Genomic DNA, 70580 nt, shown 5'->3' on the forward strand with positions numbered 1-70580 from the left:
TTTGCTTTTTGACTGTATAAAAAATTTATATCTATACCTAATAATAAAGAATCAAAATTTATGATATTTTTTTGTCCAACCCCTCCCTAAACTACCTAGATAGTGAAAGTTTTTTCATCTCACTTTTTTACTTTCCAAAACTGCACTTACATCCTCCGTGTCTGGTATGTGGCATGAAACAGCTCAGTCTAACGATTGTCAACACGGAGTCTAATTCTAAGACGTATTGGGTCACGCCCTCGGTATCTCGTATGTGACCTAAACTCATAACATGTGTTTATACGAGTTAGAACTACTCGCGTCTAGATGATACATAGTCCGATTCCCTATTGCAACGTACGAGCACATTTGCTAGTATGGTATAATTGACAAAAGATCATATCAAGGGAACTAGCTTTCTTGGTTATTAAGTTTTCTTCATGTGTGATGGACTTGGACTCTCCTTGGCCAATCAGATTCTTGAAGATAACTTTCCTTCAGGGCTTACTAATTCTAATTGGTATATAGGGCTGATTGGTCCAATAGATCTAGAGTTAGTTCCCTACCAAAAAAGTCCAAAGTGTAGTTCCCTAGCCTATAAATATGTAACTTAGGATTCTATGATGCCCTCCCTCACAAGTACAAGATTATTTGCTGGTGCTAGGGTTTAGTTTTGTCATCATCATCATCAAGGTGATCAAGTGCAAAAATCATTGGCATTGAAGGAGTGATCATATCAAGAACCCTTGAAAAGCATTGGGTTGTTTGATCTGGATCTATATCAAAAGTGAGACCTGCAGTTGGAGAGCAACCAAAAAAAGATCTGAGCATACAAAGGATCACTGAAAGTTTTGGAGCTTTTCTTTTATCTGATATCTAATCTATATCAAACTGCAATTGGGAGGCAACTAGGCAAAAGATCAAGATTTAACTGCATTCCACAGGTAAAGTTTTTTTTGTGTGTTTATAGTTCTGGTTGTGTTCCTTATTCAGATTGGCTTCTCTGTCTTCCATCATGTACTTAATTGCTTGCTTAATTGCTTAGGACCTTTCCAATTCTCAAGGTATCTTTAGATAGATCTCTTAATTATACCGTTGCGATTCTCTAGGCATCTTTAGATTAGATCTATTAATTAAAAAAAAGAAACCTTACTGAAGAGGACAAATATATATACACGGTAAAAAAAAATAGGCTTAACCGTCCCGTCCGTTCGTCTGGCCGCGGCCTCTGTCAGGCGTCAGTGCGTTGCCCCGTCGATTGGACTTTAATCGGCGGGACTGCGACCGCGAGTGTCCGCGCATTAGCGGCTCGGGTCGGCGCCCTTCGCCATTTGCGTCGCCGTCGCCGGCCCGTGTCTGCGTTCTGAGTCGTCGGCCGGCTCGCCGATCTCCGCGTGCTCGCGTCGGCCGTTGCCCGTTGGTGTCCCGGCGAGGCGGCGACTCGCTCGGCCATGCAAACCGGCTCTTCACCGCTGGTGCTGGGCGGTGCTGGGCCGCATTAATCTTGGGCATCCGGCTTTGCTCCGGTAGATGTTAGCTTTTATTTTGTACATAACTGAATTTTGGGTCACAAACTCAACAGAGACCTCATTTCGTAATTATCTCCATCTGACCAAATTACATGAAAAGTTTTTCTGGTTTATTAAGAAATTATAAGAAATTCTTCATTGTGTATTCACGATTTTACCATACATGGTGTTGCAGGTTTGCAACTGCATTACATGTTCACGTCCTCACTAACCGCCCCCACTACTCCTACTTGCCATTCCATTTGAACAGGAACCACCACGCGGAAGTGCCGACGTGCTACACATGGACGCGCACAGAGACACCAAGCCCTTCGTCTCCCCCATCACGGCCACCGCCATACAGCGGAGCCTCCACGGCCCTAGCGCCCGTCAGCCGCCGGCGTTGCCATCGGAGCACGGTGGCGCTCGAGTGTTAGCCGGCCTGCAACCGCAAGCTCAGCCTCAAGCAGCAGCGTGCGTCCTGAGCCGGGCCGCTTCGGAGCTGTCGGGCGGTGTCGGCGGCCGAACCAGTGGCGCCGATGAGGCACTCGAGAGTGCCTCGGCTCGTCGTCCTTGCCTTTCACCGCGGTTGAGTAGGAAATTCTGGAGCGCCGGCGATTATGACGCGGCGGCGACGGGCTCTGCGCCGCAGCCTCCGAGTATGTCACTATGCTGAAGTTTTTTTTTGTGCGAATTCTGTTATTTCTTCGTAGCATGTATGCCTCTACGCTCGATGTTGACCACTTTACTCCGTTGCAGGTGTGCAGAATCGCATGTGCATCCACCCTGAATTTCTCCACTCCAACGCAACTTCGCATAAATGGCCATTTGGAGGTAAGCTTTTGTGTAGTTTCACCGTTCCCACTATTGCATTGTGTCTTACTTCCTTTTCCTTGTTACAGCCGTGGCAGAGTTGTTGGATAACGCGGTGGATGAGGTAATTGAACAGATTCATTGTCAAGCCACACGCTTTGATTATTCTGGGTTAAATGTGTGATTGGATTATATTTGGTCAAACAGATAGAAAAGGGTGGTGCTACAAGAATATTGTTGGACAAAATCATTGACAAACGGAATGGATCACCAGCTTTACTAGTTCAAGGTTCTGATTATTATTATGTTAATGTGACAGCATTTTCAAGTGATATTTGATTACCAACTTATAAACTTCCCTAGTCATTTTTATGGAGTTTTTTTTTTAATTTCAACGGGGGGAGGCGTTCCCCACCTGATTATGTAGTTTGTGTGAACTAGAGAGTTTGGTCAATGCTTGCATCATAATGAAGCTTCTTTTTGAATATTTGGATAAATCTGGGCATTTTTTTTTTGAAAACATATAAATCTGGGTATGTATGCCACTGTAAATTTGAAACTAACAAAATGCATACTTTCTGGTTACCATACAGATGATGGTGGAGGCATGGATCCTAATTCCTTGAGGCGGTGCATGAGCTTTGGATTTTCAGAGAAACAATCAGGGTCTTCTATTGGACAATGTATTGCCAACTTTGTGTCATAATCTGCAAGTCATCTTCTGAAAACCAATTGTCTAACATTTTGGCATTTACTACTCTGAGTAGATGGAAATGGATTTAAGACTAGCACAATGCGGCTTGGGGCAGATGCTATTGTTTTTAGCCGCTGCACAAAGAGCGGGTACCATATAAACTCACTTAGATCTGTTTCCTTTTGCGAACTACTTTTCTTTGTCCATTGAAATAATGGCAAGTTATTACTTGTTCTCAGTGAGCCTACACAATCCATTGGCCTCCTATCTTACACTTTCTTGGTGGAAACTGGACAGACAGATGTTGTAGTTCCTGTGGTACGTTGTGTGATTTTATTTTTTATTTGTTTGGCATAAAAAACTACATGTATACCCACTTCCCTTATTTCTGATGACACCTTTTCTCTTCTTAGGTGGATTATAAATGCAATCTAATGAAAGGACAAACTCAGAGATTGGAGCGTCATGGTTCAGAGCTATTCTCCTCAAATTTGTCAGTGTTGTTGAAATGGTCCCCTTTTGCAACAGAAGAAGAGCTGATGCAGAATGTATGCTAAACCTGCCATCCTTTTGAAGTCTAGAGATACAATATTTTGTTTAAAAAAACACTATTTATTAGATCAGCAAACTTAGACCTTCCGAAGGTACAAGCTGGATAGATTGCTCGCTAATTCAATACATGCCACAACTCATGTATAGAAAAGCATTTAAAATAGTAAAATTCAACAATTGGTGTAGCTACTGCAATGTGATTTAGTATTTATTATTAATATATCGATTATCCAAAATTCTAATGGTTGTTGCAATCTATGGTTGATGAGCAGTTTTGTGACATTGGTCCACATGGCACCAAGATTATAGTGTTCAATTTGTGGTCCAACGATGATGGTAAATTGGAGCTCGACTTTGACATGAACCCAGAGGTATAACAATCAAATATGGAGTATACCACTTGAATGTTTTAGCGTAATCATTGTTTTTGCTGTTAAAGTAATATACTTAACTTTGATGATTGCTTCTCTTGGACAATTTTTACCAGCTGTGTAAAACTGATATTTTAAAATTTATTGTGTTTTGTAGAATGTTTTTTAAGAGGACACCTGCATTTAACCCAGCCTGCACTTCTTCGCCGAGCTGACTTTTGGCTAAGTCCATAAATTTACCATAAGATGGGTAACTTAGAATTTGGCTAAGTCTTTAAATTTACCATGAGATGGACATGCTGAAATTTGTGGGACAGACATATGCAAAAATGGCTAAGTCTGAATTATACTGACTTGATATTTGAGCACTTAAAACAACATAGAAATACTTAGGATAAAAAATGATCTAGGGTTCATGTTGATGAACGAGCTTAAAAATGTTTCTAAGTGTTGGATCAATAGTTAACACCCTTTTTCATGATGCAGTTTTGACCACAATAAAACTATAGTTTCTTTTCTAGATATAAAGTTTGACCTTTAATAGAACTTGTAGTTTGAGTTGAGTACAACAAACTTTATTTTTGGACCTAAACCTAAATCAATTTGCGATATTTTATCTTCCAAATTTGTATAGCAACTCAATTTAATACCTTACTACGAGTTTGAGTACTCTCTGAGGATATGACAACAAAACAAGTCTCGTCAAGTTTGGACTTAGCCACGGTAAAAAATCAGACCATCTCGTGGTAAATATACATATGTTCATCTTATGGTAAAATCACAGATTTAGACAGATTGTAATATATCCAAGTCATAATAAAATTCAATATGTCATTGCCATGGTAAAAATTCAAATTACATATCCATGGTAATTCTAGTCTCTAAGTCATGGCAAAAATTCAGACTTAGCCATTTTTGCATATGTCTGTCCCACGGTAAAAATCAAATTTGACAACGTCCAAGTCATGGTAAAAATCCAGGCTTAACAAATTTCAGCATGTCCATCTCATGGTAAATTTAAAGACTTAGCCAAAATTTTATATATCCATCTCACGGTAAATTTAGGGACTTAGCCAAAATTCTAAGTTGCCGGTGATTGTGAGGTAGGGTGAAGTGGCGAGAAAAAAAACCCGAGACGGAGGAGAAATAAGAGGAAGAACGCTCGGAGAAGAAGTGCAGAATGCAGGTGGCTCGGCGTCATTCAGACTGGCGCCGAGCTCGGCGCCAAGATCGACGGCGCCGAGCCCCTGGCAGGCCATTTTCCCGTGCCCAGGACCTCGGCGCCAGTGATCGTGGCGCCGAGCTCGGCGCCAGTCATTCTGGCGCCGAGCCAAAGGTCCATTTCTGAAATTGTTTTCGTCAGGGATCTATTTGAGAGAAACTTTTAAAAAAAGGGCCAAATAGTAAAAAGTTCGGACGCCGTGACTCGGCGGCCACGGCCAGCGCGTGCTCTGCCTCTGCAGCTGCCACCTGCCAAGAGTTGCTACGAAAAATGTGGCATGGCTGTATGGGATAGTCCACATTATTATGCCCGTGCCTTGATCAATCTACTAATTCCAATCTTTAATTTTTAATCTACCTAGATCTTCACGTACTGATGATTATTTGGACAGGTGGGAATCTTTGCGTATTGGTCCTGTGAATTGTGACGTAGGCTATTTGCCAAATACTACGGTACTCATTACCTACTAAGAGGTAATTGCTTATAAAGAAATCTAAAATTATTGTTTTCCCCATTTTATGAATTGGTGAAATAAATAAATTTAGTCCAAAAGGCCTTTTTACAGTTAAATCAGTGTATAATGCTCTCACCTCTAATGATTCTGGCCCTTATCACAAGAAAATCTGGAAAGGTAAAATGCCTGCTAAGATTCAAATTTTTCTATGGTTAGTGATAAACAATGCAATTCTGACAAAAGACAACATGATTCGGAGAAGGTGGCAAGGTGACCCTGCCGGATGGGGGCCGCTAGCGACGAATCCCAGTCCGAGGTCGGAAGCTGCAAAATAAGTTAGCAGTGCAATAAATTTTTTGAAGATGCCAGGCATTGGAGACCAGAAATCATCAGATCAGAAATCAGTTGAATACTTCTATAATGCTAGTCTTATGTGTGATCTTTACAGTTGGTAACAACAGCATCTGTAGGTGGCAAACACCAAGTTCATATGTTTTGACAAGCTAACTGCAACTGAACTTGTGCTTATTTTATAGAACTGAAGGTGTGAACCTAACAAAGAAACCAATAAACCACAGCAGTTCCCTCTAACTAGAGTAGAACTGAAGGCATGAAACTATCACAGAAATCACAACCCTTTCCCTCTAACTAGAGCCAGCAACAACAACGGGAGCCTGACGAGTTGTGAAGAAAATGCCTTCATGTGTGCAGTGACTAATATTATGTAGGGGGCATTGCTCCAATACTCCTCTTTTACAAGATGCATAGATTTCGGAGAAAATTGCAATTATAGGACTCCAAACAACGCGCTTCGTAATTATAGGACTCCAATCGTCGACTTCGTTAAAATGACCCTTGAAACGTTGGCTTCTTGTTTTCCATGACATTAAGTGTATTTCACCTCTTTTTGAATCTTAATACACGTATTTTGTCGCTAAGATGCCCCTTTTGCCCTTCTGCTGTTAGGAACGTTTCATTCACGTTGGTTGGCTGGTGCAGGGTGCTTTTGGCTGGCTGGCCGCCATGTACAGTTAATGTGATAGTCATGCTTGTCAGTTAACGACATATGAACATTCACATCGATTTCAGAAGGGAAAAGGAAAAAGTTTTGTTCTGCTGTTCAGTTTACGTGATAGGCATGCTTGTCATCAGTTATCATGTGGTTAGTCAGAATTCGTGAATCGCATCACGGCCAAAATGTCACTCTGGTCAGGTGGAAGTATCGCGTCTTCCTTCTCTAACAGCACGAATATGCTGCCGAGTCACGGAGCGCCGCGTTTTTCTTCTCTTCTGATTCTGAATCGCTGCTGTTTCATCTCTGTGCCACTCGATCTAAGGTTACGGGCTCGCGAGTCCTCTCCGTCGCCCGCACACCCCCCGTACCCGCAAGGCCAAGACGCCGCGACTGCGCCCTTCCGGTCCGCCATCCACGGCCCGCGCCTCTGTTCTTGTCTTCTCCTCCTCCATGGCTGGTGCCGGCGGGCTCCTCCGCGAGTTCGCGTTGTCCTCCGCGCTCCGCCAACAGTGTCTGACAATGCCGCGGAAGGCACAGTGCACGTGTTTTCTGAAATTTTAGCATGTTCAGTTTCAGAACCTACTGCACTGCAAACGGGGCGGCCAAGCCAGAGCCGTCGAGCGGCTGGGGCTGGGGTCGAGCGTGGTCTGCGCCTAGGGCCGCTAGGGCACCGACGAGCGGCGGGAGGTCCAAGTCGTCGGCCTCTTGCCCATCCATGGCGGAGCGTCGAGGAACGACGGCGGCGTCGGGTCAGGGTTGGGGCGTACGAGAAGGGTAGACGAAACGATAGGAGGATAGAACGATCAATCGCATGCAAAAGGGGTAGAAGGGCAAAAGAGTCACAAGAGAAGAGAAATACATGTATTTAGATTAAAAATAAATTGAAATACACCAAATGTCATGGAAGACAAGAAGCCAACGTTTCAAGGGTCATTTGAACGAAGTCAATGTTTGGAGTCCCATAATTGCGAAGCGTTGGTGTCCTATAATTACAATTTTCTCTAGATTTCAAAGCAACCCATCTATTTAATTACCTTTTTCTTAATTATTTTCCTATTGGGTCCCGTATGGGTCTGGCCCATCCAACCCAGCCCAGTTTCAGCACGACCCAATCTCTCTAGATCCCCTTTGTTCGGAGGCTCCGTTAGTTGAACGAGATGGCGCCGCCCATTCACGAGGAGGCCGGAGCCGTAGCCGGAGGGCTGACGAACCAAGGAACAGCAGCCGGCGAGCGTAATCTCAATCGAATCATGAGAATATCCATGCTTGTAGCTTCCAGAACCCACAAGTAATTCTTGTCATCTTTCTCAGACAACCACTAATCATGTCATCGTTGTTTATTCACCTTTAACCAATTCAACATTATCAGTAGTAGAACCCAACCTCCGTCCAGGTGGGCCGATCACATAACTGAATATTGTGTTGTCACTCAACCTTCCCATATGCCAAGACCATAATTGAACACCAGATCAAAATTCAAAAGCACCAAAGGCGGCGGGCATCAGGAAGGAGCACCGCCGACAGCCCTACGCCAAGTACCCGATCAAGCAGGACGTGGTGAGCGGCACCATTGAGCATGTGATGAATCGGGCGAATTCCGGCGGCGGCAGCTGCACAGACACGTCAGGGCTGGACTCGGGCTAGGTTGGATGGGCTGCACCTAGTGGCGGAGCTAGCGCTGAAAGAAACAAGGGCCCAACGGGCCTCAAGAACGAAATGCTACAGGCTGCATGGCACCATGAGCTACCAGATACTCCGTAGCTAGCAAGCTTGCATGCAGCAAGCATCTAGTCAGTCAAGGTCTAATGATAGGGACAAAACGGCTATGCATGAGCCATGCCAGTAAACAGTGTGCAAATATGCATGCACTTACATAACGACCATGGAACTTGATGCACGGCAAGAGGGGACAAAACAGCTATGCATGAGCCGCCTAGGGATGAAAACGGTACGGATATTTTCCGACCGTATTCGAAACCGAATCCGTTTAGAGGGGTTGAGATCTGTCCGTATCCGAGTCCGGATATCCAACATCCGATACCGTATTCGTATCCGAATACTCAAATCGCATATTTATGATGTCGATATCCAATCGTATCTTATCCGACATAGTTGACACTATCCGTATTCGAATCCGAATCCAGACAGAAATATAAAAACAAATATAACATCGGTGATATCCATCCATATCCGATCCGTTTTCATCCCTAGCCATGCCAGTAAAGAGCTAGTAACCTTCTTCAGCAGGTTGGAGCATTCTAATCCTCCATGTTGGGAGAACAAGCCCATCACTCAAAAGTTTATCAATTGTTGCTCAAGACTTCATGCCAAGATTTTCAAGATCTCCAGGAAGCTCAACAACACCGCACACATTCTTGTTGTAAAAAAAAACACCGCACACATTCTTGCTTCTCAGGCTTTGAATACCTGTACTGATCATGAGCACACTAGCAACATAATGTATACTAATCAGAATGATGTACAAGCTTGCCCTACTAGGGAAGCTCTCAAACATGTATCTGAGGACACTTTCCTATCATTGCACAGGCGCCTTCAGCTGGGCTCTGGGCATCGCATTTCTCCGGCAAGCCAGCGTCCGTCCGTGAGCCTGCCTGATCGTCCACGCCACCTCACTGCACGAGCTCGCCAGCTCGGTCTCTGCGTCGTTTTGTGCCATCGAGTCATCACTGCGTAGCTGTGCTGCACTGCACTGCACTGCTGCACAGTCATCTCGCCGTGCAGCGCCACGCCGTCCACGCCATCGTCAGCAGTGCCTCGACGTGACCTTTACGCCGACGCCGCGCAGCGCCCCGCTCCTGCCTACTGCCCCCTGCATGCGCCGCTGGCCACATCGTTCCTGTGCCCGTGCCCGCGCCCGCGCCCGCGCATTGCAGCTGGAAGTTTGGAACGATGGGGCACATGCTGGCTCATGGCTCCTGTCAGCCAAGAGAGAGGGAACCCAAAAAAGGATTGTTCTCTCTCCACGACGCATCTCCAGCCGGCGTGGAGGTCGCGTGGGTTCGCAGGCAGGTGGCCGAGCTCCGCCGCCCCATCACCGGCCGCTGCTCCCTCACCGGCCGCGCGAGGTCCCATATCCGGCTACGCAAGGTCCGGCTCCTCCCCTCCCCAGCGGTGTGCGGGCCTCTGCCCCCTCACCGGTCGCTGCTTCTTCCCGACGGCGCGCGTAGGTACGGCTCCTTCCTGGCGGCGCGTGAGGTCCTTCCTAGCGGCGGCGCGAGTTCCTTCCCCATGTCCGGCGGCGGCGCGAGCTCCTTCCCCATGTCCGGCGGCGCGCGAGCTCCTTCCCCTTTGAAAGGTCGAGATGGCGGACTAGAGGGGGGATGAATAGTCTTTTCTAAAACTTAATGCCTGGTGCGGGCGTGTTGGAGTAACATGACGATTGGATAGGCGGTGCATGGCCTACATGAGCTATTGTTAGAAATTTAGGCATTTTCACTATCAGTTTAATCCAGAAAAATAACATTAGCAGGTTTGTGATGACATATATGTGCATGTGTATATCTTTAACGAACGCTATAGCATGCAGAGATGACATACAGATGAATACAGTAATAACGAGTACAGTAATCACAGATATTAGGGTGTACCCAGCAGAGGGTCCTATGCCGAGGGCATCAGAGGCTCCATTCGCAATGGTCGACATAGTGCGTTGCTCGAAGTCGCGGACCACAGTCGATGTTCGCAGTGCAGTCCCACAAACAGATCACCAGGAAGAAGACGTATGTGGACGAGCAGTCGCGGATCGCTCCCCAAAAACCTAATCGCCGCACACCCCGTGCAAGGTTCTCAGGTGGACGAGGGTTCCGGAGGCACCTGCTCTCCCGCTCCTCTGTGCGCGTAGAGGTACGGGACGGGGAAACCAGAAGGCTGCTGAAATGTGATTTCTCTCGGTAGCGGTTACGGAAGACGGGGTCTGGACTGATCGAGGACTGCGGATATATGGCTGCGACAGGGGAAGGGACGAAGGCAGCGGAGAATCCCAGGAGACTGAAAGCGGAAGGGACGGTAACTGACGCAGTCAGTTCGCCTCCAGCATCAAGGAGCGAAAACTCCCGTGATAATGTGGATTTAAGTAACACCCCTAGTGTTACGAGCTTATTTAGAGCCACGATTTAAGCCTAAATAAAACTTTCGAAACAAGTTTCTCGTCTTTTTATTTAAAACATACGTGAAGCGATAAGCGAATCTTGTGTGACTTAGTTTCGCGGACTCAAATTAAGCGCTCAAGTTAAATTACGCAGTGCGTAGAAACACTTAGGAATGTCGAACAATAACCCTAGCAAATAAATAGCGAACGATTTGTTCTAGTAGATTAAGCAGGAAAAAACAACTTTTATAAATAAAATAAAATCCATTAATAAATGGAACGATATACATATATATAGCGTTTGAATCAAATTTAAATTTGAGCTTTGCGGAAAATTTTCTACGCCTAGACGTTATAATTTGTGTAAATTAGTAAACTATTATATATTTGTACGTCTAAGTTACGACGATGACTCTATAGCAAAGTGCTAAAACAAGCTCCATTGTTGATTGGACGGGTGGTTGTCTGCTGCTCTGCTCGTTATTGTTCGCGTCCAGATGCCTCTGCTGCCAGTCCATGTCTGTCTCTGAATTCTGAAGTTGCTCTTTCGAGCTGAGCAACCGACGTGCTTGTGTCAGAAGCACGTGGTCCTGCTTCCGAGTCAACTCGTGTCAATTTCGCGCGAACGTCACGCCAAGCCTGGGCCTCGTCCTTCCTTGTCTCCGTCCGCCCTCTGGCGTGCGTAGGACCTTTCCTCCCCCCTTTTCTTTCCTGCTGCCATAGGAAGGCGACCCAGGTCCTACTCGTTTGCTCTCTCTCGCTCGGTTTTCTCCTCTGCGTGTGCGTGTCAGTGCCGGTGCTGTACCGCCAAACAGCGCCGAATCCGTTGCCCGAGCCGCTGCCATCCCGCGCGTCGACGCTCGCAACCTGCCGAGCCGCAGCGCCCCTGCCGTCCTTCGTGAGCACCCCGCGCGTCCCGCGCCGGCGCCCTTCCCGCAGCACTCCTCTCGCTGCTGCTTACCGCGCGCCTGCGCCCTCCCCGCGAGCAGCTTCGCCTCTCTCCTTCCCCTCCGCAGTCAACGCCATGGCCGCGCATAGCTCCGCCCCTCCTTTCCGCTGTCCGCGCCGTCCATGCCCGTGCTCGGCCATCGCCTCAGTCGCTCAGGCCGAGCGTCACCGTGCCGCGCTGCCGTGCACCACGCCCGAGCCGCAGCAGCCGCAGTGCCCCACCACTGTCCCGGACGATGCCGTTCCGCCGCCTCCACCTCCACGGCACCGCAACAGCCAGATGCTCGCCTTGCCATTGGTGTCGAGGTTCTGCGCGCCTGCAACGCCTCTGCGACCGCGCCGGACCTCGCGCTGTTCCCTTCCGTGCGCCTACTCCGCGGTCCACGCGCCGCGGCTGTGCCGGTGGTCTGCCGTTGCGCGCGTGTGTGCCGAGTCCGTGCATCTCCCCACGCTACTACACCTCCGACCGCAGCTCCACGCATTGCCGCACCATGTCCGCCGAGCGGACCTCCTCTGCTCCTGGGAAGGAAGATAAGGAGGGCATGAATCCAAGAAGAAACGTAATACGGGGTCTTTACTGCAAAATACATGACTCGAATGAATAGTGTAGTTAGGACTACAGATCGATTTCATAAAACTACATGGCCCTTTTTGCATAATGTACGCGCCCTCTCTGGTTCATGGCCGGGTGGGCTGGCTGTTGGGCCGCGGCCTGCGCGCCTAGCCTGACCGCGCTAGCTGCCGGCCTACCACCACCCGCTACTGGGCCGTCTGCGTCGTCTGTCCGCGCGTGGGCTGATAGCCACGCTAGACCGCCGCGCGCCACACCGCGCTGGGCCGGTTCGCTGCCGTCGTGCCGGGCCGGTTTGATTGGGCCGCTGGCTGTTCGTTTCCGCGCTGGGTCGGCCTGCAGCGCGTGCCCGTGGGCCGTCCACTGCTGTGCGTCTGTGTCGGCCTTAGTCCGCTTGTGCCTGGGCCGGTCAGGTGTCACTCTCGCCTAGGCTGCTCTGGCCGCTAGGCCGCGCACGTGTTGTGCGTCTGTGGCCGTGGGAGCGGCTGGGCCAATTTGGTTGCGCCGGCCCTTTTCGATTTATGGAGCAATTTCTAATTTAGTTTATAAATTGAACTTGTACAATCAATATAAATTTGTATAGTTGTCTAAAAATTATGAAGCCAATTTTGTTAGTTTCCTAAAATCACGATCTAGCTATTAGTATATTGGGTTCACATAGTTTGATAATATTTTTGGGACCTATATAATTAAATTGAGATACTTAACATTATAAAAATATAAACTTATAGGAATTGTTGTGATCAATTGGTTATAGTGTTGAATCTGAAATTTCTACAGTAGGCTCCTAGCAATATTAGGTAATCACGGTAAATTTTATAGCTCCGGAATAATTAGTGTGATAAATAAATAATGATGTACTATTTTGAATAAAGATTAAATCGATAAAACGGAATAAAGAAACACCTTGGCTTATATAACTAAAATAATTATTGGGAAATGAAGCCTTATCCGACAACGTATATATGTAGTCTAAGTATGGTCGTCGTTAGAACTAGCCCGTTAACTCAAGAGGCGTACGTCGTATTTTACGAGTCACGATTGCAGTCGATTAATTATGTCTTTACATTGCATCACATTGCATATCATATAGGTACGATGATGGATCGACGGATCAATTAAAGGGTGATTGGAAATCCGAAGATGGTGTGATGGTATTCTCTCCAGGAGATGATGCAATGTGCTTGTTTTTCAGCAGTTACTAACTTTTTAATATATCTTACCCAGGCAAGCCCCGGTGCATAACCTCTACTTTTCTGCAGTTTAAATTATATTTATGCATTAAGTTTAAGGAGTTGAATGAAACCCACTTGCATATATATCTTTATCCTATGAGTCTTACTAGTATGATAGGATCGTGTAGATTGCTATGCTACAGGACTCCAATATAAGTCGAGTGATTGCCTGTCACTCGCGAGAGATAGGAAATATATATTACCGAATTATTATCACTTGGAAAATATGAATGGTGAAAATGATAAATGGTGACCGGGTAGTGATATAGTTTGGGTATTGGTGGGTGTAAGAGGTTGTGTCGCCGTGGACACGTGGCATGGTTTGGTTACACTGTTTTCCCTGTCTGTGTCAATTAAGGACCGATCGTTGCATAAGATTCTAGGCAAGTCACGGACTTATTATCCCGAGCACATACTTGTGTATGGGCGCTTGGAAGACTTGTTGCTCTCTTGTCGCGGATCCAGCTCTTTCTAGACCGACTGTCAGGGTTTTATTTTGGTGGATGAGGTCCTTGCACCGCACTAAGTCCGGGACTCAGGGGCGAGGGCTTGGAGTCCCAGTTTGGACGGGGACCTGGACACCCGGGACTGAAGAGTGATGGGTTGGTCCTGCTTATGCCTGGGGTACAAGCGGGGTGTGTGTTTTCGGGGTACCCAGCTGGGGGCATTGATTCGCGAATCGCCAGGCGATCCGGTACGGCTTGTCTACGGTTTAGCATCATAGTAAGAACTAAAAGATGGAAGATGGAAAAGGAAATATCTGATTGCTTACCACTTGCTTGAAAGTAGCACATGTGCTTACATAGAATGGTTAGTTAATGAACCAATGTGACTATTAATAAAAATCTAATATAAGGACGCACGCTTAGTAATGCTTTCTGTAATGCATAAACCTACAAGCCAGATAGCCTTGCATATCCTTGTAGTCTTTTCTTTTTTCTTGACGGGTAAGTCTTGCTGAGTACAATTGAGTACTTAGGGTTTTATTCCCCCTGTTGCAGGTGACAGGTGGATGCTAGAGCTGACCCTTATGTGTAGATACCTCCTGGTGGGCTCAGCGAGGATTCCTTTACGCTGTGATCGTAGTTTTTATTTACAACTCTCACCAAATGTTTTTATAAATGAAAGTTTTATAATCTGTTGCCGTAGTTTATTTATCAATACTTCATCATGTCATGATTAGATATTCATTTCCACTATAATTCTGATCACATGTTTATATTCCGCTGTTCAATTAAATTGTTATAACTCTGATAATATGATTTCATTCCGCTGTTATATTAATAAATATTAGACTCAGATGTTGTATTAAAAGTGATGTAAGAAATGGTTCAGAATGATGTAAGCTTTATTCTCTCGTTTGTGATCCTGATTGCAAAAATGTGGATTTTCGGGTTCTCCCCTGGGGTGTGCCTGACGGAACCGAGTAATTTAGTGTTCTCCCTCGAGTGCTTAGTGTCTAATGGAAGATAAGCACTCCTATGAGGCATTAGATTAGGCGGTTCTGCCACAATTTAAGTGGCAAAAGACTGGCCATGCCCGCCCGCTCGCTCGCCGCCCGCCTACCTGTCTGACACGCCACACCACGCCCACGCCCACGGCCTCGGCCCGGCCCGGCCCGCGCCCGCGCCCACTCCCACAGCCATGGCCTGGCCCGGCCGGTGGCAGCGCGCGTGCGCATGTGGCACGCATTTATCCTTTTCTCAGCTTCTTAATTTGGATGAATAATTTTTAACTATATAAGCTGAGTCAACGTTCAGTCAAAATCCCATATGGTATTAAACCATACAACACTTAATATTACGTACCATATAGTTTTATTTGATTATTAAATATTATATGGGCCAAGCCCATATTATATCCACCAGCTATCTCCTACAACTAAAAAGAACAAAGTGTGGACATTTTTTTGGTGCGACATTTATTTTGGTTTGTCCGTCTGCTCACGCCTGTGATCCTCTGAAAGGTCCTAATATGACTAAAGGGGGGGTGAATAGCCTATTTAAAAATCTACAAATCAACTAGAGCAATTTGATTATTATGACAAATAGCGTAATACAAACTTGCTCTAGCTCTACAACGGTTGCAAGCCACCTATCCAATAATTCTAGTTGCAATGATTACTTAGGCACACAAACTTGTTATGTAACTACTCATTAAGAGCTCTCAATCTTGCTACTCTAAAGAGCTCTACTAGATGAATGTAAATAATAAAGCAACCTCTCAATTCTAATTACACTAAAGAACTTATATCAACTAGTTTGTAAGAATGTAAATAAGTGAGTAGGGTGATTATACCGTCGTGTAGAGGATGAACCAATCATAAGATGAATATATAGCCGATCACCGGAAGAATGCTAAAGACAAGAGACAATCGATTTTCTCCCGAGGTTCACGTGCTTGCCAACACGCTACGTCCCCGTTGTGTCGACCAACATTTGGTGGTTCGGCGGCTAAGAGGTGTTTCACAAACCTCATCCACACGATGGGACACCGCAAGAACCGACCCACAAGTGAGGTAACTCAATGACACGAGCAATTTACTAGAGTTACCTTTTGGCACTCCGCCGGGGAAGGTACAACTCCCCTTACAATCACCAGAGATGGCCACGAACAATCACCAACTCGTGCCAATCCTCTACCGCTGCTCCAACCGTCTAGGTGGTGGCAACCACCAAGAAAAACAAGTGAAATCTATAGCGCAACATGAATACCAAGTGCCTCTAGATGCAATCACTCAAGCAATACACTTGGATTCACTCCCAATCTCACAATGATGATGTATCAATGATGAAGATGAGTGGAAGGGCTTTGGCTAAACTCACAAGTATGCTATAACAATGAAAATGTGCAAGAGAGTAAGCTTCAACCGACCATGGGGCTTAAATAGAAGCCCCCACGAAATAGAGCCGTTATACCCCTTCACTGGGCATAACGCGGGCTGACCGGACGCTGGACCTCAGCGTCCGGTCGCCCGATGGATGCCACGCGTCACCAGCTTTAAACGTGGTTCGTCAGATTTCAACGACTACGAAGCTGACCGGACGCTCCAGCAAAACTGACCAGACGCTAAACCCCAGCGTCCGGTCGTTTATAGTAAGGGTCGAAATCCAGTTTTCTTCGACCGAATGCGTCCGGTCCACCTCGACCGGACACAGACCAGTGTCCGGTGCAATACTCTAAACACTGCGTCGCTAAGTCAGCGCGATCGGACGTAGCTTCCAGCGTCCGATCAGACCGAGATCAGCATCCGGTCAGTGGATGATCAGCTGGACTGACTCCACTCACCTCTATCTTCTTCACCCTTGTTCAAAAGTGCTAACCACTAAGTGTATCACCTTGTGCATATGTGTTAGCATATTTTCACAAACCTTTTCAAGGGTGTTAGTGATCCACTAGATCCTAAATACATATGCAATGAGTTAGAACATCTAGTGGCACTTTGACAACCGCATTTCGATACGAGTTTCACTCCTCTTAATAGTACGGTTATCTATCCTAAATGTGATCACACTCTTTAAGTGTCTTGATCACCAAAATAAAATGGCTCCTATCAAATATACCTTTGCTTTGAGCCTTTTGTTTTTCTCTTTCTTCTTTTCCAAGACTAAGCACTTGATCATCACCATGCCATTACCATTGTTATGATCTTCATCTTTGCTTCAACTCTTGGAGTAGTGCTACCTATCTCATAATCACTTAGATAAACTAGGTTAGCACTTAGGGTTTCATCAATTAACCAAAACCAAACTAGAGCTTTCATTCTCGCCTGCTTTGAAGGAAACAAATCAATCACCTGAGGCCACATGCATGGAAGGAAACGATAATCATGCACCACGCAATAGAAAAAAGAAACTGCCATCCCTGCGATCCCCGCCTGCTTTAAAGAAAACAAATCGATCACCTGAGGCCACATGCATGGAAGGAAACAATAATCATGCATGGAAGGAAACAATCATGTGGTGCCCCTCTCTCTCGGTCAGATATCTTTCATCTCCACATAAACCGGATCATATGATATTGTCCATAATTTGGAGGGTATTAAATTTAGGCTGGGTGCATAGTAGGTCACCTAGCTTTATTCTTGCAACTTCTATCTCTTTATGTGTTAGTCTTTGCCAATGGTATAATTTATTCGCAAAGCTCAAGCAAGACAATTGGCAAAGATCAAACAAGACGACTCAATGAGGTTGGCCCTTAATTTTTGTGTTTTCAGCATGCAGACCTGAAATTAAAAAGTGGCTGCTCCTTGAGAACATCAGTGGTGCCAAATAAAAGATGTGCAGGTTATACATGGTGAGACTAGTGAACCTTCTGCAATTTCCTAAACGAATATTCCCACCATTAGTATATAGGTTTATTCCCCTACGTTTCTTCGTGCTCCTATTAGCATATAATATGAAAGTATTATTGTGTTCATCACGACTTCCAGTCACTACTCCTATTAGCATATACTTCCTCTGCCCTAAAATATAAGTCATTATAGGATGTGTGCAGGTCAAACTTTCTCAACTTTGACTAGATTTGTAAAAAATACGTGCAATATTTATATCTCCAAATAAGTTTATTATGAAAATATATTCAATGGTCTATGTAATGATACTAATTATGTATTATAAATATTAATATTCTTTTATATATAATTGGTCGAAGTTAAAAAAAGTTGACTTCTCGCGAAGCGAGAATGAATTTTATTTTGGGAGAGATGGAGTATATGAATGCAGTGTTGAAAATATTTTAACACTCAAGTTCGTCTCTGTCTGATTGGTAAGCTTAGACATCATAATGGCATAAAAAATTTTGACTCTCATGGACACCCTCATGGATCAGTGCAAAGCATCCTAATCCTACATCATATACAAATGGCAACCTTAAAGTTATGATATTTTCAAAGGGTGGACAATAAAGATCATCTTAGACGTTCTGTCATTAGAGTATATACGTGCAGGCACATAGGCATGGTGGTGCAAGTGAGCAGCCAGCAGGAGTCGAGAGTTAGGGGGTGTTTGGATTCTAGGACTAAACTTTAGTCCCTGTCATATTGAATTTTTAGATATCAATTAGGAGAACTAAACATGAGCTAATTATAAAACTAAATACATAAGTTGTGGCTAATTCGCTTGCCAGCGCCGTATACAGGATGGTATGGAGATGTGGTGGAACTTATTCGTGGATTTATTGGCGCACGAAAGAAATGGATATCGGAAATCTCTTTCTGACGGTATAAAAAATGATCTTAGCCGCATCACGAAAAGATCTACACAGTAGAGTTTGTGAGCCTGCGACGCCACACTCTTTGTGACTATGTAAATTTCATGAACTTAGCTTTTTGGATTAAATGTCGCTTTAACGTTGGTCATATATTTTTACAGTATTGTTATCTTATCGTGCAATCCGTATGTTTTTAGTATAAAAGTTTAGCTGTTCCATAGCAACGCACGGATACGAATCTATTTGCATATATACTCGAACCTGTGTGTACATGATTATATAGAGATGCAGCGGAACTTATTCATGGATTTATTGGCGTATGAAAGAAATGGATATCGTATAATTCTTTTTACCGATATAAAATATTATCTTAGCCGTATCACGAAAAAGTTTATACAATAGAGTTTGTGAGCCTGCGACGTTGCGCTCTCCGTGACTGTGTTAATTTCATGAACTTTTCTTTTTGAATTAAATGTCACTTTGACGTCGGTATTTAATTTAACAGTATTGTTATCTTATCGTGCGATCCGTGTGTTTTTAGTACAAAAGATTTAGTTGTCTCATAGCAACGCACGGGCACACTACCTAGTAAGTATAGAAAACGAGTAGAGAATGTTTAACCTAGCACATTTTTGGATAAACATGCATATATGTTCTGGGTGCACACTTTCCCGCCTAAGTCAAATAAGGACCATTTGTTGTCTAGACCATGTGTCTAAGTTTCGAATGTCCCTTCACATACTTGTATCATGGGGCCAGGAAGGCTTGCGTACCTTACTTGTCATGGTATCCGGTTCCATCCGGGCCGACTGGTATGGAGGCAGGGACAGGTGGAGCTCCAAGGGCAACAAACTACCACATATGCTGCAGGGTTGGATTTGGAGTCCAAGTTGTGCGGGGACACTGGACCCTGTGACAGGTTTGGGAAGGTCTAATCTTTCTGTGCTTTTGGGTTCAGACAAGACGTGTGTTTGGGGTACTCAGTTGGGAGTCATCGGTTCACTGAGATGGTACCTGCTTGGCAACTGTCTAGCATTGTAGTAAGAACTAAGAACTGCAACATAGATAATGACTTAAAATGTTTATGTTTGCTTGCCACATACTTGAAAGTAGTACATGTGCTTACATAGAATGTTTAGCTAATGAACTAATCATGACTGCTAAAACTTTGAATATAAGGATGCACTATTAGTAATGCTTCCTCTAAGTTCAACAAACCAGCAAACTAAATAAGCCTTACATATACTTCAAGTCATTTTATTTTCTCCTGTCAGGTAGGTCTTCTTGAGTACACTTGAGTACTCAGGATTTTATTCCCCATGTTGTAGGTAACAGGTGGATGCTAGAGCTAACTCTTGTGTATGGATACCTCCTGATGGGCTTATCTAGGATTACTTTTACGCCGCAATTGTAGTTTTTATTTATAACCACCACCAAATGTTTTTATAAAGAAAAGTCTTGAAACTCTACTATCATGTCTTGTATAATTGTTTACATTATTTAAATGTTTAAACAAATAGATGTTTATTTCTGCTGCAACTCTGGTCACATGTTTATTTATGCCACAAGATAAAAAATATGTAAACCTGAAATATATCAATTTTTACTTATGTTACACTATAATTGTTCTTTTTGCAGTTGTATAAAATTTATGTTGTAATAACTCTGATTTTATATAATCTTGTGGTGTATAAAATGGACTAAGAATGTTGTAAGATTTATTCACTTATTTATGATCCTATGAAAAATGTGGATTTTTTAGTTCTCCTATTGGGTGTATTCAACGAAACTGTCTGATGTAATGTGCTACCCGGGTACTTAGTGTCTAATGGAAGACAAGTACTCTTGGAAGTGGATTAAATTAGGCGGTTCTGCCATAAAGAAGTCTCCAAAATACGTGGGCACATGACTCAACAAACACTTGGAAAATATCCCGAGCATATACGGGCACCAGGACTCAACAAAAACCTAGAAGAAGTCCAGAACCTACACGGGCATCAAAACGCGAAGCAAAAGTCTTCGCACTATCGAGGCATATTATATGAAATGACTAACCATCTTTTGCACAAAGTAGAAAGCAAGTGTCTTTTTGAGTGTCGAAAAACTTACCAGCAAGTTGATATTCGACGAAACTATATAACACTCAATCTAAGTCCCTAAAATGCACCCTATCAACTTAGATGTATTTTTGTGTGACTTCTCTGTCCTTCGGCAAAAGGAACTTCACTAACACCTTTGGCGTCTACACCAACACTGCCTCCGCCGACACCTTCGGTGTCTACACTGTGTCATCGCCTTCGCCAAACTCTTCAGCATAAGGGGCTTTGCCACCATCTTCGGCGACTACAACAACATCGCCTCTACCAAATACCTTTGTAGCAGGGTCTTCGCCTACACTTTTAGTAAACCAAAACAACTTGCCTTAGTCAACACAACGACATGAGGGGCTTTGCCGACACCATCAACGTCTACATCAACATCGCCTTCGCCAAACATATTTGCAGGGCGGCACTAAGGTCTACCACACCTTCATCAACCATTTCGGCTTGAGGGGCTCATCGATAACTTCGGTCCGGACATCTACTTCCACTACTATGACTATGTCGGCAACACCAAGCGCAGTTGAGGATTTGGTGACAAGCGCCGGCCAAGAGGAGCTAGGGGAGCATATCGAAAGACCAACCACTCCGAAGGGTGAACGCTTTTGCCCGACGCTCTTGAGAGAAGATTTGGAGGCTTCACGACAACCTTCTTTGACCACAACTACTTTGACTACGATGACTACACCCATTCTCGAAGAGAGCTATAGGAAAAGACGGACATGCCGAGTGAAGCCGATGAACCATGTCATAGGAGTGGCAGAAGGAGATGAAGCCCAACAATGAAGACATCAGGAAGGTCAACATCAAGGCACTTGGACCTAGAAGCCTCATGAGTGAGCACATGTATAGGCTAGAGTTGTGTGTATGCTCTTTTCTCCATGCTTTTTTCCGACAGGGTTTTTGGGATGGAGTTATTGAGGCAAGCACGTGTAGGTTGTGAAGGGCGATCCTCGCAACCAAAGTTCGAGTTGTATTTGTGCCTCTTCTTGTATGAGCATCTATTAGGTCATGCAGTACCGACCATAACCTAGTAGCTGAGGGGCTTCTTGAGGGAAGCCCATATTGCATATGGGCCAAGTCTCCACACTGAAGAGCCCAACTAGTGCCAGCGAAGTGGCATGTAAAAACCACCCCCACCAAGGTGCCGCTTGTAAACATACATTGCCTATATATAGTGCCCAAGGGCATGAGGGCAAGAGACTCCCACCCCCTTACTCATTTTTGTGCCCTCAAAATTCTAATGTGTCCCCCTATTCACTGCCAAGCTCTCTGTCCTCTACTCTCTTCATAACATGTTCGGAACACTAGTCCTAACAAAAATAATCTAAAATAAACTATTATTCAGAGAAGCGAGAAGAGAGTAAGGCATGTTTTGAGATCTAGTATTAAATTAACTTTTCTTCTGAAGCATAAGCTATGAAGTTTGTCTAAAACCTGAAGCATCCAAAACCTATTAATTCATAATATGGCCTTCCATATGTATTTATGTGATGGTCCAGCGTTGTCCCAAAGATGTGTGCCTTGTGAACTCCTGTAATCCAAGCACCACATTGCACTTTATTCACAACACCCCTAAAAGTTTTTTTGGATCTATTTTAGTCATTGATTCATACATCTGAACTATCTTTGATAAGACATTAGATCTGTTGTATGATGGCACAAAGGCTACTCTTTCTACGCCCTTAAGGTATCTATCAAATCACTGACCTAAGGAGATTTTTGTGTGAATAAAATGCCTCCAAATGTTGGCAAGCTTTTTATAGTCACTTGCCACTCAGGAAATGAGAATCCTTGTCACCTCAGCTCAACCATTGTGTACAATAAAATCCTTTATACCAATGTTGCCCCCCAGTCTTGAACTTATGATGTGCTTCCACAAATATATCAACAAGACTTTTTGCAATTCTACAACCATGCGTACTCAGATTTTTAACATTGCGTCTGATTATGTACATTTGGATTGGGTATAGAGATTGTGTTAACCAAATGAGCGCCATTGTACATAATCCTGCAACAATGTGTTTCTGCAAATTTATTTCAATAAGATAGATTTTCTAACAGAAAGCACAACAACAATTCTAAGATAAAATAATAAAACCTCAGTTGTGCATTGACCTTTGACAACTCCTGAGAAGCTTCGGCCGCAAGTCAAATATTGAGTTATGTGACACACCATGGGAATGTATGGAAATCTCATTGTCTAATCTAAGAATATGAAGTTCTCCAAAGAACATCCCAAGTCCTCGATTACTTCCCTCAACGATATGCATTATTGGTTTGTATCAACTAAAAGCGATAATCGACCATGCATATGATTTACATAAATAAGTGTCTTCTTAGCCTTTTCCTGCAATTAGAACTACTCCTAATACATGTACTTGTCAAAACCATAGTTGTGGAGTGCACCCGAATTCTCTGTTGCTCACACCAGACTTTAAAATAACAATTTTGCACAATGCACACATGATGGTTGGGAATTTCTTTAGCTTTAGTGGTGCACACCAGTTGCACATCAGAGCTATCTAGTACTCATACTCATGAAAAAGTACACAGTAAGAGCATAATAGATAGTTGAGTGCGTAGGGCTATATATAGCTTCGTTGCCCCGGTGTTAGAACTCTTGGCCCCAAGCCTCATACACATACAAGAGCCACTTAGAGCCTCTCCACTCACATACTTGACTTGGATTTCATCTTTGAATTTGAGGCCAACATTCTAGTACATTGCATTGAGTTATTTCAATGAGTGGCATTGGAAGATTGTTGAGAAAGCAATCGGGTTTTCTTGTTACTCTTGATGGTTGCCGCCACCTAGACGGCTTTGGTGTTATTGACTCCATCAAAGCACAACAAGGAAGATTGTGTTGGTGCTCAGGAGATTGATTTGTGTGGGGCTATTGAGTTCATCCCCACCCGAGGGGGCAAAAGGCATCTCTAGTAGAAAAGAAGTATTGAGTAGAGTCATGTTATATCCAACATGAGATCAAGTGCTCAAGGTACGGAGACAACCTTGTAGGGTTGTTGAAAGCTTGATAGACGGGCCAACAAGCCACCTCAATAAAACCAGACTACCAAACCATGAAAAATGATAGTAGTGCTAAGTTCACCATTAACCATGCGAGGTGAACCCACTTCGCCTGCACGCTCACTGTAGGCTAGTCCTTCCACTTCAAAATATTGGAACTCGTCACCGATCGACTTAGCGACTTGTAGCTCTATGACTTGGAGCCTCCTTAGGTGGAGGAGGCCCTAGTGTGCTGTGCCCTTAATGGCATGACTCTCATTAACGTAGATGCACTCAAGCGTCGGGTCGACGCTTACCTCGGGCCTGATGTCCCACCCGAAGATTGTCGCCACATGTTCTACACGTTGGCCAACACCTTTGGCTAGCACTCTAATGAGGTACCCCTCCTGCTGGAGAGTGACTTCTACAGTTCCATGGTTGAGTTCCCTCTTGGCATGAGAAATGTGTCATTCGTCTTCTAGAGTGAGCTCGTGCGGCAGACACACCCTCACTCTCCCAACTCCAAATTCGTCGGGATGGCGAACTATGCACTGCCATCCATCAACGACCTCTTTCGAGTGTTCCTCCAGTGATGACTTTGGTTTCAAGGCTAAGAGCGCCGGAAACTACCACCCGCCCCAGAAGCTACCACCTCTCCTACGAGTGCAACACAATGAACCTTGTGGAAGAGGGTGAAGGTGAGTAGGTGACAAGGCGGAGAGCCAACACATGTGTTAGAACAATGTGTCCAATTAAAGTACGAGTTAGAGCAACGTGTTGTGGCACGGTACAGAGTTTGATTCTAAAACCAATTGAAACATATGACGCGATCATTGGATAAATTTCAAAGCCTTTCGTGCCCATACGGGTTAGAGCAATGTGTGCCCAGTGCCCAGGCACGGTATATGTGGAGTCTAATTCTAAGATAATCTAGAAGGCATGACAATATCGCTAAATAAACCTTCAAGCCGAGTTGTAGATCCCCTTGCAATGAACATGCATGTTTGCTAGTGTGAAAAAAAATTCAAAGAAGCACAACAAAATTCAGAACAAAGTAATGAATAACCATTCCACATATCCAAGAATGTAATGTAATCTAATGAAGAGCTGGCTAACCAATATGAAAAATAAAATTGTCACCATACCATCTAGTGCATTTATTTCAATGCTAATGGCATACAAAAGGCATTAGCAACGAGAAGGTCGATGACAACATTATGGTACCAGCAACATGATCTGAGCCGGAGAGAGAACAAGAAGAGTAATTACATGGAATTAGTTGAAGGCAGTGCCATGACATCTGCACTATGCTTTCTCGAGCCATATCACCGTTGTTGCCTCGCGTGCCGTTTGCCGACGCATTGCCGGTTGTCGCTGTACCGCTGAGAGAGCTGCTGCGGCTGCGTCGCGGAGAGTCGTGGCAGAGACATGTGGCTGCACCGCCCAGAATTATGGCGGCGTCGTGGAGAGCTGTGGCTGCACTGGCGATAATTGCGGCTCCATCTCCATCGCGGATAATTGTGGCTGTGTCGCGGTGAGCTCGTTCGCCGCCGGTGGCGCTGGCACGCCGTATGGGTCTTGCATGTCGTCGCTTGTTGTCCTTGCCATCAATTGCTGCTGTATCGCCAGAGGATTAGGTGGCTGGGGCTGGGAGCCGCGCGTCATTTGCCGGTACGACTCCAGCCGTCGCCGCAGCACCTCAAGCTCGACGGCGGTGTCCATGAGCTGGTTCTCCAGATCTTGGATTACTCTGCAGCAGCCGCGCACGGGGTCCGCCGCGCGTAGGTTGGACTCGTAGACGATGGTCTGCACGCACACGTCCCGTCTCGGCGGCGGAACCTTCTGGAGCATGCGCTGCAAGTTCTTGACGCCGAACATCCGGAGCGCGTTCCGGAACTTGTCGGGCTCATCGGCGACGAAGTAGTGCTTCAGGAGGCAGTTCGGCGGGCACTTGCGCCGCTGGTGCCTGCACGCGGCGCACGACGACGGCGGTGGCGAAGGCGCCGACGCGCCTCTGCTGTCAGATGACGGCGCCGGCGCGCTGCTGCTGCTAGGGACCGGGGCCGGGGGCGAGGACGAGGACGGATCCGAGGGCGAGGAATACGACGGTGAGGCGGATTCTGACGAAATCACGCCGCCAGATGACGAAGACCACGTCGGCGCATCTTGCGCCGCCGGTGGTGTTGGCATGCTGCTCCGCGATTCGCAGGATGCTGCCCGCTCAAGCCCCCGAGTCCTCAAGCCACCACGCCCGCTGGCCGCCTGCCGCTGCCGCCGCGGCTGCTCCCGCGCCCAACGCCCTCCGCGGCGCCGATCGATCGGACGGCAGTCGGTCGCTGCCAAACTTCTCCTGCGCATTCGTAAGTGGGTTGAATTTTATTTATGGGCTGAATTATCCATCCGTTGTATTTACGACTATTTCTGTAGGTCTGGTAAGGCTTTCAGTTCTGATTGACAAGAATAATACAACATTTTTTTTTTTTTGAAACGAACACAACATTTGGATCGGGGTCACCTTTTTCTTTAGGCCAGCGAAGCAGAAAAGAAAGATTCCGGAGGCCGTTTGGATCTTTCTTTTTAGTGAAATTAAAATCTACTCAGTGGATTAGGATATTTGATTGGAATTTGATATTCCGTAACTTTTTTAAACTCACAAATAAGCCTATCTCAAATTTATAGAGTAAAAAAAAATAGATTCTATAGATCATTGTGCTATAATTCTACTCTCTAACTTATAACATATCCTTTAACTCACTTTCCTATAATAGAAATGCAACATATAAGTATATCTCTTGTATATCTAACAATAAATATATAAATATATTTCATATAAAACTATATTAGCTTAATTAATCTATGTCTAAATTATAATTATTAGAATAAATTCAATTCCAGAATTCATGGTAACTACAGTTTTACACCCGTAATAGTTTTTGCAGAACTTTTTTTTTGACAACAATTTTTACGGAACTTTTAAAGTCAATAGTTCACATCACAAGCGGAGGATCCAAAATAAGTTCCAATTACTAAAAACGCTGAAAGGAAGAATCTCTCTTTTAACGAACGTGGATATACTCTACGTTGATATATTTAAAACAAAATTTATTAACAAACATTTATCTTATGAAGATATAATTTTTTCTTTTACTTAGCAGATGCGATGTTCTAGGTTCAGAATATAACGTTCCGACTTTAGGAAAAAAATATACTTGATTTAGGAGAACAATATTCTAGATTTAGAAGAACAAATTATTTGTTCATGCCATTGGTATTATATTATCCATAAAAGTAAAAAAAACAAAACTATAAAAATATATATAGGAATAGATAAATAGTATCATAACTATCGGGGACCAATACTAGGGTACCCGAAGAGAAGGAGCTAATGGTCATCAACAATGATTCATTCGAGCAGTCAAGAGCGCGACTACAGCTCCAACCGACCCCCAGGTGCGCGGGCTCCGCCTCGCCCGACCTCTGGGTCGGAGGCCCCGCCTCGCCCAACCTCTGGACCGGGGGCCCCGCCTTGCCCGACCTCTGGGTCAGGGGCCCCACCTCGCCCGGTCTCTGGATCGGGGGCTCTGTCTCGCCCGACCCCTCAGACGCAGCTCCTGACGGAAGCCCGCGAGGTCAAACTTCTGGCATCGTGCAGGGAGCGGGCACATCTCAACATGACCCGTGCCCGCGACATGTCACTCCAGGGAACTCACATCACCAACAGTGACGGACGTATGATCACTATGATGCATACTCCCTGTACGGCCGCTGACCAGCACGCTGTTTCGTCGCGTCACCCGCCGGGACGGAATGGGACATCATGACCCGCTGATAACGCCGGGGCGTGGCATCAGCGGCGAATAGGTGCCCGGCGTGGAGCCGTCCCTATCACCATCTGCAGTATCGATGGGACCCGCATAAAGGAGAAGAAAGGCCCGGTGGTCCTGGAAGCATTCCTCTCCTCGTCTCTTCTCGCTCTTTTTCTCTGTGTAACCTGCTCTTCCCCTTCGTCTATAAAAAGGGAAGCAGGACGCCCCAGGAGGGAGGACGGCGGTTCACCACTCCACACGGCTGTAGACATCAAAACACACGCTCTAACATGCCTTAGGAGCACACGCACATCAGAGACTTGGGACCTGTCCCTCTCTCGCTCGTTTATAACCCCTACTATAAACTTTCAGTGCTAGTAATACGAGCAGCGGCGACGAACTGGACGTATGGACTTTCTGCCCGAACCAGTATAAACCTCGTATTCTTTAAGCACACCATCCGAGCCAGACGCGCAATACTAGAAATTTACTATGTAACTCGAAACACCGACAATAACATTACATAAATAAAAAATAATAATAAAAATAGAACAAAGCATAGGGAAAAAACAAAAATAGAATCCCACGTAATATAGGAAAAATAAAAAGAAAATCATATGGATACTATTTAAACAACCTAAATTATATTATAGAACATCACAAATACACAAATTATTTAAAGTAAAGCCAAACGTTGTGATATACTCCATCCGTTCCTTAATATAAGTCATATAGTTTTTACACCAATATTAATGCATGGCTTGGGGAAGGATGTGAGACCGAGGAAAAAAAGAAAAATCAGGCCATCTTCTCTCTCCCAATCATATTGCTTCCTAAATCTAAAGTATTGGTTGGGCATGTGCTACGTACGGTGGAAAGGTTTCCAAACTAATCGGCGTGGGAGCTGATACGTACCTATATTTTGAAATTTTCTTTAGAAATCTATATGGCTTATATTAAGGAACGGAGGGAGTATGATGTAACCCACACAACTGCAAAAGACACATGACAAATACACAAATTATTTCTATAGTTAAGTAAAGCCAAATGTTTTAGTATGTAATGTATCCTATTGTTGATGGTGAAATATCGACGGTAATATCACGGCCATTTTAGCGCTTGATTTGGTGTTGACGACAACATGGTTACCACCGGTTCATAGATTTATCCGACGGTGATGATCCTCTGGTCGCGGTCAGATCACAACTTGACCCAACGGTGACGCGCATTTAGTCACGACCAGTCAGTGGTGCAAGCTGATGGTGATGAGTACTCGATGAACACTGGTCTATTGTTTGATCCGGTGGTCATGCCTAGGGGTGCTCATCGGGCCTGGGTCCTTTAGCCATCTGTATTATAAAAATAGTGCCATGATTTGCCATCGAAGGATTGGGTGGCACAACAGAGGAGCAAGGACGCTGCTCTATCACGTCTCTCTGCCCATGCGCCAGCTTCGACACATTGGATCCGCTTTTCCTTTTATTTATAGAAAAAATTCGCTTCTAATTTTGCACTTAAGATGTCAACAAAATAGCTGAAGTGTTGATTGTAAATATGCATCTATCTATCGACTTTTTACTTTATTATTACAGTGCATATGAACGTGGGGCACACACATTTTTATCATAAAAAAATAATTTATAATAATCTCTATCTTTACCCTTTATCTATTCTATCCATCTGTTTGTCTAATCTAATGTTAAAAAGTGAAGTGTTTCTTATAATCATTTTTATTATATTATTTCTAAAATACCCTCAGTTTGGATCCGTCCGCCCGCATCCTTTTTATTTTCTTTTCATTTTATATTTCTTTTTTTTTTTGACCCTACTGGTTTGTCAGAGTTACAGACTCAGGGTAGCACAGATGTATCCTGATCAATGCATGATCAGATAAAATCTGCCTCTTCTCTTGCGTCTACACACACAGACGTCAACTCGAATTTGACAATAATAGAAGTTCATTCATGTGCCTTATACTTCCGAAAACATTAATTAACATAAAGAAAAACAAGAAAATGGAACAATTTTACAGATATAGTATACGTTTAGAGTCCGATCCAGTAGGCACCTAACGACTTTTGTGTAGTTTGATCGATTTGAAGCAAACCAAAACGATGCATGCCCCCATCCTAACGACGACGTTATTTCCTTTCAGATAGAGATAGTCAGCCCGATCGGCTGGGGCTGGCTGGCTAACCCCCTCACATGGATATTATTTACATGAATCAGCCAGCAGTACTTCTCTCTCGCATAAATGAACCAGCAACGATACGAACCAGCCAACCGAACAGGCCGAGTAGTTCAGACGCTGGCTGGCCCCACAAGCAGTCTCCGATCCAGCGTGGTTTACGTGACGAGGATGAGGCCCTCGGTGATGAGGGAGTCGGCGAGGACCTGGTTGGCCGCCTCGGACGGGTGGACGGCGTCCCAGAAGACGTAGGACGTGGCGTTGGGGCACGTCCCGACCGACTTGGGGTTGCAGAGGAGCACCGTGGTCTCGATCGTGCCCGTCCCGCAGCAGCCCCGCCTGGCCTCCGTGAACCCCTGCGACCGCGGGTCGGTGGCCAGGTCGTAGAGCGGCGTGTAGATGTCGAACACGGCGATCTTCAGGTCCGGGTACCGCCGCGACAGCGCGTCCACGGTGGCGTTCATCTTCCGGTTGAAGCTCTGCGAGTCCCTGTTGAGCCTCGACACGCACCCGTTGCTGCCGTGCCCGAACAGCGTGATCGACGCCGGCAGGCACCCCAGCGGCGGCAGCGACGTCACGCCGATGCGCCGCGCTCCCATGCCGTACAGTTGCTGCATATGTACAGGCGTAGCAGCAGTCAGTTCAAGAGGATCGTCTCGTCGATCGGAGCATGCAGCAGGTTGGCGACGACGAGGAGATGTAGGTAGCAGCTAGCGAGGTGGTTTGCTCACCGACACGGTGCTGTGGAAGATGCCGATGAGGCGGTCGGAGAACTGGTCGGCGGTCTGCGTCTTGTAGAGGAAGGGGTTGATGTAGTAGTTCTGCACGAAGTCGCTCGCGCCGGCGCTGATGATGTAGAGAGCGCCGGTGATGATGGAGTGGGCCTGCCCGGCGCCGGCCACCGCCGCCAGCTTCGACTGGTACTCCTTGAAGTACTCAAGCTGCTGGGACAGTGGGATCGCGTGCTGCGGGACAGCGGGGTCACACCACACCACACACATGTACAGTTTGTTTGTCCCAAGTTAGGTCATTTACACCCACATCTATGCAATATCTGCTAATCATGTACACCGGTTGTGGTACCACAAAAGATAGCAACGAGAGGGCTATAGATATCTGCAAGATTTATGATGAATATTGGTTTCACGATTTGAGTTTTGAGAGGCTTGGAGCATGCATGAATATGCTAATACGCACGCACAAGATGTTCACTTCAGAGTGTATTTCTCTTCGTGTGCCAAGATTTTGACGTACTCCTTGGAGTTCGAGAGGTGTGATGATGATACTTACATACATCAGTGCCGTGTGGTCGTAGTACCCAGATCCCGCGGACGCGAAGTTGGCGCCGATCAGGAGGTTCTGCCCTGACGCCTGCGGGCTGAGGTACGCAGCAGGGTAGGTGGTGAACCCCAACGTGTCAGCTGCAATACAACCATGCACAGACGAAGTTGTGACGCACAACATCTCCACTCCGTTCATCAGAAACCAAAACTGCATGCACCCGGGAAATAAGCCATCGAACAAGTGCATTCAGGAGCGTACGTACCAGTCATGTCGGTCGCCAGCTTGCCGTTGCAGAACCTCCCGGTGGCGACGTGGTTGGCGAAGTCCCTGCCGTAGGGCGGGAAGTTGGCCTTGATGATGGTGTGGAGGTAGTCGTTGTTCCCGACGTCCACCGTCGAGTCGCCGAACGTCATCACCGCCGGCACCAGCGGCTGCGCCTCGCCTCCGTGGCTTCCCATCCCCACCACCAGGAGGAGGACCGCCAGGACCATCGACACCCGCCTCCCCTGCGCCTGCGGTGCCATCATCATCTGAGCTCGGATCGAGACGACGAGCGCTCTCAGCTCTGCTCTGAAACACTCCAACCACACGCAACGCAGCGCACGCCGTGCCCTGGTGTAATGCAACCGGCCGTGTCTTGTGTGAGCTTTATATAAGTGTCGGCCAAGCTGTGCTGACAGGCACCCCGGCGGGCCGGCCTTAATCAGCAGGGCCCAGCTGTCTGTCACCCGGAGTCAGGGCACGCACTGTGCCGCGTGCGGCATGATGACGCCGTGTCGAAACGGGACGTGCGCATGGCGAACCGCCGAGCCCAGTCCATGCTGCCCTGCCCTGCCATGCATCCCCGCCATCGATTCGATTCTCCCATCTGCAATGGCGACTATTTATTAGGGTGATAGGGAAACACAGCGGTGGTTGAGACGACGACGCTGCGGCGGCTGACGCCGTGACGAACTGACGACGCAGGCAGGCGGCGCTCCGGTCCAGCGCCACCTGCGTTCAGGAACAGGATGAGGATTGAGGACAGCTACCAGGCAACCACTGGCGAGTTATTGCACATGTTGTAGGCAACACGGGCATGGATTCTGCAGATGAGGCTGCAGCTCGTGCACTGGGTTCAGTCCAACCGGAAATGTCCGGCAGGAGCACCGGCGGGCAGTGGTCCTGTGGTGAAGAAGAAACTAGTGCAGTGGACCGGAGCTACTGGAATGGAGATCCTCCGAGTACACGGTGACAGCTCGGAAGGCTTTATCGCCATTGAATCTGAAAGAAATGGCCCAATGCTACCCCAGCCCTGTGACTTCCTTCAATGTCTGCCAGCGATCAGGGCCATGTCTAGTTCGCCCGAATTGCCAGCTATAGTGTCGTTTTGTTTTTATTTGGTAATAATTATTCAATCGTTGACTAATCAGGCTCAAAACGTCCGTCTCGTAAAGTACAACCAAACTATGCAATTAGTTTTTGATTTCGTCAACATTTAGTACTCCATGCATGTACCGTAAGTTTGATGTGACGTGGAACTTCTTTTTGCATAGTGTCAAAGTTAGGAATTTGATGGAACTAAACAGGGCCCAGACATATCTCTTGACCAAGAAGATGTCAGACTAAATGCGCCATGTGTTACCGATGGATGCGTCAACTATCGATCCAGCGACCAGATTATTGTGGCAAGTTTCTTTAGTTCAGGTACTCAGAATCTGCTCTGTTTCCAAATGGTGAATGCAGTGGCCTTTTACAGTGCATACTATTACTATTCTAAGATGCATGGATGCACAAGAGCTTTCCTAGAAACAGCTAACAACATGACACGTTTTCCTCGAAGCTAAAATGAGCCTATACGGTTATACCTAACAAGGACCATGTTGATTTTGACACATACCCGTATTTTTTTGTAGATGCCATGGCTTTAAATGGCTGCCCTCCAGTCCACTATATGATACATATTACTTCTGATTTCTGAAGTTCGCTGGGTGATAGGACGCCAAGAGTTTATCAGATGTGCTGTAATTAACATCAAAGTACTACGTACGGAGATATCAACGACCTGCACTGGTTCATTCATATATGAAATAAAAACCATGGATGTACCAACAATAGGCTTCAAGTTGTACTCTAACCTATTATAGAGAAGAAAAGCTCAAAACTTTTGCATAAATTTAGGCAAACTGGTATATAAACATGACAAATAAAGCTAGTGATAACTGAAGACAACAAGATGAGGTGAAATTTATACATAGAAACGTTTCGTTTCACTTCATTTTCAATATTAAAAACTCTGCCCATGTTGGTTCTTGCTTGTTCCTGTCAGGTCATAAAAAAATATGTAACTTAGTTTAATGATCAATGAACGTGTTTACACCAAAATTTGGAAGAAGAGTCGCAGGGACTCGAAGGCCCCCAAGATCATGTCATCAAGGAATTAATTGCGTGCAGATCGGAACCAGCTGATTTGGATGCAAAAAACTGGAATCGGCTTTCTTCAGATAGCGCCAGCGGATAACGACATAGGATACGTTCGGCGCCAGGACGAAACATGTTGGACTCTACAAAAAGGGAAAGATTAGAGTCCAAGTTATCTTAAATTAGGAATATTTCTTTAGGGTCAAAATTTGTGATGAGTCGTGCTTAGACAGGAGTCATGCGCAGGTCCCGGGTATAAATATCAAGCCCCGGCTATTGTAAAAAACAAGAATCAATCCAATATACCAGTTATTTACTTTTTCGGCTCCGGCCACCCCTTAGGAGTAGAAGTAGAGTAGATCTCGGCGAGTTCTTCAGCAAGTACGGCTGCATCGATCCGGTCGACCTCCACTGCTTGTTGTAAGTACCGTCATGGCTTATACCTCTGTTCGTACGGCTGCATCGATCCGGTCGACCTCCACTGCGACTTTGGTATAAGTTGGTTATCGACTCTTGCCTAGTTCAAGTATGGCTGCATCGATCCGATCGACCCTCACTGCATGAACTAGATCAATGTCAAGTTATCGGCTCTACCTTAGGATGATAGTCTTTGGTAGATTCATTAAGTTACCGATATTGCTTATTGCTTTCATTATTTATCTAATTACAGTAATATCACTCTGCCCGATTGGGATTGATCTAGATCGGCCTTATATCTTGTTTAGCCCATCGTTTGCTAATCTAAATTGATCTAATCTACACCTTAAACGATGAGTTACGTTTTATCGGCTGTTTTACGTCAATCCTGATCGTGCATAGCGTGCGGTTAAGGCGTGTTGCGTCTTGAATAGATTTATTGGCTAGCGAAAATCGTTCCATGGCCCGTTATCACGGCCTGTGTGATTCTGCCTAGTGGGGATCGTTATTTGATAGATTTATTCCTGATGAGCCATGACTTTAGCTATGCGCTATGCCTGAATCGGCTGTTTGAGCCGATATCGAGTGCTTTCACGAACAGTTCGTATCACGAGACCGTTGAAGTAAAGATAGGTTGAAAGATATGTTAGCCCCATGATCTTATTATTGTATTACGGCCTGCATAATTCTGCCTCATGCCCCACTGATATTAGTAATGAGTTAGGGTCGTCGAGTCTATCGTTATTTCTACGGCCTGCATGATTCTGCCTCATGCCCCACTGGTCATAGCGATAGATGAGATCTGACATGTTCATTAGATTTATCTTTATTAAACGGTTAAATGGTATTGAATTGTTTCTTTATATAAAAAGGGGTTCGGTTACTTGTAATCATTGGCTCAGCACAAACCGATCATTGTTGACATCTTATTGCCATTGATTAATATTTGTTTAAATAATGATATTTATCCTGAATGATAACCGATTCTTCTTATACGACCCAATGAGTTTTAATCGATTTATTCTCATGAATATGCTGGAATCGACTATTTAGTCGATTTCCTTTCATATCGGCTCTCATAGCCGCACATTCGGGACTGTCTGGCAACCCCGGCAAGTTCTGCCCTTAATTACTGATGAACTTTCTCTCCTTGTCAATTACAGGGTCAAATTGACTGGCACGTCTCGGGAGGAGTGCGCAGGATCGACCACCCCTGCGCTGAAGCTAGACGGATCTACAGCTCCATCGAGCAGACCCTTCCGGCTTGCTGCATGTGTCCTCGGTACGGGACGAAAATTCTGTGTCGACAGAACGACATGAGTTAACGGTGAGTCGGTGACAGCTGAAGAAGTTTTGGAAACGAACTTCAGCTGATATAAATGAAACAAATAGAACACGAGCAACTATGATAAGCAAGGTAGAGCTGAGTTAGTAAGAGCACCTCTAGGAGTTATCCTAAACTTAATTCTCCTAAATCCTCATGCAGGGGCAGGGTACATTCTAACAAAAAAATCCTCTCTAAATATTTCTCTTCTCTAACAGTTAGGTGGACAACATAACATCTCAAATTTGAGAGCAAGAGAGAATAATTTAGGATACCACTAAATGTAGGATGTTGAATAGGGAGACTTTTACAGAGTGATTTTTGTTACAGAAACCTTAATTTTAGTTCTAGGGGGATGAATAAGGGAACTCTTTGACGGTCCAAGGGCATGTTCGCTTAAAAGCCTTTACGACTATAGTAAATGGAGTATCATATGAACCACAAGAGCTAGCAAATATTTAGAGTTCAGAACTGAGACAGGTAAAAGCTAAGGTAACAGGCAAGACAGGTTTAAGCATACAGATAGGTAACTGAATCAACTGTTCAAATCATCCAACGTGGAACAACGAATATGAAAAGGGGCATACATGACAATGTTTAATTAGCAGAAAAAACAGTTGGATGTCACATCGGCATATTCATATTTCTACAACACAACCTTCTTAATTTCTTTTAAAACAATGCAATACAGTTCAGCCCTCGTTTAGTTGCGGACGAAGTCGGCGCCGGCAGACACACTGTGGCTACAGTGTTTACTGTAGCATTTTGTTTTTATTTGGTAATAATTGTCCAAACGTTGACTACTTAGGCTCAAAACGTTCGTCTCGCAAAGTATAACCAAACTGTGCAATTAGTTTTTGATTTCGTCAACATTTAGTACTCCATGTATGTACCGCAAGTTTGATGTGACGGGGAATTTCTTTTTGCATAGTGCCAAATTCTGGAAATTGGGGGAACTAAACACCCCCTCAGTGCATTGAACAGAAAAGAAGGGGAAAACAAGAAAGACCATTCATCATAGACTGAGTTATGAAGCAGTTGTGCAGGTTTCATCATAATTGTCATTTATTCATAACAAGACGAGTTACACTCTCACAGGACCCATTAACTCTTAAATACGAAGAACAGAACATTTGTGCAAACAGCGATAGTGCAGCTACCATCATGAAACATACAAGAATGGAGACATCCTTTCCTTATAAAACAATGAGTCAACATGAAGAGCATTCAACTGCCACAATCATCACTGAAATGCTTCGAATTGTACTTTGAAGTGCAAGGTTACCTGAGCATATAAGGTTCAGTAATCTCGGAAAGCCTACAGAAACTATATAAATTGCATAACATAAGCTTGCTTCCTCATCAGGTTACTTCAAATTATGCACTGAGAAGAGAAAAATTGGACTATCCTATACGGATATTTGCCATAATGAAGATTAAACACAAAGGGTGTTTCACTGGATAGCTTAAGGCTTCAAATTATACAGCAGTCAACAGACAACAGAGAGCCTTCCACTGTTCTCTGCAAGGTAGGTTCCACTACTATGTTACTAACTGCTCAAAAAATGCGTAACTGACTAATAATATCGGCATTCTGAGCATAGATATCACCAATTAAATGAAACAACTCATCCATCAGAAATTAAATTCTGCGATTCTGACTGCAGGATAGGATAATTTTGACAGCTAATGAAACAAAGCATCTGATGCCATATCTATAACTCAAGTAGAAGTGAGCAAATCCTTCACTGTCAATAGGATCATCATCATCCAAAAGGACACGTACGATCAGCTAATGGTCCAATGCAACCAGTCAAGCAAACCAATGGCCACGTTTCGCACATGCTTTACGGCAGGTTCAGGCCTTCAGCCGCTGGCCCGCTGCGACCTCCTCTCATGCTGCGCCCATGGCAAGAACGGCACCGCCATGAGGCCAGACACCTCCCAAGGCTTCTCACCACCTTCCTCCTGTGCACCAGCGTCACCATCGCCTCCGTTCGTCATCCCACCATTGGAACTGAACTCCGCACGATCAAGCGCAGACGCGGGTAGCATCACCTCCCCGTCCTCCCAAGCTCTCGCCTTGGGGTCACCGTGGCCCACTACCGCCGCCGACGGCTTACCCGCGCCGTCCTCGCTCTCCGCTTCACCCTCCGAATCCGGCAGCTTGGACTTGGACAAGGCGACGCTTCGCCCGCAGCCCGGCGGGTACCTCCTAACGGCCGAGACGCGGGGAACCGTCACCGCCGCCGCGGCCTTCCTTCCGTTCCCCACGGCGCGACCGGGCGCCTCGGCCCCGAAGGAGGCGGTTGCTGGGAGGATTCGTCTTGCCGGTGGTGGGGCGGTATTGGTGCCCCCGCGCGCGGAGGGGTTCGGGAGTGTGGGTTTAGTTTTGGCGGCGGCGGCGGTGGTTGGAAGTTGGTGGTACAGTGGAGGCCCCGCCGCCACGTTGTGGTGGCGGCCGCAGCCCGGCGGGAAGCGGCGGACGGCGGAGGCGGAGGGCCTGCGGTTGCTGGCGAGCATCGCGAGGCGGCGAGGGTGTGAGTGTGGAGCGGCCGTCAGGCGTGCAACGTGCTCTGGCGAAGATTGCAGAGAAGGATTTCATTGGGGTCCGCCAGTTGTCTTGTTCCTATTTTTTCCCCCAACTTTCAAATTCAAAAGTACATCTTTAGAACTTGTGAGAAAAGGTTGGAAGTTGGTGGCGGCCGAATCTCATGCTACACTGTAAGTACATTCAGTTCCTATTAATAAAAGTATTCTTTCCATTCAAAATTACAGTTCGCTTTAGATTTATTCTAAGTTCAACCTTTTTAAACTTTCATGACAAAGTTTTAAAAAAAACATTATACCATCTAAAACTTCAAATAAGTACACTCTCAAGAGATTGCATGGTGAGTAGTTGATACTAATTGAGTGTTATAGATGTTGATATCTTTTTATATAAATTTGGTTAAAATTAGAGAAACTCAACTTATGATAAAACTAGTCTTGCAAATACTAGGTTATAGCGCCGTTATAGTGTTTTGGTCTTTTGGATAGGGTGTTGCTGAAAAAATTACATATATTACTGCTACGAGCGCTATTTCGAACTTTAGCGATACTTAACACATTGGCAATGAGTTAACTTAATGGCCCTAAATGGGCGGTCAATCGACCTACCAAGTAATGAGACCCAACTAAATTTCTCTTCGTCCAAGTCTAGCCTGTTTATACATGGTGTATAAGTATGCTCGCAATACCTAGCATCTCCAGTTCTCCCCTCTATTTCTCCAAGGGCATGCTTTGGGATCTGAACCTTTTTTTTGTGGCAGCATGATGATGGTGTGTGTTGAGGCAATGATAGTCGTGAACTACACACAATGGGTCTCTCTGGATGCACCAGCTAAACTTTACATGGCCAAATTTAGTTGCTAGGTATCCAAATAACTCAGCTAACAGACCAACTAAAATTTAGTTGGATTTAGCTATTTCAACCTAGATAAAGCTAGTTAAAATTCAACTGAGTTTATTAGTTGGAGCATCAAAACACCTTAGCTAAAGTTTAGCTATAAAACTTTTAGCTGGCTAAATATTCGTCCTGTTCGCTTAAACTTATTAGCCATGTTATAATGTTTTTATCTCACAATAAAACAGCATCAGCCGATTTATCAGCCGCAAAATTATCAACTAAACATTACTTTGAAATTTTAAGTAGCTAAATCTTAGTCGGATACATCGAAACAGGCCCAGGGACTATGAGGTGCCGAGAGTGACTTCAAGAGGCGGCTGCATGCGGGGCTGCAGAGGTCACAGCCATGGCCGTCTCCTATACCTGTGTGCATTGCACTGCTAAATGGTAGTACGATTAATCCAACACTGACATAAAAAAGGAGACCGAGCGCTAGCTCGGACGGTTTGCTCGCTGGTGTGCGAATAACCGGACGCGAGTTTGATTTCTGGGATCGACTCCGTTTCTCCCCGTCCCCAAAATAATTCCAGTTGCCTTGTATGGATGTGTTATAATTATCATATCTTTTAGCCGTGTTATCTTATACCTAGATATAGGTTGTAGATCTAGCTTGCGCCATAGAAGGTGAGTATGCATGCGTGTGGTGTGTGTGGTGTGAGTCAGTGTGTTCATATACTAACGTTGAGGCAATAAAAAAACACAGACACAAAAGAGGTAAAATATGACAACCAGCAACAGAGACGGATGCAAGTTAGACTATCTCTAACGACAATATCTAAAATACAAGACCTATTTAATCTTTGGGTAGCGCTATAGTCAAAGAATTCAATACATATTCGGCATCTTCTTTAATAACATGACCCAAAAGAGAATCGTTTGTGCAAATAGGTTTTCAGGAGAAATGATGCTCATATTTGGGTTGTGTCTATCAGGCAACACAAAATAGGTCTTCCGTATAGGTAGTCTGTCGGAGGCTGATTTTATGTCTCTATTACCCATTTTGTATTTAGGTGTCCATATAAATATGTTGTTGTAGACAATTTTAGTAATGCCAAACAATACTATGCATCTTTTTTTTTTAGAAAACTCTAAATGCCTTAACACAGCTACAGTATCATCATAGCTTCTAGCAGTAACGAATAGGAGTCGTTCGATAGGCAGATGGAGCGGTAGAGGATGTGTGATGATACTGTAGGACTGTGGCGGATCGAAATCTAAGGATTTGATATGATTTCCGAAGGCTCCACTAAATACTTTAGCCCTCTATTTATACCATTAGATAAAACTAAAGTGAACAATAAGTTAGAGAAAAGGGGATATGATGTTTTTTATTTTTAAAAAGTGGAATCGGCAACACAATAGTACAATAAGATTTCTTTATTTTTTTTACATTAGCAATGTATCTAAGAGCCGAGAACATATAGTACTAACTACTAGTAGTGTACTGATCAACTGAATTATTAGCTTTTTTTTTTGAGCAACAACTGAATTATTAGCTAAGTACTACCAAAACTAGGCAGCGTCACAGCCTCACAGAGTCACAGTCAACTCACAGGCTATATGTTTTGGACTCTTGGCCCAAACACGCTGCGTGGATGAGACCAAAGTAACATCCAGGCCTGCTCGATTCAAGGCCCAGTCGAATTTCTACGTCCAAAACAGGTCCGGAGTCCGAGTCCGGACTGCGTTTACGTTTCGCCCTGTCTTTTCTACTCGGCTCACACCGCCTGCTCTCTCTCACTCTCGGCGATGGCTGGGCGACCACCGCCGCCGTACTACGCCAGGTCTTCCGCGCTTCCCGAGGCCTACGCCAGGCCCTTCGCCGGCGAAGAACACCCATCAGGTACGCCCGCCCCTTATCTTCCCGTCCTGAAGCGCGAAACCGAGCAGCCAAACCCTAACCACCCTCAGCTATTTGTCTGTTTGTAGAATTCGGATCTGATCTAATTACAAGTGCGTATACATGTCTACGTAATATAACTTCGACTTTATTTTTGCCAAAAAAAAAACATCGGGTGTATATTTATATACCCATGCCCTTTACTGGGTCCGCCCTGAAACTAATATGTTATGTTAGACGTTGAAGATTTTGTTTCTAGAGGTATTTGACATGATGACCGAGTGAGTGAGTGACATTGGATATCTGATTGCTATATCAAGCTACTAAGTAACTTTTTTGAGTGTTAAGTTTTGAGTAAATTATTAATTTAGTTATTTGTAAGACTACTTTTCAGGCCAAGTTATACACTGTGAAGATGAATATAGTACTCTGATACAATTCCATGCCTTAATGAGACATTCTTCATTTTTTTTGTTTCTCTTCCATTTTCTTTTTGTTGTTCTTGAGTTTTGCAATGATGTTCAGTTCTTGGATTAGAACTGATTGACATGTTTTTTGTTTTCACTGGCTAACTTCTTAACTTCGTTTGATTGGCAGATTCCCGAGTTGGTTATCCTAGTTATCTTGCACCCGAGGACTCTGTAGCATCTTATTATGCTCCAAGACCTTCTGTTCTACCGGGTGGACCAGACGTTCTTAGAAACGACGTAATACAACTAAACTTTTGGAGGATTCAGAGGAAAGTAACCACCTTTATTTGACAAATGACTTAGTTTTGATCTACAGGTAATGTTGCAACCAAGAGCGTATGGTTATGATGGTCCAGCAGGAGTGATCAATCCTGCTTTGGCTGGCCTGACTGGACTACCTGCTGGAGCTATGTCACGAGGGTCTAGTGCTTTGGAAGACCCGTCTTTGGCTGGGCTGAGTGTACGTGCTCCAGCCAGGGCACTGGGACCTAGTCCTTTGAAAGAACCAGATGTAGTAGGGAGAAGTTCTTCTCTAGGCACAGGTGCTAGTATTCCAGATGTTGAGCGCCACAGCTCACTTCCAAACTTTGATGGGCCCTCAGAAGATGAATCCAACATTCTTTTTGTCGATTGTCTTCCTACTGATTGCACAAGGAGAGAAGTTGCTCGTATCCTTTCCACTTAGTATTGTTCTGCATCGTATTTCCTCATCTTTGTAAGTTTCATTTTGCAAGCCTTGACTTTTGCTGGAAGATTTGTTCCGTGTTTTTCCTGGCTTCAAGGACATCAGAGTAGTGCACAAGGAGCCCAGACGTGTAAGTGCTTGCCCTTTCAATGCATCATCTCTTCTCACTTGGAAAAATGGTTTAATTCTTCTTTGCTAGAATGCTACCTGCCCATTCTCTTGCAAATCTGAGCATTTGCACGGAATTCATATTTTTGAACTTGGCTTATGTTAAAGATATGGTTTATATAGTGCTCAATTTGAAAGCAAAAGATCCTCGTTTATTAGATTAAGAGGGGCGTACAGATTATATGAAGACAAAAACAAGAAACTGCACAAGCCACAAGGGGTCCTCAGATACAGATCTGAGTTTCTTAGCACCCATTTCTACCCACAGCCTGGTGATATATCCTTGACTTGGCAAATGAGTCATGTCACAACCTTTTCCATTTGTTGAAAGATTTGAGGTCCTTGCATTGCTCTCTTTCCATATTATGCTGATGGTTGTCCTTATTACTTCATGGCCACTTGACATAGATCCATTTTGTCATGTACATCAAATTTAGAGTGTTTCTACTGGAGAGTTGATTATGCTTCATGGCCCCTGAGCATACATCCATGACATTGTGAGTCCACCAAATTGGGGGTATTTCCTCTCGGTGTGGTTGTTTTCTAGGAAGGGTGCTTGCATCTAGACTGCTACTGCATTCCAGACATCTAGGAGTAATGCAGTTAAGCACAGATGATAGGTTGTGGCCAAGGATTGTATGCATGATAGGGAATTTTTTTTTTGGGCCCTGCCCTGGCTAGTAACCCATCAGCTGGCAATATCTTTCCTTGGGCTACTAACCAAGCAAAGAACATGCATTTGGAGACTTTGAGATGTGTGTGTGTGTGTTGGGGGGGGGGGGGGGGGGGGGGGGGGGGGGGGGGGGGGGCGCAGTGTGGCGGGGGTCGTCCAAGACTCATATGGTCTTCATGAAATCTGCAGTGGTTTTTTTATGACATTGAGATCACTCACCATGCACTAAGTGAATGCTTATACACTGGAATAAATATTCTTTCCCTACATGGAAACAAAACAAAATTTTAATGAACTTATATGGAATAGGAAAGTACTAGTGCAATATATTTATTGTATGTAAAACCCCTGTCAAGTTCTCTACTCTAATGTATTTCTTTCTAGGCCATTTCTTCAAATTCTTATGTGCTGACGTTAAAATCTACTGCTCTTTGTGTAATCACAAAAGCACAGAGCCCTTATTCCATACTTTGGTGACTTGTTACTTATGAGTGGTGGTGAATTTTCTGGTGCCGTCTTTTAGTGTTATTTTGAGTCAACTTTATGCATGTTATTTTCGTGCTGCTTCTTGCAGAGTGGTGACAAGGCTTATGTTCTGTGCTTTGTGGAGTTTGAGAATGCAAAATGTGCACGCGGTCCTATGAAAGAGTTACAAGGTTCCAATTCTACTTCCTTTGGGCTTTGGTTTGTTCATGTTTTCATTCTGCATATTCTTGTAGTAGAGTGGAGGCATATCCTTTATTTGCACAATATAGTCTAAATAAAATATGAGCTTTCAGGTGTAGGAAACACACATGCAGTTATCTCCATGTAATCCTTTGAGATACTTGCTATGCATGGATAGTTTTCTTTCCAGCAGTTAAGGGACAGTAACCCTACCTCTTTTAGCATGTCAAGTTTCAGATAAGTTTGCTGGGACTGAACTTCCACCTGACTCATCATTTTATTTGCAGGGTACTCCTTTGATGACCGGAAGCCTGACGGCCCTTGTCTTAAGATCCAATTCGCAAGGTTCCCTTTCACTTTGCCAGCCGCCCAGGATCATAGGAAGCGGTAGCAGTGTAGCCTGTGCAATGGGCACCGTAGATGGTCTATGATCAGCATGTATGTAACTGGAACGAGCAGTTAAATGAAGATGCATGTTATCAGGAGTCTCGCGTGACACCAACGCATGGAATGATAGGAATGCGCCTTTATTTGGCCCCATTCATGCCTTCTTTTCTATCATAGATTTTCTTTTTTCTTTTCGCTACCATCAAATATGCTAGTGATAATTGGCATGCATATTACCTGGTGGTGAGCACTGTACATGACGGCAGGTAAATGCCAAAAGCTTAAAGTATTCTGAGAAATGAGGATGACACCTTGTCGTGGTGCCGATCTGATCCCACTACCTCCACCAAGGTCCAGACTCCAGAGCTGTCACTCTTCAGGCAAGTGAGCAAGTTGCTGTCCGGCACAAAAGCCTTCGCCAGATGTCACGGTCACTCAGCTCCTCATCCGTGCGAATCTGAAGGCGGCGTGCGGACGACGGAGAGGTCAGCGGCGACCCCGGGTCGGCGAGGAGGACCTGCTTGTCCGGCGCATCCCGCCGTCGCCGTCACTCTGGACCGGAGACTCGCCGGAGTCTTGTGGTCCGGGGAGTGCCGGAAAATCTCGCCGCAGTTTCCAGGCTACCCGTATCCGTCGCCAAGTGCCAACGTGTTTGCCGTGGCTATTCAGCAGTCTCCGGTGGCATGGTGAAGTTTTGCTTGTGAGGTCAGCCCGGCCCGGCCGTCCCTGTTCCTGTTGGCTGCTGCAGTGTTGCTGGTAACCATGGTTACAGTTGCTGCTACCCATGTGTGAGTTTATCCATCCACGGTTCAAGGGGCATTCATATCATTCCAATTTTGGCGCTTGCAGAAATGATAAGAGAGGGATGGCACCATACCGCTTGCACAGTTTGATGTTCCAGGGCACTAGTAGGGAAATAATCTAGAAAATCATGTTGCCAATCATTAGTGCATGGGCTCTGTAGATACGGCGGCGGCGGCGCTCTGGGCCGCCCAATCCGGGAGTCCGGAGGTTGGAGATTGGAATGGTGCAGGCCTGTCATTGGCACGAAAGCTATCTGCTGCCGTCCATGCCAGGGCAGAGGGCACACTGACGCTTCCAGGATCTACACAAAGGTAGAGGTACCATCAGGCCTTCAGTCTTGCAAAAGGAGACAAGTAGTCAAGCAATTTTCTCAGGACAGGTGCTACTCTCATAATTCCTCTCCCTTAAAAGATTAGCTTAGCACACACAAAAAAAAAAGATTAGCACAGAGAAGGAGACAACAAACTCCCATCTATTAATGTTGCTCGGCTTATTAGGGACCCATTTAGTTCGTACTAGTATTTCTCAAAACTAAAGCTCTTAAAAAATACAGCTTACAGAGTCAGGAAGGAGCTCCGGGCCCACAATCAGAGGTCAATGTTCACCTAGTACGAATGTACAATGGAAAAAGTCTACTTAACCCCCCACCTTTCATACTTGGTCTACTTCACCCCTAACTATGAAACTGTCTGTTTTACCCCCTGAACTTTCTAAAACCGTCTATTATTCCAATTAATTACAGACAAAATTGGATTTTCCAATTAATCTAAAGCTACAAAAAAAATTTGTACTAAAGCATACCGTATTATATATTCACTGTGTAGATCTACTCACGTGGAGTCCAATAAAATTAGATTTTTCATTTTATGATTTTTCTATGATTTTTCAAAAATAAATAAAAAAAAGGAAATTCAAAAGCACCGGCACGGTTGCAAACCCACCGCCACTGTAGCAACCCCGCTGTTACTGTAGCAAACACGCTGTCTGAAAACCGCTCAGGGGGTAAAATAGACGGTTTTAGAAAGTTCACGGGGTAAAACAGATTATTTTATAGTTTGGAGGTGAAGTAGATTAAGTATGAAAGATAGAGGGGTTAAGTAGACTTTTTTCAATGTACAATCCTTGTCCTTCTCGTTGGCTCATCAATTTTCACCAAAACCTTGTCTGGATTTCATTTCACTCCTTTTGTGCACAAGGTTTTCAATGGCATTGACTTGATAGCACACGTGCCGGACACCAATTATGTCGTGCTTTCAGATTTGAGAATAACGCAGAGAGGAGGAAAAGTAAGCACAAGTTCAGAAAAGCAGAGCCTCAAAAGGAGAGGAGAGGAAGTACTCCGTAAGCGCTGCTGCGCTGTGCAGAACAGAAGGTGCCAACCTCCACTTCAGATTTCCGAAGGAGACCACCAGCTCTGCACAACCAGCCCGTCCACTCCCCTCCTTTCCCCCGCGCGTCTGCTCCGTCCTCCGTGCTCCGGCGAGGAATCCGGCGCCGCCGCCGGACAGACTTCCGATGGCGACGCCACGGAAGCCAATCAAGCTCACGCTGCCGTCCCACGAGACCACCATCGGCAAATTCTTGTAGGCTTTCACCTTTCAGCTTCCCCTTTGCTTTCTTTCTCGGCTCTTTTCTTGTTCTGCTGATTAATCGCCTGGCGTTGGTTATTGGGGCTCATCAACCTTTGGGTTCCGGGCAGGACGCACAGCGGGACGTTCAAGGACGGGGATCTGCTCGTCAACAAGGACGGCCTCCGCATCGTCTCGCAGAGTGAGGGAGGCGAGGTAAGCCGCCCGCACCCAGCCACACAGGACTAAAAATCGCGTCTTGGCGTCATACGTCTGGAAATCGTAGGATCGGGATAGCTAAAATTGGCTCTTGTATTCGTCTCTCTTGAGAGCGCTGGGATATGAATGATTGCTTCGTCAGGTCAGGTAGATATAGGTGTTCTGGATTCACATTTTAATAAGCTCTGTTTGTTCGTGGAATTGGTACGCGTACGCCCTGTCTCCGGGAATCAGGGCGTTGCTCAGTGATAATTCCGTCGCATTTTTTTTTTCATATTTCTTCACGGTGATATAAAGCAGTTGGCAAACATGTAGATATTTTGGGCAAAGTTCTGCACTACTAGCATTTTCACTTCACAGAAGTTCCGTAATAGCATGTCTGCATATGCTGTCGTTTCCGTCCCCTAATTATCTAGTCAAAATACTGATTTGGGGAAAACGATATGTAGCCTTGTGGCATTTTTAAGACTTCTTCAGTTTGATGACTGGGCGGCCATCCATTGGTACTCTAATTAAGATACTAGTTTATGGAAAACAATATGTATCTTTGTGGCTCTTGACAACTTTTCCGATTTGATGAGTGAGACACAATCACACAAATAAGGCACTAGCAAAAAATATCTGTACGTGCTATGGTCTACTGGAATTATAGATGTATCTGTTAGCTGAATTTGTTCTGAATGAGACACAAATAGTGGGAAAAATGCTGTCTCATACCATTGTTGGTGTTTTGCTTTTTATTTACCTATTAAAAATTTCTGATACTGTTCCCACATTTTTTTCTGACTTGCTAAAAAATGTTCTTCAGGCTCCTCCTATAGAGCCACTGGATAGTCAACTGAGCTTAGATGATCTAGACGTTATAAAAGTGATCGGGAAAGGTAACAGCGGAAATGTGCAATTGGTCCGCCACAAATTTACTGGCCAGTTTTTTGCTCTGAAGGTATTTCCGACGCATTCATTCTTTCATGCTGCTTATTTATGGTTCTTTACAGTTAAAGAGTTTTAGAATGATCTCTGTATTGTATCTACTTTGTGTACTCTTCCTAACTGTTGTAAAGGGTCTTCGCCTTCATCGGTCTGCCACTGTGTTCGCAGGTTATTCAACTAAATATTGATGAGAGTATACGCAAACAGATTGCCAAGGAGTTGAAAATAAACTTATCAACACAGTGCCAATACGTTGTTGTGTTCTATCAGTGCTTTTATGTCAATGGCTCCATTTCTATTGTTTTGGAGTACATGGACGGTGGTTCTCTTGCCGATTTCCTAAAGACTGTTAAAACCATTCCAGAGGACCACCTTGCTGCAATTTGTAAGCAGGCCAGTGACATGTGGCAGAAGCTAGCCATATTTTCTTTGCTACTAAAATGATACCTTAGCCTCACATGAACCTTCCATTAAAACTATACCTTTCTTGTGCAGGTATTAAAAGGACTGATACACTTGCATCATGAGAGGCACATTATACACAGAGATCTGAAACCATCAAATATATTGATAAATCATAGGGGTGAAGTAAAAATATCAGACTTCGGTGTAAGTGCCATTATTTCTAGTTCCTCTGGACGAGATACATTTACTGGCACATACAACTACATGGCGGTGAGTGCATATTTTTGGGTTCATAAATGCCTCTTCCAGTTTGGCATGAAATAGTTTTCACTTTATTAGTTCTGATGAACTGAAGCAAAATTGACAGCCTGAAAGAATCAGTGGCAAGAAGCATGGCTACATGAGTGATATCTGGAGTTTGGGGCTAGTGATTCTGGAATGTGCAACAGGAATTTTTCCATTTCCTCCCCGTGAAAGCTTTTACGAACTACTTGAAGCTGTTGTTGACCATCCGCCACCATCTGCACCATCAGAACAGTTTTCTCCGGAATTCTGCTCGTTCATTTCTTCATGGTACTGATACTGCTCCATTTACAATCTTATTTATAAATAATGAAATTACATGAGACCTGTTAGCGATTTGTTTTCCTTTTAAAACACAAACCTATCTTGAAACACCATAATAGAGGGACTTGCATTTTGACCTCATGGTTTTATTGCTCAAGTCAAATTTCATACTTTGTACATTACATATGCTGGTGGGAAAGCTTGTAGAAGGTAACGCCAAGAAAGTTTAGATCATATGTTGTATGACATGTTTCCATCTGTCCTTGATATGTTTTTGGTTATTCTCTATCTGTGGATTTTTCATGTGATCTGTCTGGAGGATACTATGTCTGATGTATGCATTTTCATTGTGATTTTCAGTATCCAGAAGGATGCTAATGATAGAAAATCAGCACAAGTCTTATTAGTATGTAAAAACCACCTTCACACCTACCATGTTATTCTAAGGAATCATCTGCAAAACTAGGCTATTTATATTACACTTGCCTGCCTGTTGCCTTTGATGCAGGATCATCCGTTCCTCAGCATGTACGATGACCTGCATGTTGATCTTGCTTCCTACTTTACTACTGCCGGATCTCCACTCGCCACCTTCAAGTAATAACAATCTCCTTACTGTTTCTCGGTATCCATTTATGCATAGAAGTGACACAATTTTATATTTTTACAGTTCCAGGCAACTCTGAAATGGCACGATGGCAAATGGCAGGCAGTTTCTCATCTGCTGAAAGGACTGGACTGGTAAACCCTTTGGCAGTTGATCTGTGTAGATCTGTAGTAGCTTACTTACACGAATGTTTCGAGTTTTCCCATTTTTTTCCTCTCTTTTTGGACCAGGCTTGGGGTGTGTAATGAGCTGTAATGATCTTGTGTGTGTCAAGTTTGTGATTGGCCCGTGGCATCATAATACACACATGATATATACATGTATAGCATTCTAGGATCAATGAGCACTGAAGTTTTGCCAGCACCTTTTGCTCTTGTTTACACAATATAATGTATTGGCTTCCTCATGTACAACGATGGTCACCTTAACTAAAACCCTGTATTGGATCGACCATTTTCTCATTTGGAGCATGAGATAAATCCAAATGTATCTTTCTATCCTGTTCTCTACAATTGCCTGGTTCTACGTGTGAACCAGAGGCTAAAACTCTGTAAAGAAAAGAGATCTTTTACAATGACTGATCTCGTCGCCTACTGCTCTTTTGGGTCGATGTTTGTTTGTTTCCACCTGCGGATTGTTTTTTTTTCCAGTTCGTCGAAGTACTCAGTTCGTCCAAGGGAATGTCTTGCAGAGTCGCAGTACCTGTAGGCTGTAGTCGAGATATTTGGAGATCCCACTGGGAAGGTAGCAGCGCATCGAGCTTCGCCACTCCTTGCAGAGCTCGTGTGTATACCAAAGGGTGGGATTTGTGCGATTATAGTTGAAGGCAGCCGATGTAACCAAAGCATCTATTGTATGTGTAACCTTGATTTCTTTTACATTAGTCCCATGACAATGTAAATTTCACGTTTGTTCGAGAGAAAAAAAAAAGAAGAATCAGCTTATTTATCGACAGTCTGGACACCACAGGTTTTACTTCTGTTGGGATTTGATTTGCTAAATAGCTTCTCTTCCCAGCAGGTTACTGCAAGGCTTCACTAATCAGCGAACTTGCTGTGATTAGAAAACAACGAACCATCTGTGATTTTTCTTTTTTCTTTTAAAAAATTGTTTACGTGACTTTTTATTTTTAGAAGGTCATAACCTTTGTACATAACATTTTATAGGAAAAAAAATTATCAACACAACTTTTTTATCATGACTTTTTCAATATAGCTTTTTACGTTATTTTGTAGACAAGTCACAAGTTATCATGACATCTTTTCTACATAACCTTTGCAACCCAGTTTTTTTCATAATTGTCAGTGGACAAAGTTATCATAATAATTTCTCAACAAATTTTTTTCTAACTAAACTTTTATGAATAATGTAACTTATAACTTTTTGTTATTCAATGTCTTTCAAAAAATTATACACAACTTATCTAGCATAATACTTTATATAATTTATCCTGAATAAATTTCTCAACCTAAAAATGTTTAAATTATATAGAATAAAAATGGATGTGTTAATATAAAATAAAAAAGCATAGGAAAAAATAAGGAAAGAAAAATGAAAAGAAAGAAAATGGGATGGACTTGTCGGTTCAGATGGATACCACGGTCGTGGAATCGTTTGCTGCCGAGCGAAGGACTGCTAATTTGGATTTTGGGTTACTTTGCTAGTCAATTTCTGAACAAGCTCGCCGTGTGGGCAGTCTCGCTGTCCCTCTCCGCCGCAGTCACATGGTTGGTGATGGCCTGCTGGTGCTGCTGCGCTTTGCCGGCCCGGTATGGGTCGCCGTCGTGGCAGCCGTGCTCTACGTGATACGTGCTGTTCACTTCGTTAACGATGGCTTGATCGTGCAACCATGCTTCGCCAGTTTGCCTAAGATAATGTTCGTAGTTCGTGGATAGGAGTACGTATCACACACTCTGCTTTTCTAACGCTGTTTTATGGCAGTTTATCAATGGGCTAGCCATGGTCACTGCTACGGCCGGGCCGTTTAATAAGCAAGGAAGATGCAGGCTAAGCTGGTCTTGGCGTGGTCCACGGAAGTTGCCCTGTGTATAATGATGTCAATGGATAACCAGCACCCATACCCATATTGTTTGTGTAGGGTATGTATGGGTTACCTATTCTTTTTTTTTTTGGGTATGGATAGGGTAATAGAGGTTATTGTCTGTTAATGTTCCTATTCTGTTGTTTCTCTTTGCTCTCACCCAAGAACTCTCCAATCTGGTCCACCACACATTGAGGCGATGGGACATCTCTGGGCCTTGGCACACTCTTTCCGTCTTGCATCTTGAACATTGCATATTTATCCTTTGAATATGTAGAGCCTGGCTTCCTTCACACTAGATGCACTTTCATATGGCTCATCCAATCTCTTTCATACCTTTTTGTGCCATCTCAAGATCCTTGGTACTCTCAAGCACCTTAGGATCAAGTATTTCATAGGTCGCATTGAGAACTTGATCACTGAGTTGGAGCAACTCATCCTCTCTTGGGGTCGGATCCTTCATGTCAAGGACCATAAACTTTTCGTCTACAACTCTCAAACACTCTGTTTTTTTATCCATTTTTGCTCACAGAAGTGATACATTTTCTTTTATATACAGTTCCAGGCAATTCTAATTTTTTGTCCTCCTTAAGCAAAGGGTGTGGCGACTGAATCCAAGCATGGTGTCGATCTCCTTGAAGGACTGGTAACACCTCTGGAAGCTGATGATGTGCAGAGCTGTAGTTTACTGACACGAATGTTCGAGACCCCCCCTGCCCCCGCTTCTCTCTTCTTTCCATTTTCGGACAAGGATTGGGTTGTGTAATGATCTTGTGCGTGTCATGTGATTGGTTCCATCAATATATATATATATATATATATATATATATATATATATATATATATATATATATATATATATATATATATATATATATATATTGCGAATACCATCACTATACATATATGACATACATGTACAGCATTTTAGGATGAATGAGCACGGAAGTTTTGCCTATCTGTATATCGGAAGCACCGTTTGGTCATGTTTGCTTCACCTTGTAATGTATTGGCTCAGTTATTGGATTGGCCATTATCTAATTTGGTGTATGAGTCAAGTCCAAATTTTCTTGTATCCTGATGTCCTTTTTTTTGTTTAAAGACCTAGAGACATTCTAGTATCAGAAATGCCGGGTATAGAGCGTCCGTCCGCCCGGACGGTGCCGATGGTGGGCCACGATGCAGCCCAACAACCACATCTTATCTGCTTATCCAACCGTTCTAAAAAAACAAAGAAAAAACTCACCTCACCGTAGCGCCGTGACAGCTCTCTGTGATGGTGCTCCACCTCGCCGCCTCGGCGACGGCGCTCTCCACCGCGCTTCCCTCTCCACTGCGCCTCCCTCTCCATCGCGCCTCCGCGCCAGAGCACGGCATGCAACCCGTCTTTCTTCCTCTCCACCGAGCGCACAGACCCGCCGCAGCCTTCTCCACGGGACCTGCCACAGCCTTCTCCACTGTAGCAGTGAGCTCTGCGCCACTAGCAAGCTCTACACCGGTGAACTCCACGCACCGACGAGCCTCTGTTCCCAAGCAGCAAGGAGATGTTGCGCTGAAAGCGCACGTTGCAAACATATGTTTCAAGTGTTCCAGATATTTCAGAAGTATGTTGCAAGTGTTTCATATGGATGTTGCAAAAGTAGTTTTAGTGTTTTTACCGGCAGATAATCGGTTCTTGGAGGAATTCTCCTGATGCAAAGAGCAAACGCAGAAGAGACACGAGATTTATACTGGTTCGGGCCCCCGGGAAGCGAGTAAAAGCCGTACGTCTAGTTGCTACTTGTTTGTATTACAACCTCGTCGAATAGCGAGATGGCGATTACAAGATAGCTATGCCTATGAGAGTTTCAATGATTACAACAAGGCGGATGACTAGCTATTTATATCCGAGGCCTACTTGCCCTACAAGTTACATAGCCGTGCCCTAGTCGGAGTCTTGGTGTGATCTTCAGATATCCTTTCTTGAATAGGCGAGTCGTGAACCTTCGGGTCTTCTTCGGTTCGGATTCGGTAGCTAGCATATCCGGTAGTCAGGAATCCTAGGAGTATGGCACCATCAGTAGCCCCCGAGCTTATCGGGCAAGCCAAACTCGATAACTTTCCTGCACTCGGGCCTTTCAGGGCGTTCGGAATCGAGACTTTTATTTCAAAGCCCGAGTTCTTACCCATGAGAACAAGACTGCTCAGGTAGACATTACAGGGTCGCATAGTTGGGCAATGAGCTATAAAAACAAAACAAGCCATACTCAGGAGTCGTCTTGTCTTGTCAACGTGGTCTCCGTCCAAGTCAGGCGGCGGTTGTCAGGCACTCAAGTGGCCACGCCGGCTCGACTTCCGAGGATTACGCGTGGCTTGCGATTAATGCGTCGCTTCGGTTTGTGGATGACGATTGGATTGTTTTCCTAATCACCCCAACCTTGGCTATATAAGCAGGCGTCTGAGTGCTGGGTTAGATCTATTTAGCATCTCCACATTGATACTCATGAGGACGAAGACCACCAGTCACCACCTCAAGATCCCTCGTTTGTTGCTTGGGGATTCGCCTGGGCGGTCTACTAGGGCCTCACCCCTGTCTTCTCCTTCGGTGTCATTGTCTCTAGCCCTAGCGTCGCCCGTAGCTCCGTCCGTGACCCCGTCTTTAGCCACGGCGCCTTCGCAAGAAGAGACGTGGTCATGAAGAAGGAGAAGGAGGAGGCCTTGGTGAGCACCGAGGAGATTACCGCCTCGGCCCTGGCGGAGCCAGAGTCTAGCGCACCGCCATGGGGAATCATTGAGCTCTCCGATGATGAGTTGGAAGATTCGATCACCTCTGTCACTGCTGTCACCAGCGTTGATCCTTCTGAGACCGGGCCTTTCACTCCTTGGGTCGCCGCCATGCATGACACGAGCGGTGACTGGGAGTTTGCCCATAAGCTCTTTGTTGAGCTAAACTGGGAGGCCATCGGAATCCCCCGTGATAGGGCCTTGGTCGACCTGGTGAGTGACGATAAGGAGGCCATGAAGGACGATGTTGGTGAGGGCGAGAAGGGGGTCGCACTAGGTGACGAGGAGGAGAAGGCACCATAGCGGTCGACGAGCCGTCGGAGTAGGCCGCCATGCCTCTCAGTCCTCCACCAAGCGCCTGAGCTTGGTGACGATCTCTTAGGTCAGGCCCTTTTGCCTCTGTATCGCAAGGATTTCGTCCTTGCGGATTGGGATTTGTTTTAGGCCCGACTCGGTGTTCGGTCTAGGAATATTTATTTAGGGTTTTAGGAATCCCCCTTGTAAATCCGTGTTTTAAGTGAAATTTATGAATGAAGAAAAATCTTTTGTCAGTCTATCTTTGCTTTTTAATGTTTTGCACATTGTCTGCATAGCAATAGTCTGATCATGACCTGTATCTCTGTCCGTCCCGAATTGATCGGGCTTTGGCAAATTCTCACTTGTTAATCGGAGATGCTGCTATTTTTTCCCTTACACGTTGACCGTGGGTTCGGGCATTTTAGCTTGGCATAATTGAATTTTTTTTGGACTAGAGAATATGTATATGGTAGCCCTCGACCCTTTATCTAAATATGAGATTCACATGAAGAGTAAAGACTAGTAGGCAGATTTTTGGCAGCTTTGTTATTCTTCTATGTGGTCGAAACCCTAGATAAAAGAGCAACGATCTGCTTGAAGAACTATCGAAGAACAACCAGGGTAGCCCCCAAGCCTTTGGCTTCATTAACAACGGGCTCGCACAACGCTACCGGTAGGCTCCAATCCCCGAGCATATTAACTCTGAAGGGGTAAGATATTAAACCGTACGTGTATAAGAAATATTGACTGAATCATTAGGAAATTTGAAATAACACTTATCTTTAGGCATAGAAACGCCATAGTTGATCCATATTCCATGTATTTGGGAGTATATCACCGTCGATTTCAACCAGTCTATAAGGCCTCGGGCAGGCTATTTTAACCACGATGTACGGTTGTTGGCGGTAGTTAACAACCAATATAAACCATCAATTAAACATGTATAAGGGCATAAATATAATCACCAATGAAGGTTTAGGGGTTTAAACTAATAAATTCCATGAGTTTCAGTGAATCTGTGTTTTCAGCAGGGTTTATCCAGAAAACTGCCAAGGAGGACCTAATCATCAAAGAAAATTACAGAATTCCGCTGCGACACCGACGTGGGAAGGGTCTAGAAGACACCAAAAGACACCACGCCGAACCTTGGGCCAAAAGGCCACAATAGTGGGCCGATCGGCCCACTAGGGAGGCCGCCCGGCCCAGTACGGAGCCTAATTGCTCTCCCTTCGACGTGGACTCATCCACCACCTTAAGGATTAGATCTACGCCATTACTTAATGTCGGTTTGATCCGATGGCTCATGTTGGACCCTCAGGGCTATATATACCAGCCCCTGCCCCCTCCCTCATTAGATCCTCAGAGATCCAGTAGAGATCCTAAAACCCTAATTCATATTCTCCTCATGAGCATCAGAGCTTGCTATCAAGAGAAGATTAGACCTCCATAGGATCTAGTCTTTAGAAATAGAGAGATGGAGAGTGAGGGAAGAGTTTGGAGGAGGTGCCGGCATGTCGGTGCTCTCTCTACGGCTTGTACCTTAGCGAAAGTCAACCTTGTGTCTGAGATTTCTTTGGTAATCAACTTTTGATTTAAGTAAGTAACGTGTTTATATTGTTCTTCTGGTTTGCGAGTCTCTTTTGAGTGCTTTAATCTTTTGGCCTTAGGTTAAAGTATTATTCGTAGTGTAAGCATGGTGCTTAGACTTGGATAACTCGTGGATGTACCCTACATTCTGGATCGGTGGTAGCTCACGAGGGTGACTCTTATAGCCTCGTTCAATCCTCTGTAGTTCACCTCCCGTTTGTAGGACTAGTAGGATTTAGTTATTATAGGAAATATACTCTGTCTGTGTTTTTCTTAGTAATATCCCCAGTTGAACAATAGAAGACATTGCTTATCAAGATTAGAACTAGAAGACCTTAGCGATCTCCTCTACACTCTCGACTTTCTTAAGTCTTGTTGCTACTCTAGGTTAAGTTAGACCATAGTTAACCTCACACGTTTCCCTGTGGATATGATACTTGGAATACCTTCGGGTGAAAGCTACAGCGGTATCCGTTCACTTGCGGATTTATCTGTGTGCGTTAAAATATACCAACAACGGTCCCTGCCAAGGAGAATATAGTTTGGTTTTGTCCTTTGTGCATTGGTCCTTTTTAGTACTAAATCCCTAATGCTTAAAGCCCGACTGCACACACGAGGATTATAATATTTCCGAAGGGATTGCTGATATTGCTGTACTCGGTAAGTGGTTCTATCATGCTCTTCCTCGAGTAGCATTAGGTCAAGATCTCGACATTCAGGCTCTTCTTCTTTGGAGAACATCAACACACGCGGTGACTTAAGTCTTATATCTGGTGGGAGTACCGCTTCTACACCGTACACAAGGAAGAATGAGGTTTCACCGATAGCGCGGCTAGATGTCGTGCACATTGACCATAATACTATAAGGACTTCTTGTACCCATTTTTTGTCATAAGCATTGAGCTTGTAAAAAATCTAGGTTTTAATCCCTTGCAGTATTATACCATTTGCTCGTTCGACATTTTCGTTGGTCATCAGGTGATTTATTGAAGACCGAGGATGCTTTATTCCATAAGCAACATAGATATTTTCAAACTTCTTGCTTATAAATTACGTTCCATTGTTCGATATCAATCGGTTGGGTACACCAAAATGAATTACTATGCCATGCAAGAATTTGACTGTGTTCTCCTTGGTGATATGTCTGTCCGTTCTGCCTCAACCCACTTATTAGTAAAGGTATCTATGGCAACGATCAGGAACCTGTATCCTCCTCGGGCTTTTGGGAATGGTCCAGGTATGTCAATGCCCCATGTGGTGAATGGTCAAGATAGTGGAATTGTATTCAACGCTTGGGCCGGCTGGTGAATTTGTTTTGCAAAAAACTGACATGATTCACAAGTTTTAACCAATTCGATGGCGTCTTGGAGAGTTGTTGGCTAGTAAAAACCTTGCCGAAAGGCTTTTCCTACCAATGCTCGATGAGAGATATGGGACCCACAGATTCCTCCATGGATGTCATGGATCAAACTAATGCCCTCGGTCTGTGTGATGCCTTTGAGAAGAACCCCATTATGGCCTCGTTTGTAGAGGATACCGTCCACCATTGTATAAAGCATAGCTTTATGGCTGGTTCGTTCCATATCTACACTATCGACCAGAGTATCCTAGTTTATGAGGTATGCCCGAATTGGATCCATCCAATTCTCCCTGTTTCCAACTAGAGCGGCAGCACGAGCCGGATCACCTAGCGTAGACTTTGCAAGGAATTTGCTGAGTATTGCCTCATCGCTGGACTGATCAAGCGTGGGGTTTGGACCCGACCTTGAGATCGGGATAGAGGTTTTTTCAAGCACTTCGACCAGGACGTCTCCTGGTATGTGCTGTCATGAAGCTACTCGACTGGCCAAAGAGTCAGAATGGGAATTATATTTGTAGAGGATATATTGGACTTCGAGTCCATCGAACTTTGACTCTAACCATTGATATGCTTGTAGATATGAGGCCATGCTTCCATTTTTACACTTTGCACCATTGTAAAACATGAGCCAATGCTCGGGTTTCTGTGCTGCCTCCTCAGGTTCGGGGTTTGTCCACTCTGCAACAAAATTAGCCAGAGCCTGCGATTTGATCGCAGTTCGGGGCATGGATTGTATGTCATATTGTCCCAGCTCTATAGACCATTGGGCAATCCTACCGACGACATCTCGATTGTGCACAATGGCACCGAGCAGATAAGATGAGACCACTTTGATCTTATGACTTAAGAAATAATGCTTAAGCTTTCGAGAAGACATTAGTACAACATACAATAATTTTAGGATGTTACGGTACCTGGATCAGGCGTCATGTAAGACTTCGCTCACAAAATAGACCGGGTGCTGCTTCACGGATTTTTCCTCCTAACGCTTGACCACCAAGACCGCACTGACAACTTTGGAAGTTGCCACTATGTATAGGAGCATGACTTCGCCATCCTTTGGGGGCACGAGGGTCGGTAATTTTTTAGGTATTGCTTGAATTTCTGAAATGCTTTCTCGGCCTGTTCATCCCATTGGAAACCATCATGTTTGTGTAGCAATCTATAAAATGGCATACCTCATTCGCCTGACTTGGATATGAATCGACTCAAGGCTGCCATCATCCTAGCTAGTTTCTGGACTTCCTTATGGCTGCATGGAGACTACATATCTTCAATCGCCTTGACCTTCTTGGGGTTTGCTTCGATGCCACGCTGAGACACCAAGTACCCGAGTAGCTTACCCGAAGAAAACACAGTGGATCTGGCCTTCGAGAACAATATGAACACATTTTTTATACATAGAACCGGCATTCTTTAGGCCAAAAGGCATCATATTATAACAGTAAACACTGAAAGGAGTTACAAATGCAGTTTTTCCTCATCATCTATGCACATGCTAATTTGGTGATACCCCGAATAGGCATCTAGAAAAGATAGCAATTCACATCTGGAGGTTGAATCTACAATTTGATCCATCCTCGAAAGGGGATACTCATCCTTTGGGCTTGCTTTAGTGAAGTCAGTGTAGTCCACACACATCCACCATGTACCATTAGGCTTCTTCACCATGACGAGATTTGCTAGACACTCTCGAAAAGGGACCTCTCATACGAAACCTGCCTTCAATAGACAGTTAATTTCATCACGTATGACAGCTCGCTTTTCTAGGGTGTAGCGTCTCTACTTCTATATGACTGGTCGAGCGCCAGCTGGTAGACTGAGTTTGTGGTCAATTATTTCTAGGGTTAGATGGTTCCCAAGCGAACACATCTTTATTTGCCTGGAGAAAAGTAATGAGCTTGAGTTCCTATTGAGGATCTAGGTTTGACCTGATGTTGGTGGTCTTGGCCGGATCTTGGGGATCTAGAGATACTTTCTTTGTTGACACATTGTCCTGGATCTCCTTCGCTTGAGGAGAAGAAGCAGGAGTCTTTGCCAACTTGACATCTTCTTTGTGACTTTCACTGGCGGTGACTGCCGGTTCCTGAGCTGGTGGGACCGAAGCCTTAGCTCGGGCTACAACTACTTTGGAGGACTCAGGGTCTTTTGGCATATCCTTTGGCTTTGGGGTAACCAGAGTCGTGGTTGCCACCGCAGTAGTCTTCTGTTGCTTGGCTGGTGGTCCCTTCGGGTCTACCAGAACCCGTGCATACTACCTGATCATGTCCAGGGTTTTCATGTCATAGGCGACGGTACCCTTACGATCACCATGTATAGTCATCGGACCGTGAGGGCTAGGTACCTTGAGTACCGAATATGCAAAATGGGCGACTGCTATGAACTTCTTCAGGAACAGTCTACCCAAGATGCAATTATATGCCGACTCAAAGTCTGCAACCTCGAATGTTAGGAATTCAGACCTCGTGTTCTTGCCTTCTCTGAGGGTAACTTGTAGGTCGATTCTCCCATGGGGGATGCTGACATGCCCGGCATTATCCCATAGAAGGGCTCTCTAACTGGGAGGAGGCGCTTCCTGGGTAATCCCAAGTTGTCATACGTATTGGCAAAAGGGAGATTGAGGCTGCTGCCACTATCAATTAAGGTTCGACTGACCTTGTAATTCCCGATGTAGGGTTTTATGATTAGTGGGAGCAATGGACCATCATACAGATTTAGGGGATGATTCGGAATGTCAAATTGGATTGTTACCTCTGACCATTTAAGCCTTTTGTCTGAGGGCTGGGTGCTATTCACCTGCCGCTCGACCTGCTTCAACTTGGTCTTGGAGGCTGGTGTTGCCGTGCCGCCATAGATTATAGCGATCTCATTCTCCCCCAAGGCGATTGGATCGTCATCATTTTGGGGGTTGGCTCGTCACCTAGGTGGCTCCTACTGGACTGGGCCTTCGGGCTTATGTGCTTGTTCTTCCTCCTGCTTCTGCTTCTTGTAGACCAAACAATCTACAAAGCTATGCTTGGTAGAACGGTGAACAGGGCAATAGACGAGAAGGTCCTTAGGTTTACCTTGTCGTTGTGGCAGAGCCTTTCCTTTTCCTGTGGCAAGGACTTCAGCTTCAGTCTTGCGCTTCTTGTCCTTGTTCTTCTTCTTATCTTCAGGATTGGGTTGTCCGTGCATTCAGGCTTAGGCATTGGCTGTCTTTGCTGTTGCATCGAGAATCTTGTAGAGCCTAGCGACCGTCTTCTGGTTTTTGGTAGCTAACTTCTCTGTGGTTCATTCATCTTTACACCCTTGCTTGAAGGCTATAATCACCTGATCCTCGGTCATGTTGGGGATCGTGTTGGGGATCTCACTGAATCGACAAATAAAGTCTCGAAGATGCTCATTGAATTTCTAAACACATGCAAACAAATCATCCTCGCACTCGAGATGGTTATAAGTTGCATGAAAGTTGGCTTCGAATAGCTAGCGTAAATTGTTCCAAGATTGGACCGTGCACTCGAGACAATTCATCAGCCAAGTTCGGGCGGACCCTTGAAGGATAGTCAGTAGGAAATTGGCTTTTACATAGTCATCTCTTGATGCTGCCTTGATCACCATCTTGTAGACCTGGATCCACTCCTTAGGATTGGTAGTTCCATCGTACTTCTCAATGGGTCTAGGACGGAACTTGTCGGGCCATATCACCTGACACAGCCTATGCGCAAATGCTGAATAGGGGCTGACCGAATAGTTCCTGTGCTGGGCCATGTTGATATTGATGGTTTCTCGAGCATCGCAGTTCCGGTGATGCATATCAAGTTTGGGCTGTAGATCTCAGCCTCGTCTTGGTTGATAACGGTTTCCTACCGATCGATTGGATCTCTCGAGAGGAGGGTTACGACCTCTAGACTGAGATCACGGTTTGGCTGCCCTGGCATCCATGCGCTGCTTCGTTTGGTCAGCCAGATTTTGAGCCTGCTCAATGATTTTTGCCAAGGGTGTGCCTTCTTCTGCCAGGGCTCCCATAGTGCCTAGGAGCATTCTGATCTAGATGTTATCTTCCTAGGCTACTCAGAAGTTGGAACTTAGATTCCTTAGAGCTAGGGTTGACTAAGTTGGCGCCCTTGGCGCAGCTATATTGAGTGTTGGTGCGCTGCTCAAGCGCGGAGGTGGTCAGGAAACCGACGAGCCGGCCTCGTCGGCGGGAGTCTGAGCACGACTAGCCATATACAGCTGACGGCTTTCGAAGGGATCTAACTCACTGTCAGAGTCCTCGAAGTCTAGATCAAGCTAAACAATTTTGTCATTCTTCTCCTACTCGGTTGGGTGTGCCAGGAGGCGAAAACCTCCCGGCCAGCGCGAGTCAGATCGGGATCATCGATCCCCATCCACTTGAGATTGAAATCACCGTTATGCTTGAATATCAAGCTTCCAAAGTGGATGGTTGGTGGCATGTTGTGGGAGGGTGAATAGATCTGAGGTCCTGAGTAGTAGTTGCCCAAGATCTCAGATTTGGCCGAAGTAGGCAATACCTCGACGTCGAAACGTGTCGGTGCGGCATACCAAACTCCACTGATGATCGGCATGATCACTCCTTGTGCGAAATCCCCCTACCTGGCACGCCTTTGTTGGTGTTTTTACTGGCAGATATTCGGTTCTTGGAGGAATTCGCCTGATGCAAAGAGCAAGCACAGTAGAGACACGGGATTTATACTGGCATGGGCCCTTGGGAAGCGAGTAAAAGCCGTATGTCCCGTTGCTACTTGTTTGTATTATGAGCTCATCGAATAGCGAGATGGCGATTACAAGATGGCTATGCCTATCAGAGTTTCGATGATTACAATAGGGCGGATGGCTTGCTATTTATATCCGAGGCCTACTTGCGCTACAAGTTACATAGTCATGCCCTAGTTGGAGTCTTGGCGTGATCTTCATATATCCTTCCTTGAATAGGCGAGTCGTGAACCTTTGGGTCTTCTTCGGTTCGGATTCGGTAGCTAGCATATCCGGTAGTCGGGAATCCTAGGAGTATGGCACCGTCTAGTAGATCGGATGTTGTATATGCTGGAAGTGTTTCAGTTGCATGTTGCAAGCGTTTATTCCAAGTGTTTCATCTGTTTCAGAGTATGTTGCAAGCGTTTTAATCTGGATGTTGCATATGTTTCACACATGTTGCAAGAGTATGTTCCAAATGTTTCAGCGGTTTCATTCTTATGTTGCAAGTGTTTTATCTGGATGTTGCATATGTTTCATGCATATGTTGCAAGTGTATGTTCCAAATGTTTCATCTGCTTCAGACTTATCTCGAATTCAAGTATTTCATGTTGTAAGTGTTTCATGTTTCAGAGATATGTTAAGAGAGTCATGGTGCACGGCCTGGGTGCTTGGGGAAGGGGCATGACGAGCCGGGGGACCAGCAGATGGGGCGCACGACGCGCCTGGGGTCCTACGAATGGGGCGTGCTCATCCTCATCTGGGTCCCGTCCGCGCAGAGAGAGGAGGGGGCCAGGGGGAAGGATTGGCGGGCGCAGCCAGGGTGTGGGTGTGGGGTGAGGCGAGGCGGATGGGAGCGGGTTACATGTGTGGGGTGGGACGAGGAAGACAGGGGACGGACGTGCACGTGCAACAACCATACCCCAACGGCATGCATGGGCGGGCGGGATAGGACAGCAGCATGCGCGGGGCTTCCAGTCGCGCTCATCTGCTCTGAACATCCGAGCGCTAGTAAATCCCTTCCGGTATATATTATGGTGGCGTTCAGGGTTGAAGACATTGGCGATGTACTGTTGTGTTCTGTTAGCCTGTTGTGGGCTACATGTAAATGGCTTTGGGCCGACTTGAGTCAGTATGAGTGTTGTGAGGCCCAAGTCGGTGCAGGCTTGTATAAATGACGACCCGATATTGTGTCAGCTCTAGATACAGTAGCTAGCGCTCCTCCCTAACCTGCTCCTATTTGCCTGTTCGTCTGTTCCCTGATGGCCTGTTCGACACTCGTGACTTAACGGACACCGAAGGAGCTGTCCTCTTTAAGCTATGTATATTTAATCATGTGATGCGACTTAGTTTGGAAACAAGTTCGCACTAGGTGGTTACGAACATCATACACAAAAGAAGAAAAGTAATGAAAAATTCTCATGGAATATTACATACGGTCCTTATTGCGATTGAGGCAGTTGTCTGCAGCTCACCCATTTGCCAAAACCCATTTATTTTTTTGAAAGGATGGAAAAAGCTTTGCCATAATTTTTATTAGACGGGAAAAGACAAAAAAGATTTTAGTACAAAAAACACCAACTCGCCTGAGCGCTTCAGCCGGGATCGAAAAAAACACCGAAACAAGATAAAAAGCCTGAAACCACTCCTGACAAAAATAAAAACCGACTTAAGCGCAAACCGCTAACACCTAACAACAACAAAGGCCCCTTAGGGGACAACCGAAACTGATAACCATGTTGACTAACTTGAGGACGTTCTAGGAACCATTGCCATGTTGTATTGGTTGATATCATCCTTGCATAAACTAGCTACTTCTCTTGGTCTTCTTGTCTTCTGTTGGAAAGTTCTTCTATTACGCTCCTTCCAAATATGCCATCAGAAATATATAATGATTCCATCAAACATTTTCTTTGTTGCCTTGTCAAAGGTGGCTCCACACTTTCTCCAGTAATTATAGACAGAGCTAGATTGATCGATATTAGTGAGATGAGTGATGTCGCACCAACTTTGAAGAATTGCCCAAGCCTCCTTTGTAAAACTGCAATCCTTGCACAAATGTTGAGGCATTTCAGGCTCAGTTCCACAAAGTTTACATAAAGGATCATTTGGCCAGTTCCTTTTGATTAAGTTGTTCGCCGTTAGAATCTTCCGATGTAGTAATGTCCAGGCAAAAAACCTGCACTTAGGTTCATTCCGTGCTTTCTAGATTGGGGTTAATCTTAGTTTGCTGTAGGCCCCCGCGAACTGCATATTGTAGGCACTACTAGTCATGTATTCCCCACTTGCTGTCCACCGCCATCAAATATTATCCTCGACTTCACTATTTATTGGTATTTGTTGTATCACCTCCCAAAGGTCGACATATTCTCTGAGTTCATCGGCGTCACTAATCAGTAGTTAATGTTCTATCCATTTGTTGTTATTCAACGCCTTGTCCAGTTTGATCTTTTTTCTTTTGCACTTTTCAAACAATCTTGGCGCTATATTTTTTTGCTGCTTTACAATTGATCCAGCTTGATGTCCAAAAGATTGTCGATTTTCCAATTCCAACTTCCACCACAGTGGACGCGTTGAATAGCTCCATGTCTGTTTTGTCGCACGGTGTGTCAAGATTGTTCCATGCTCTATCTTTTTGCTTCCATTTGAACCAAAGCCATCTCAACCTTAATGCCCTTGCAAATCTCTCTAGGTCCAAAACTCCTAGGCCCCCCTTTCCTTTTGGACGGCATTATCAAACATTTTACTAAACGCAGACTACCTGTCTTGTGCCCGAAACATATATACTAGGGTTGTTTACTAGCTTTCCTTTTTTTTAATTTCTCCCATTTCTCGAGAGAGCTCGCACCCTTTCCTTGTGCCTGAAACATACTAGAGTTCCTAAAGGTGATGATGTGGCAGAACTACCCGAAATAACATGCTTTTGAGGTGTTCATCTTCCACTAGACATTAAGCACTCTAAAAGTTAGCTATATCAGACAATTCCGTCAAGCACACCCCACGGGAGAACTTGAATCAATCCACGTTTTACCTCTCGAATCCAATAATGAGTACAGCTTACAATACTTAGTCCAATTTCATACAATAAGAGTTCTTGGAAATTATTTATTACAATACTAGGGTTTAGAGTGCGATAATTAAACAACGGAATGAAAATAAACATCTAGCAAAAATGATACAAGGATCCGTCTGTGCCCACCAGAAGAATCCTCCACACAAGAGCTACTCCTCAAGCTGCACCTACAATAGGGTAAAATAAACCCAGAGCACACAATGTACTCGCAAGACTTACCCAACTAGTGGGAATAGTTTCCCGACTCCAAGGGGTATGATAGGCAATATGAGTTTGCTATTTTCTTTTTGTTTGCGAAAAACATTACTAGAAGTACGTCCTTAAGATCAAGTTTAATTAGCAGTCATGATTTCTTCATTAGCTAATCATTCTAGGTAAGCACCTGTTCTACTTTTAAGCAAGGGTTGAGCAATCAGAACCAATTTACCATCTTTCATATTCTAGTTCTTACTACGGTGCTAGACCATAGCCAAGTCGTACCGTCTCATGAAAACGTCGATTCATGAACCAATGTATCCTAGCTGGGTACCCTAAAACACACGCCTCGCTTGTACCCTAGGCACAAACGAGACCAACCCACTCCACTCCTGTCGAGGGGTCCAGGTCCCTATCCAAACTTGGACTCTAAGCCCCACACTTGAGACCCGGTCTCAGCAGGGTGCTTAGACCTCCACCTTTCCCCGCCTCCAATCAGTCAGTCTAGAAAGAGCCGAAACCCACAATAAGAGCGCAACGAGCCTTCCCACTCCCATAAGCAAGTATGTGCTCAGGATAATAAGTCTGTGACCTGACAACCATCCACAGCAACGGACGGTCCTCAATTGACTCGGACAAGGAAAACAGTGTAACCAAGCTAAGCCCTGTGGCCGCGTGACACAACTTGTTACACCCACCAACAACCCATGCCATATCCCAGCCTGGTATCCATTTTTTTCTTCATCATTTTTATTATGAAAGTAATAATAATCATCTATTATGAGCAACGTCAGGTTACTCATACTACCGACAACCTAAACATAGCATCTACTTGAACCTGCACTAGTAGAACTCATAGGGTATATATATATGCATGTGGTTTCCACAAAATTTTCCTGCAACGTAAATGCATAACACACACACACACACACACACACACACACACACACACACACACACACACACACATATATATATATATATACACACACACGGTGGATATGAAAAATAGAGGTTATGCATCGAGGCTTGCCTTGGGCAGGTGCGGTGTCAACTGTGTCAGTCAGTGGCAGATTCGGGACCTCCTCTTGTATGAGAATCTCCTTCTCATACTCCTCAACGATCTCCTCGAACTCGTGCTCGCCGGTGGTCACGATCTCCGCCGACTCGTTCTCTATATGTATGCGATGATGATGATGCAACGATTTAGTATTTAGGCAACAATAACTTTTAAAATACGAACACATATGCCATACTAACAAACAAGCTCTAATGACTAAGATACTAATCTAACCATCAGCTCTATCAAATCAAGTGTCAAGCTCACCCTAACAAGTGCTTAATTTCCTAAATCAATGTTATGCTCTTATTCACATTAAAGGTTCAATGGATATGTAGTTACCCTAATAAACAAGCTATATTAGGGCTACAAAAATTATAGTAAGCACATAATAGTATAATGAAGCTACTGTAAAAATTTTAGGATCAAAGCTATCACCAATTTACCACAAAAATTCCTACAATAATTACCCTAATAATATTAAGCACTTTCAAATGATTTAATAGCCCTTAGTATCAACACAGATATGCATGATCTATCTATTCTACCAGATAGATCACAATTTTAGGAACCTAACAAAATATGTTTCGCAATTTTTGGACACCTACAAAAATTTATATCAATTATACAAATCTAGCTCAGAAATTGAAATGTAAAAACTATTACTAATTCCTAAGAAAAAGGAAAAACGGATTCAATCGTGCGGCCCACCTACGTGTGGCCAGCACGGACGCGGCCCACACGTGAGATGACCCACGACGGGGGAGCCCACGCGCGCTGATGTTTTTGCAAAAGAGCCCTTGGACTTCTCTCGAACTACACCTAAGTCCTAATACTATTTCTTTCTCTCTCTGACGAATTCATTTAACCCCCTGAGTTTTTCCTAATTTCCCCGCACACACCCCTGGGCAACTCTGTGCACGGCGGCGCAGCGAGCAGCGACATAGGGTGGCTATGCCGGCCACCTAGGACCTACGTGGACCCATCAAGCGGGTCGTTCACCATCCCCGACCTAAACTACTGTGCTGGGTGGTGGTGAGGGGTGGCAGGGCTCACTAGTGAGGGCTATAGCGACGCGCGGCCATCCACGACGGCGGCGTGACCATTTTGGTGAACTAGGGTAGCTATAGACCTAACGAGCTAGCGGGTGAGCATCATGAGCTTATCATGGACTCAGCCAAAGTGACAGTTGGAGTAAAGGATGGTGGAGGAGGGCTAGATGTGTGTGACTGAGCTATGCAGCGGCGCACCATGGTAGACATGGTCGCGTCAGTGGCATCGGGGTAGCGGTAGCGGTTCGACTAATGAGCGTAGGGTGAAGAGGGAGTCAAAGTGGAGCTAATGGTGCAGCTGGACCGGCCTTTCACGACTCTGTTGGGGAGTCACCACCCGCGTCGGACGAGCGTGGCCTTAATGTATTGGCGACGGGGAAGTGGCCAAATTGAGTCTTGGCCGGGCTCAACTCAAGGCGAGATAGGGTCGGGCGGCTAGGTGGCTTAATGGCAAGGCCATAGACGAGTTGATCGAGTTGAGGTGTTCTCTCTCTGGTGGATTTCATGGGCGTGGCTCAGACAACAGAGACGGCAGGGAGGAGGGTAGGTCCGAGCTCTGGCCGTCCTCGCCTTGGCGGCAAGCAGCAAGCCAGACCTGAGACAACACCTGCGCGCTCGCTGCGGGACAACACAACCAAAAAACGTACGCGCACATAGGCAGTTGGGGAGCATGGCATGGGCGACTACAGCGCCATTAAGGCGAGGTGACGGCGCAAGGTAGTAGGGAGCCAACCCACGTGCGCGCAGTGATGAGGCGAGCAACAACAACACAACACGGTGCCACAGCGGCAACAGCAGTAGCAGCACCACGTGGCAGCGGCCAAAGGCGGCCAGTGGCCCGATGACCGGCCAGGCAGGCGACCAGCGGTAGGCGCGGCGTGTAACACCCTAAAAATGCTCTTTTTGAAATAGGGTTAAAAAGATTTAATTTGGTATTTTCGAGCTCATAAAAACATAGGAATAATAATTTTCATTAAATTAAAATTTGTCAAAAGAATTTAGCAACATTTTTGTGCATACATGCCAGTGCATTTGATTAATTACAATGAGTGGTGGAATCCAAAATTCAAAATGAATTCAAAATGCTTTCAAAAATGAAATAAAAAATGGCTTTGAAATAAAAGAAAAGAAAAAGAGAATTGGAAAATAAAAGAATTTTCAAAAGTTTGCAAAAGTTTAGTTTTGGAAACCTCCCAAAAGTTCTCATCATGAAAAGTATATTTGAAACTATATTTGAATTTGATTTGAATTTGGATTTGAAAATGTGTTTAAGAAAGAAAAAAAAGAAAGGAATCTTTCCTCACTCTACTCCCTCTCTCCTTTCTAGCCTAGTCGGCCCGCTTCCACCTTCTCTGCGAGGCCCAGCTCCCTCTCCTCTCCCTTTTCTTCCCCACAGCCCACAGCCGGCCTGCTCCACCCTTCCCCCTCCTTCTCGGGCCCGACGGCCATAAGGCTGGCCCAACCAAGCTAACGGCCGTAGCCGATGGCAGCTCTCGCTCCCCTTTCTTCCTCTCTCTCGCTGACCACTTGGTCCTGCACCTTGACCTGTTGCCACCCCAGGGCCGCACGTCAGTGCCTTCTCCTACCTCTCATCGCCAATGCGGACTCTGCCTATGGCCGTTTCTGTCTGCGCCACGTTTCCTCCTCCTTGGCGTGGCCTTCACGTCGAGCACCTCATAAATAGCAGCCAGCCCATGCCGCCCTATTCCAAACCCTAGCTCATACCACCTCTGCCTAGAGCTTGCAAGCGCCGCCACAACCCTAAACTACACTGCCACTGGGTCACCCCACCATTCTACAGCCATGCTGTCGTCAGGGACCGCATGCCGTTCATCGAAAATCGGTAATAGGGCTTATGGTGCCTGTGTTCCTTCCCCTCTCGTTCTCTGTCTTGTTTTTGCGCACACCGAAGCTCCGTCGGAGGAGCAAAGCTGCCTACTCGAGCTCATGGCTCCTTCCTTGGAATCCCTATTGTCCCCAACCCCTTGGATGAGTCCACCGAGCCTCTCTACATCTTCCCGTGCGTACCCCGTGGTCAACCGAGGCCTTAATCCCATTTTTGTCAAACTCCAACGAGCTCACATCGCCGGCAATGGTCAGCCGCCGCGCTAGCACTGTGCCCGGCCGGTATCCTTTCTCTCCCTTTCCCTCTTCTAATCTGAGTCATCCAGACCAGATCCAAAGGCTCAGATCAACCCGTACCCCTTCGTCGTGGCTTATTTTCTAAAGAGGCCCTCGCCTTTTTGATATTAGAACCCGCCGTCCCTACAGTTTTTCTAAAGAGCCCCTGTCTTTCTTCAAAATAGTACCCACAGTCCATGACCAGATTTAAAAATTAGATTTTATTTATTTTAATTCGAAAATCAAGTTCCATCTATTTACAAAATTGTCACTATCTTCATTAGGCCATATCTTCTCCATATTAACTCTGATTCGACCCGTTCAACTTGCGTTAGGTTTGTAATTGCATAATCTACATGTTCATACTATTGTTAGGTATGTTTTCAACTTTTAAAATTCTAGGTTAGATTTAATCTATTATTTTATTAAAGAAAATCTTGTTTAATTCATAACTTTTTTGTTATAGCTTCGATTAGCGTGCTTTTCGTGTCTGTGTGTTCATAGCAACGTGTAGAACATTTTTAAAACCTTTTTACTTGCTGTTTATTATGGTTGGTGTACTGTTCTAATTTAGTTCTATTGTTTACTTTGTGTATGATTGCATGGATGCTTGTATGGTGCTTTATGGTTCTGTCAGTCGGTGAGCTTTACATGTTGACCAAGAAGGAGTTTCTTGGAAGCTTTGGACTAGAAGAAGGATCAGAGTTTTAAGGCAAGTATAGCATGAGACCATCCTTGTTACCTATTCACCTTTAATCACTTAATTCATATTGCATGTGTCTACCTTGTTGCCAATAAGGATATCCTAGGTATCTGATATCTTGTACCTTGTCTCCTATTGGATATGCATTGGGTAGTATTATGCTAGTGCTCAAGATGAATAACCATGATCATGTAACTTGACTAATGGTATATTCAATAAACATTAAAAGATGTTTTTAGCAACATGGAATCAAGGGGGTTAGAGCATTGGGCTGTTTTTATGGTGCTCTAGATTCCTCTTCCTAAGGACTTATCTGTAAGTGATCATCCGAGACTTACAGTATAGTTGTGAGGGCTACATGGCTTAGGCTTTAGCTCAGTATGAGGACCTTTTCTAGCTTGTTAGTGGTTACCTTTATTGGCGTAAGAATGACTTGATAAATCGGGTATAGGATGGCCTCTACTCTTATGTGTATAGCCGTAATAGAATTGTGCCATTCGACAGGGGGTTCCTATATTTGTTTGCCGAGTGAATCTAATGGCCCTAACTTGTTAGACAAACCTTTGAAAGGCTTCATAGAGAACCCTGCCTGCTCACCTTGGAAGTGTTTTGGGAGTAATTAACCCGGGTATATGGGTATCACGACTCACAGTGAAAGTGTACAACCTCTGCGGAGTGTAAAACCGGTATATCAGCCTTGCTCATGGTCACGAGCGGCCTTGGAACCCTTATGGAATAGATGATCATTAATGGTTAATGATTATGAACATCGATGATACTAATGATAAAGATGCTCACTAATAATTACTGTTTATGTTATTCATTATTTATGTTTACCTGATCATGTGTTTATGTGGGCTTGTGATAAACTTGTTGCTACTCAATTACTAAAATTGTGATAATTAAAAGCTAATCGCAGTTAACCAGTGTCAGCCTTTTGAGTCTCATGAACCCCAAGTTATATTTATTGAGTACGACATGTACTTACACT

The 70580-nt window shown here is 44.9% G+C and overlaps 5 protein-coding genes across 8 annotated transcripts; 3 read left to right on the top strand and 2 right to left on the bottom strand.

Moving 5' to 3' along the window:
• Positions 1-1774: 1774 nt before the first annotated feature.
• Positions 1775-6029, top strand: LOC136522908 (protein MICRORCHIDIA 6-like). Of its 3 annotated transcripts, XR_010776008.1 has the most exons (12): positions 1775-2146; positions 2247-2321; positions 2390-2424; positions 2508-2589; positions 2894-2983; positions 3068-3143; positions 3234-3312; positions 3408-3542; positions 3819-3917; positions 5531-5612; positions 5705-5770; positions 5856-6029. XR_010776008.1 is itself a non-coding variant. In XM_066516702.1 (11 exons), the coding sequence occupies exons 1-10, from the start codon at positions 1792-1794 to the stop codon at positions 5564-5566; spliced, it is 1062 nt and encodes a 353-aa protein (XP_066372799.1). In that variant the 5' UTR covers positions 1775-1791; the 3' UTR covers positions 5567-5612; positions 5810-6029. The 3 variants fall into 3 exon arrangements, 2 of the variants coding, with proteins under 2 accessions (XP_066372799.1, XP_066372800.1); XM_066516702.1 differs by lacking the exon at positions 5705-5770 and having other exon boundaries at positions 5810-6029; XM_066516703.1 differs by lacking the exons at positions 5531-5612; positions 5705-5770; positions 5856-6029 and adding an exon at positions 4075-5079.
• A 19047-nt stretch (positions 6030-25076) lies between these two features.
• On the bottom strand, positions 25077-26033 carry LOC136520105 (LOB domain-containing protein 22-like). The gene has a single exon (XM_066513505.1). It carries the CDS (start codon positions 25974-25976, stop codon positions 25236-25238), a length of 741 nt encoding a protein of 246 aa, XP_066369602.1. The 5' UTR covers positions 25977-26033; the 3' UTR covers positions 25077-25235.
• A 3507-nt stretch (positions 26034-29540) lies between these two features.
• LOC136521605 (GDSL esterase/lipase APG-like) lies at positions 29541-31674 on the bottom strand. Its single transcript, XM_066515353.1, has 4 exons — positions 31327-31674; positions 31071-31201; positions 30512-30745; positions 29541-30391 (listed from the first exon to the last, which is right to left on the bottom strand). Exons 1-4 carry the CDS (start codon positions 31592-31594, stop codon positions 29939-29941), a joined length of 1086 nt encoding a protein of 361 aa, XP_066371450.1. The 5' UTR covers positions 31595-31674; the 3' UTR covers positions 29541-29938.
• Positions 31675-40343: 8669 nt separating this feature from the next.
• LOC136520530 (RNA-binding protein 1-like) lies at positions 40344-43879 on the top strand. The gene is made up of 6 exons (XM_066514081.1): positions 40344-40496; positions 41091-41200; positions 41280-41631; positions 41717-41778; positions 43064-43145; positions 43443-43879. Exons 1-6 carry the CDS (start codon positions 40403-40405, stop codon positions 43544-43546), a joined length of 804 nt encoding a protein of 267 aa, XP_066370178.1. The 5' UTR covers positions 40344-40402; the 3' UTR covers positions 43547-43879.
• Positions 43880-45664: 1785 nt separating this feature from the next.
• Positions 45665-49092, top strand: LOC136520529 (mitogen-activated protein kinase kinase SIPKK-like). 2 transcript variants are annotated; one of them, XR_010775280.1, is made up of 10 exons: positions 45696-45929; positions 46046-46130; positions 46942-47076; positions 47232-47456; positions 47559-47738; positions 47836-48041; positions 48396-48441; positions 48544-48632; positions 48706-48776; positions 48873-49092. XR_010775280.1 is itself a non-coding variant. In XM_066514080.1 (9 exons), the coding sequence occupies exons 1-9, from the start codon at positions 45862-45864 to the stop codon at positions 48719-48721; spliced, it is 1050 nt and encodes a 349-aa protein (XP_066370177.1). In that variant the 5' UTR covers positions 45665-45861; the 3' UTR covers positions 48722-49092. The 2 variants fall into 2 exon arrangements, 1 of the variants encoding a protein (XP_066370177.1); XM_066514080.1 differs by having other exon boundaries at positions 45665-45929; positions 48706-49092.
• Positions 49093-70580: the final 21488 nt, after the last annotated feature.

This window comes from Miscanthus floridulus, chromosome 18, assembly GCF_019320115.1.
Source record: "Miscanthus floridulus cultivar M001 chromosome 18, ASM1932011v1, whole genome shotgun sequence".
In the NCBI taxonomy this organism is placed as follows: Eukaryota; Viridiplantae; Streptophyta; class Magnoliopsida; order Poales; family Poaceae; genus Miscanthus; species Miscanthus floridulus.

Coding starts and splice junctions, on each gene's coding strand:
- LOC136522908 (XM_066516702.1), top strand. CDS start 1,792: ATGGACGCGCACAGAGACACCAAGCCCTTCGTCTCCCCCATCACGGCC. Junction 2,147..2,246: donor CTCTGCGCCGCAGCCTCCGA/GTATGTCACTAT, acceptor ACTCCGTTGCAG/GTGTGCAGAATCGCATGTGC. Junction 2,590..2,893: donor ACCAGCTTTACTAGTTCAAG/GTTCTGATTATT, acceptor GTTACCATACAG/ATGATGGTGGAGGCATGGAT.
- LOC136520105 (XM_066513505.1), bottom strand. CDS start 25,976: ATGCCAACACCACCGGCGGCGCAAGATGCGCCGACGTGGTCTTCGTCA.
- LOC136521605 (XM_066515353.1), bottom strand. CDS start 31,594: ATGATGATGGCACCGCAGGCGCAGGGGAGGCGGGTGTCGATGGTCCTG. Junction 30,746..31,070: donor ACCACACGGCACTGATGTAT/GTAAGTATCATC, acceptor GCTGTCCCGCAG/CACGCGATCCCACTGTCCCA. Junction 30,392..30,511: donor TCTTCCACAGCACCGTGTCG/GTGAGCAAACCA, acceptor GTACATATGCAG/CAACTGTACGGCATGGGAGC.
- LOC136520530 (XM_066514081.1), top strand. CDS start 40,403: ATGGCTGGGCGACCACCGCCGCCGTACTACGCCAGGTCTTCCGCGCTT. Junction 40,497..41,090: donor CGGCGAAGAACACCCATCAG/GTACGCCCGCCC, acceptor TTTGATTGGCAG/ATTCCCGAGTTGGTTATCCT. Junction 43,146..43,442: donor TCCTATGAAAGAGTTACAAG/GTTCCAATTCTA, acceptor TTTTATTTGCAG/GGTACTCCTTTGATGACCGG.
- LOC136520529 (XM_066514080.1), top strand. CDS start 45,862: ATGGCGACGCCACGGAAGCCAATCAAGCTCACGCTGCCGTCCCACGAG. Junction 47,457..47,558: donor TTGCTGCAATTTGTAAGCAG/GCCAGTGACATG, acceptor TTTCTTGTGCAG/GTATTAAAAGGACTGATACA. Junction 47,739..47,835: donor GCACATACAACTACATGGCG/GTGAGTGCATAT, acceptor CAAAATTGACAG/CCTGAAAGAATCAGTGGCAA.